Source organism: Scardinius erythrophthalmus, assembly GCF_964197995.2.
Source record: "Scardinius erythrophthalmus genome assembly, chromosome: 10".
Taxonomy (NCBI): domain Eukaryota; kingdom Metazoa; phylum Chordata; class Actinopteri; order Cypriniformes; family Leuciscidae; genus Scardinius; species Scardinius erythrophthalmus.
The window spans coordinates 36,101,975-36,174,063 of NC_138230.1; the positions used below are offsets into that span (position 1 = coordinate 36,101,975).

Here is a 72,089-nt window from a genome sequence, read left to right on the forward strand (position 1 = left end):
TAAATTAGGGCGGGCTTAAGCGTCACCATTGGTCCACTAGTTCTAGATTGACAGATACTCCTCTAGCCAATCAATCGAAGAGGGGAGTTGACGTCACACTAATGCGACCTGTGGTACAAGCTGTTTATGTTTGTACAATTTCTTCAATTCCATTATAATATACTAAAATGTTATTTTTCTAATACTTTTATATACTGTTCAATTTCTTATGTGTGCTTTGATATGTGCATTTATTAAATTAATTATTTTCGCTTGGCATACCAGCGTGATTGCGTCACCGCCATAGACTGTAAAAAAATAGGTCACCGCACACATAGATATCTATGACCGCACACTTCAGTGGGTGGTGCGCGCCCGTGAAGCACTTCATTCTGAGTAAATATAACAACAAAGAAGCTCTGCTGCACTCTCTTTTATTTCATTTTTCTTTAATCATTATACTCCTTTTCAGGAGTGCTACACTTACAAGGGAAGACGGCAGTTCAATCTAACTTTACAAAGACTTTTTAAGCAGTAAAGCTATCTGAACTCTGGACATAAATAATTAAATTCATTTTTTTTGAGATACATGAGAATGTTAATGTGCACACTGGTAATTGGTGTTAAACAATATTACTTGGCTCATGATGTCAATATGTTAAGGCTGCTGTAAGCGAAACATCCTGCAATTATGAAACACTACAATTCGTTGCAAAAACTAAGTTAAAAACGGCCATTGTCTGAAGACTTTAGGACTTTGACCTGTCGCCGCTACGCATTGCCTACCTTTTTTTTATTAACCTCGCCAAATTTGACAAGATTATTGAAAATGATTGTGTTACAGAGAAGATATACAGAAACAGTTGAATTTAATACAGTGATTTATTACAAACTTACTGTGTTTACTTACATAGCTACATAATTGCATATTACTTTAGAATTAATGTTTTAAATATAGCTTAAAATTTGAATACAGCAACATCTCCATCAGCGATAGGTAACGTTGTTTCTAGAGTGCCGCTGTCCTGCAGAGTATAGCGTCAACTCCGATTAAAAACCTCACCTGTCTTAAATATCCTAAAGACGATGATTAGCTGGTTCAGGTGTGTTTGATTAGGGTTGAAGGAGCTAAACTCTGCACCCAGGACCGACATTACACATCCTTGTTATTGATTAAATATGAAAGTAAAACGGCCAGTAGGTGGTGGCAAGTTACTGCTCGGAGAAGATCGACGCTCGCGGTGCCAGGTCCAGTGCATTAGAGGTGAATGATGGATCATCAGACAGGCATAACTGTAACAGGTCGTTGTTAGGATGACGAATTTAACTATACCATATTGCCAGGTATACGTATACCGGCAACAGTTTGAGTTGCAGGCACACATGCAGTTTAAAGGTGTCCTGTTGATGGTCGTCTTCCCCTGTATAACAAGTAAGCATCAGTAGCCACGAGTCGCATTGGTGTGACGTCAACTCCCCTCTTCGATTGATTGGCTAGAGGAGTATCTGTCAATCTAGAACTAGTGGACCAATGGTGACGCTTAAGCCCGCCCTAATTTACATGAAACTCGAACTGCAACATTTGGAAGAGCAAGCGCAGAACATAGAAAGAAGAGCGAAGAGAAAAACAGCACAAGCGTACAAAAGAGTAAAATATGAGCAGAAAATGCAAGAAAGCACAAAGTACACAGTAATAAAACCATACTTTTTAACAAAGCATGACTATAAGTTTAAGTTTTGTGCAAAATAACTTTTAATGTTTTTAAAGTTTTTATTCATGCTTGTTATTTCTTTATTCACGCTTATTATATTTTGATCCGTGACCACGTTGTTTGCTATTCTGATCATTTTGCATTCTTTTTTTCAGTTTGTGCAATATATTTTTACATGTGTTTTTAAATTTTTGATTCACGCTTATTATTTTTTTATACGCGACCGCTATATATTTGGCGGGAATTTGATCCCATAGAGGTCTCCCACACTGCTTAATCCATTGTCGGTATCTTTCCGCTTGGGTCTTGGGCTTTGGAAAGGCGAAAAAAACGACCCCTCCCTCTAAACTTTTGGGGTACCTAGTGTCAGGCTTGCAGGTGCCATAGGCGCATCGTTTCACCATGTGCTGAAATCGCAATGTTTGACGGAGGTCCTTCTCCTTAGTTACAGTTGCTAAGCTAGGATTGGACGAGGACCGTTCGAGGGCGGGGTTTTACGAACGGTCAATTCAGCCCGCTGCAGTTTCCGCCAGTAGTGGGCACTCGTCCAATGTATGCAATGACGTACATCCGTGTGAACGAGACTGAGGGAAGTTAGCGAGTGAAGGGCATGACAATTTTGGACTGGAATGCAGCCTAGGCTACTTCTATGCCATGAGGAGAGGATTTGTGAATGGCAGTGAAGCGACGTAACTGACGCTGGTAGGTCACGTGATAAGGGCAACATGGCGAATACATACAACCGGCACATCCGGGAACTTAACTGTCAATTTCGTAACCGCCCCTTTTTAGGGGAAAACAAGCCAGACTTCCCATAGACTTCAATACAAAATAGCGGCACAAAACAACGTCCGTACACAGCCGGCAGACGTGTATAACTTCAGAAATCACTTAGATGAAATATGTCGAGTAATTATATGTCCACCCTGCCTTCCATAGAGCGTGAACGATACATTTATAAACTTAATTTGGGCAACTTCAAAACTAAACATATTCCGTTTCATTCTACCAGCGTCAAATTGGTCTAACAACCCCACCCAGTGGTTTACCCGGACATTTACTCGTACCTCATCGAGTCACCAGGTAGCCAGTGAATGATTTTACTACGGTTTTAAGAAGTAAACATCTTTAAATGTATAATATTGTGTCTTTATATTTAGAGTAGCTACTGAGTGCACTTTTCTGTCCAGCTATACAACTAGCCTGATTTAGCTTTCGATAGCATCATCCGTAATCATGATATTTTCATAACAGCAAGATATTGATGATGATGGCAGGCAGAGATGGGCATAAATACATGGAAATGTATTTAAAATAAAATACAAAATACTGTGTGGAAAAAAATAATTAAATACAAATACATAATAGGGGTAGCCTACTGTGTGAAAAAAATGTTTAAATACAAATTACATGTTTGTAAGGGTTAGTACACGTCCTCAATCCGTTACTGTGTATGGCGCTCGCCGGATTGTTTTCCCCTAAAAGTGGGCGTGAACCTTTTCAGAGACGTTCTATGACGCTACGCCGGTTGTATGTATGTAGTAGGCTACGTCCAGAATTCATTCACAAGAACATACTTTTTTAGTGGTCGTGAAGTAATTACTTTTTCAAAATACCTATTAATTTCAGACGCAGCCGTTAATCATTCGAATTCCCTTCCAGAAGCGTCTCACATGATTGCGTTCCCAAACACGACCACCCGAACGCAATGACAGCATTTATTGCGTTTTGTCTGTAGGCTACGCAAGTCATTTATGATGTTGGATAAAAGAGCCACGGTGGCTTTCTCGATTGCAGCAACTAAAAAAATTTTGTGCCAAGGAAGTGACGATTTTGTTCTCTTGAACACGTGGGATGAAAACAGTGCTTTATTTGCAAATGTTTTATGGATATTCCAATTTTACGCGCAAGTTAAATCCGCAACTTTGGATGGAAACTTGGCTAATGTTAAGCAGAATTTTAACTGGGTTTTCCAAACATGGTCTACACAGCATCTTTATCTAGACTGAGTGGAAATCACTGCAGAAAGGATGCAGACTGGGGACCTAAAAACCCTGAGCAAGCCACCCAACGCTGCCCCGTCCACCCACAGCCTGACCGCAAGGTTACGTCAAGGTGTCAGCAATGTATCCGAACCAAGCTTACTTCGCCAATTCAGTTACACTTTACAATAAGCGTGTAGGCCTATATGTTAAATGCAGTAGTTGCCATGAACAAATGAATTATAATTTAGCAGCAGCAGCAGCTATTCATCTTGGTTATTGTTCATTTATAAATATGCTACTTATTTAAGCTATTATTAGTTGATTTTAGTTATGTAATGCATTAATGTTAACATATAGCCTACAACTTTTAGCGTTAAAGATGTAAAAATTAATTAAACAAAATAGAAAATGTACTTTTCATGAATATTTTCACACTGGGGGGAAAATTAATAATTTGAGTTTCAATTACATGCTGTGGGAAGATGATCAATTTTTGCAAATGCCTGCATTTTAGACAAACAAAACAATTGTTGTGTTTACATAAAAAAAAGTGGAAATTAATTAATAAATATATTATATACTTTTTTTTAAGTTGCATCCAAAACAGTGATATTTTAAATTATTTATATACTATATATAATATTATTATGATTCTGATTATAGCTTTTTTATATTGCATTTTAATTTTAGTTTACATTTTAGTAATTTTATTGTGCTTTTTTATTAGTTACTGTTTTTTACATTTCTATATAACTTTAATTTATTTTTATTTCAGTTTGTCATTTTAGTACTTCAACCTAAACTTATTTCAGTTTGTTTACAAGGCAACATTTCTAATTTTCATTGAAGTTAAAAACATTCATTTAATATTTTAAGTTTTTTTTTAACAGTTTTTTTTTAAACAGTTTAAGTTTAGTTAACAAACAACACTGTTTCAAAATCCACTTTAATCCATTTAGCTATAAATGGGCATGAAACTTATAACCAAGATGAATAAATTCTTTAAAAATATTGCTTATTATTATTCAATCCCTACTGAAGTATCAAATATTAACATTAACATATACAACCTTACTGTAAAAAGTTACTTGCTGCCAATTCTCATTATAAAACGGATTAAATTTCCGGAAAGTTCTCTTAGACTTGAAAACTCATGAGTGCATTTATAAAGGTGTTGATTAATAAAAAGAGCCCTGTTCTTGTGCGGAGCCCAGGCTAAGTTATGCATGATTGCTCTGGGTGCTACTTGGGCTCTGGTTACTATGGAGACAGCAGTAAGCTGTTTCTAATTTAATAAATACTGTAAAGATTGACCATAGATTGGCCACACCAAGGGAAAACTTCACCCTGTTGCCATGGATACCTCCTGCCAACCACTAAGGCCAGGTTCAGCACCAGCGAGACATATAAATAAATAAATAAACCCATTTGAATTATAATAAAGGATACAAATTAATCTTGAAGTTATGTAAAACTTTTCAACATTGCAATCATATTTGCATCAGCATGTAACCGAGGTGTCATTGTTAACTAATTACACCAATTCTTCTCTGCCTCCATGAGACTCGACTCAGTTTCACACTGACGTCTGCGGAAAAAAAGAAATCGCTGTTCCTTTTTTAGACACAGGTAGAAGAATGCGTCTAACTGTTGCTTTTAGTCACAACGGAAATCAATGCCCGGCAGTGTATGAGCTTATCGATTAGATCTGCATGCTTGCTTAAGGAGACATTTCAGTAGAGCTGTCGTCGCTAAGGGAGCAGGGCTCTCTACCCATACTTGGCTCCTTCCACCTCCCCGTCATCTATTCAGGGCTGTCATACAGAACTGATGGCTCTGGCTGATCAGAGGAATTTTGGTTAAGCTTGATGGATCCGTCAGGACTCATTCTCTTTTAAACTGGGTTGTTGTTCTTGGTCTATGAGTCCAGACATTGATCTGAGGAAGAGATGTCTGTGTTAGAGCACAAAGTGACACAACAAAGGGAGACAAAGATGCGCTTAAGTTCATTTGGTATCTTCCTGCAAAAAAGAAATGGTCTAAAACCAGCCTAAGCTTGTTTGTTGGTCTTAGCTTGATTCCCAGCCTGGCTAAGAATTTATGCTGGTCATCTTTTAAAGGCTTTTGGGCATTTATTTCTCATTTGGTTAGGCTGGGAGTCTAGCTTAAAAGCAGGATAAAGCGATTTGTTCCAGAATTTTTTTTTGTTATGCTGCTTGAAAGTCCCTTCACATTGATAGCAATCACTAATGTAGCCTATGTATATATATATATATATATATATATATATATATATATATATATATATATATTGTCTGTGGAAGGCGTAGGGCCATAAAATGTTCTTCCAATCACTGCATTCGGTCCGAATGTCCTTCCTGCTTATCAGCATATGTATTTCCATACCTCCTCACGCAGACATCACACTTTATCAGCGAATTTCAAGCTATGAGTTAGACAGACGTCAGTCGCCGAGGACCGCAACCGAAACAGCAGCCACCTTTTACAGTTCCTCCTCAACCTAAACAACAAGCTTATGCTGCGTTCACGCCAGTTCTGTAATTTGGAAGAGATGGAAACCTGTGACTTGGGAGCGGTTTGTGACTCGAATCTATGCTTTTCGATGTCAACACTATCAACGCCAAAATGAATCTGCAGCATGTCAGGTGGTACTGGTCATTGCTCTTTAAGCTGTTTATGTTCATTATTATTGCAATGTTATGTGCTTTGAGACATGAGATATTTTAATGCCTTCTCTTGTCCCGTGTGATGCTTTGCAAACTCCACTGTGTGTGGTAATGTGTTTTGAAGAAGGATCAAAATGATCTATGTAATTTTTTAAATATAAATTTCTTTAAGCAACATCTAGTATATATCGCTAACGTTTTCAATATAGTAAGTCTATAGTAGATTTTTACCATTCGTGATTTTGTCACATAACATTTCCATCTCGGGTTATTGGGCTACATTTATATTTTACATTTGTGCTGCATGTTGTTTATTTAGTCCGTGGCCCCGGGTTGAAGCGAAGCGACTTGAGCTAGTTTTGGCTGTGAGTGGGCGGGTTTTGAATGGCAATTGGGCTGGTTTACGCAAACCGGGTAATCCTGGTTACTGGTTCAAAAAGCTTTGTGGTCTCATAAAAAAAAATGACAGAATTCAAATGGTGTGCTTACAAGTGTCCTGCGCGTTCCAAGTAAATATGTAGAAAATGTATCTCTTTAATGGACCTTCTTGTGAGCTCTCCTAAACTGAGTTCAGTGGCATAGCATTCAGAAGTCTGCAATTAATCGATTCGTTCGAACAGTTACTACAAATTGATTCGCCAATTCGAGTAAAAAAAAAAAAAGCCAGTGCAATGACATGATTAAATGTCTTCAAAGTTAATTAGATTGTTTTCTTGCTGTGTTAATTGTTTTTATTGTAAATTTAGAGACGTTTAATGTAAAAACACTTGTTATATTAATGCTACACTGTGTAGGATTTTCTCCCATCTAGCGGTGAAATTGTATATGACTGAATATTACTTTCTAGCCCCTCCCATTCCGAGGGCGTTTTAACTCCTACGGTGGCCGTATTATTTCAAATCTGCTGGCAGTCGCGAGTAATCTCCCCCTCGCATTCGTCACGGTGCCACTGAGTGTAAAAACGCGAAAGGCGAAGCTTGAATTTCCAGGTATGTCCCTCTTTGGCTAATGTATTTTCAAGATTGATGTGCAACATGGCTGCCGCCAGTCGAGCGACTCGCTCGTATGTATTCTAAATGACAGATTCTACGCTTACGAGAATACTTGGTTAGTTGGTAGAAGTAATTACACATTAATGAGCACATATCATTTTGAAAGAACAAAGTGTTTTTTGCTAAGAATCAACTTAAAAAATTACACAGTGTAGGTTTAAAGATTTACCTGTATCTATTAACATTATAAAGAGAATGTTGTGGTTGCAAAAATAAACAATATAATCAGATAGTTATTTAATTAGCTTTAATGTATTTACTTTGTATTGTGTGACTTGGCTATTAGTTAAAGCTTAAAAAGCAGCTTCCCAAACACCGCTCCCAAATCTCTGACATAGAGATATCTACCGGTACATGAAAATACCATATTAGCAAGAGGCACCTCTTTTTGTCGACATTTAAAATTTTTATTTTATGTTTTTTTGTTCATGTTCATGCAGTCTTAATGGTATGTCCATTAATTTTATGTCCATGTGGAGAAAATCGTTAAAAATGGGTCAAAAACGACAGCAAATTCCCTTTAATGCCCGATTCTGTGGTCAATCGTGGCACTGGATGATTAACTCCCCAGGGCCATTCCCCATCCAATCTCCTACATTTTCCCTAATGAATTCCCACAGCTGCTGATAGAGACTAATTATTGTTATTAGTTCAAAGTCTGGCAATTACCTCACTATTACCTCATTGCCACAAAGGCCAATTCATTGGCTACCATCAGACGGACCATGAGGCTATCGATTTCAGGCAGGATATTAAACATTAGGTGTATACAGCACCTGCTGCAGCCTATCTGATGAGAAGATGTTTTTCCTGTGGAATATATTTGCTAAAACATTGGTCTGAATACATATAGACACATCAGCAGTGAAGACCGCATGATTAACTGAAGCGAGGCCTTGCTGAGGGAGGGGTGTTACGAACTTGTGTTGCGTCAGGCAGATCATACGAGTTCACGGCATTATCCATGCACCAGGTTCAGCTCTCTAACTCATAATAAATCGGTCATAATCTTCCACCCATCATATCACAGCTGGTTCAACCTAATACTACAGGATGTAATGGTGCAAGTAGCACACACACACACTGCCAAAAAACATACACAGAACCGCTAACATCTTGTTGTGGCTAAAATAAGGCTTTTATCCCTGCATTGTGCATTTTTACAGACGCTCTAATTAGCCAAGCCTGGCAAATGTCATAACAGAGCAGCTGTCAAAAGTAGCGAGCTCCGTTTTGTTTGGATTGGTGTGCATTGCTGACCTAAGGTTATTCTAAAAAAGCCGGTGCTCAATATTTAAACATAAAATGCTTCTGACAAAACAGGCATAGGCTATCAAAAACCACAAATTTGCCTCGACTCGTAATGTTCCACTCTGTGAGTCCTTATCAAGCCAGCGCACAATGAGCCAACTTTGCAGGAAGGAAGTAAAAGTGTTATGAATTTATTTTCCTGAGGGCATAAATGGTTTTCCATAAGCAGCCAAACTAGTTTCAACACCACCATCGATCTGCAGGCAGAATTCAATTTCTGTGAGCTTTATTATCACACGTAATCGATTTGAAGCGCCTCTAAAGGCAAAGTATTTATAACATGTATATCCTCATTCGTTCAAATTAAACAATCAGCAGCAGTTTTACATTTTGTTATTCTTTCATTGGAAAGTTTTGCGCTTGAAATGAAGATGCTATTCAAATGCATCCCGAGTTGGTTTTCTTAGTCAGCTTCTAATTTAAAAAATCAAATGCCTATTTTATTGAAAGTCTGTTTAGCAGAAGATTTTCATTTGCTTATTTAAACAGTGTGTGAGTGCATTAATAAAGCGAGCCAGATGGCAGTACTCCCTCCCCAGCACTTCTCTGAAGTAATAAAATGGAAACGATCTCTGATCAATCACTACACACGGGGTCGGCAACGATGGCCTCATTACCACGATGGCGCCTCAGAGGCCCAGTTGCTTGATAGCCCTCTAGTTTATCTGTGCCTGCAGTTTGGCAAGCCTTCTGGGTAATTGGCACCAGCAGCAATAATCAACAGAGAGATCATTCATTTCTTCTCTTTTTAGTTTCAAAACCTCGCTGAGCTTAACAAGTGCTTGGACACTGACAAATTCTAGGCCCGTTTTTAGACTTTCAGACTGAAAACTCCAGCATTACATAGGATGGTGCACAAAATAATAACTTGCACAAAATTGTTTCTTATTCATAAATGATTTAAGATTTGTTTTGAGATTATGGTAGCATTAATGTTTTGAAGGTCTTCAGCTTTTAGATCGTGTACGGTCATTAAGGATAACATAAAGCACTGCTGCCATCTAGTGTAATGCTGAGGAGGTACATGCCAAGATTCCTAAAATATACTCTCAAAAATATAAAACAGTTCATTCTTTACACTGAACAAGGCACAGCTGAAGGACTATTATGTAATTAGTCTTTTGTCTGTACAGCATTTGCAGGAGAAATACGCTGACAGTGAAACTGATGCAAAAGTTCTGTGCATGTCCTCATAAAATTCTGCACTCCTCGTAATTTTACATTAGGTTCTAAATGCAAAAAACATTCAATAAAATAATTCGGTCAGAACAGAATGTGCTATTCAGAGAGCAATATGTTCTCCATCAATAACCGTTACCATTATAGACAGCACAATGAAAGCTGAAATTATATCTGCTTCACAGAGTTAGCAACCTTAATAAGGTTCATTCAATATTGAAAATGTCTCTGATGATGCTATTTACTACATGATGTCTGTATTCGTATCAGCTGATGACATGACATTAAATGTTATTATTTTTCATTATTGTGACTAATAGGGTGAACTCACGTAAATTGGACCTCTTTTGACAATCATTACATCACAATGTAAAAAAAGTGGCTCAATTTGCCTGAATGTACCTGGATTACAGTACATACACTATCTTTTAAAACTAAACAATAATTATGGCATTATATACCTTAATAATATTGATATTCTCATACCATATTATCCAGAGAACAACAGCACAGTGCCAGATCTCTGCAAATGAACAGACAGTTATGGAGGAGGCAGCTAATCTGTCACATTTCGTGTAGATTTAACAATGAGAGATTATTTTAAAGAAGCTGTCTAAACACTGATGTCAACACAATTTGTTCCAATAATGTTTATAGGACAGACGCTGCAAAACATTACTAAACAGCACAGTGACACAAGAAGACGATGCACAAGAAACGTGAATAAACTAGTATCATTGCAGGGAATTATGTCTTACTGTATAATATAATAATCAGATGCCAATTCTGGATAATGATAATAACCTTTATTTGTGTGTTCGATTCCAAACCAAGGATTATGTGTAACAAGAAAGGACAAATCTGGAGAAAAAGAGTGGCAGGTAATGTAGCTCAATTAAGATATGGCAGTGTTTAGATGTTTTTTTTTTACTACAAATAAATGGACTTTTTTTTTTTTTTTTTTTTTTTTTATAAGTCTCTTATGTTCAACAAGGCTGCATTTATTTGATCAAAAATACAGTGAAAACAGTTATATTGTTAAATATTATTACAATTTCAAATAATTGTTTTCTATTTTAACATATTTTAAAGTGCAATTTATTCCTGTGATGATTACTCCAGTCTTCAGTGTCACATGATCCTTCAGAAATCATTCTAATTTGCTGTTTTGCTGCTCAAGAAACATTTCTGATTATTATCAATGTTAAAAACACTTGTGCTGAATAATATTTTTGTGAAAACCATAATCTATTCTTTGATGAATAGAAAGTGAAATTGAAATCTTTCTAAATGTCTTTACTGTCACCTTTGATCAATTTAATGCATCCTTGTTGAATAAAATAATTCATTTCTTTAAAAAAAAAAACGTACCCCAAACTTTTGAACAGTAGTGTATACATTATTGAATCCAGATAAGAAAAACTTTAAAGAAAATATACTTTACCTTTCTATAGATTTCTATATATTTAATTCTCTCAAATGTAAAATACTATGGCTTCTTTTCAATGTCGAACATTATATTACAGACTAATACTCCATCCATCGTATACGACCACATACATTAGACTACATAAAACAATAGTGTAGTTTGACTCACACAACACCATCTATTCTACAGCAATAAACAAGAACACCATCACAGTCAATTGCTGCATTATACAGTGCAGTTCAAAACATACACTGTGTAAACACTATTTCAGTACATTTTCCCTTAGTCACTTTAGATTTAAGAATAGCAGCACACATTAAATTTTAACAGTAAGATAATGTCATTTGTTTTTCGACAAACTGTCGCTGGGAAGTGCATGCTTAGATGAAAATGACCGTGCTTCACAAGAGGCACAATTTCTTTATCATAATGCATAATAATGCATATTTCAAGAGTCATGTCCTGAATAACTCCAAAAGAACAGCACTGGGTTGAATCTTTTTGGCTATATGTTGTGTGTGGCCTTGCATCACATGGAAAAAAGGCCAAGAGAATACTGAGATCTGGATCCATTGAGTGCACAAATGACTTAAAAAAAAAGAATGTCTGCCACTTGAACGTCACGTCCAAAATAAGAACATAATGTACCTCTATATATCATCCCTGTCTTTGTTATTTTGCTGTATTTGTGCTTTTTTTATGAGGGTATTTCTGTGCAACCCCATAGGGCACGTGGGCAGCGATGGCACCCATTTCTGCGGCACCTTCCACGTGGAACATCTGGTCATCGAAGTAGATGTGGGGTCGGATTTTCTCCAGCATGGGGCCTTTTGGTGCGCCGGCCAGGAAAAGAGCCTCGTCTATCTCTAGTCCCCAGGCACGGAGTGTCTTTAAGGCACGGATGCCTGAACTGGCTGCACTGCGGGCCGTCACGAGGTAGGTGCGGATGGGACAGTCCAGACGGTGGCCTTTAGCATAGAATTTCTTCTGAAGCTTCCCAAGCAATTCTAGGAAACCCTTCAGCGGCCCCTGTGAGGTGGACAGATTCATTACAGTATGTATTGTAGCACAAACTGAAGAACAAGGATGTTCAGTCTTGCTCTTGGAGCTTTATATAACATATTATATCTGCTAATTTAAAGGTCAAGTGTGTCATTTTGTACTGTACTCCACTAGTGGCAGCAAATGCAAAAAGTATCTATATACAGTGGGGAGAACAAGTATTTGATACACTGCCGATTTTGCAGGTTTTCCTACTTACAAAGCATGTAGAAGTCTGTATTTTTTATCATAGGTACACTTCAACTGTGAGAGACGGAATCTAAAACAAAAATCCAGAAAATCACATTGTATGATTTTTAAATAATTAATTTGCATTTTATTGCATGACATAAGTATTTGATCACTGAGAATTTTGGCTCTCACAGACCTGTTAGTTTTTCTTTAAGAAGCCCTCCTGTTCTCCACTCATTACCTGTATTAACTGCACCTGTTTGAACTTGTTACCTGTATAAAAGACACCTGTCCACACACTCAATCAAACAGACTCCAACCTCTCCACAATGGCCAAGACCAGAGAGCTGTGTAAGGACATCAGGGATAAAATTGTAGACCTGCACAAGGCTGGGATGGGCTACAGGACAATAGGCAAGCAGCTTGGTGAGAAGGCAACAACTGTTGGCGCAATTATTAGAAAATGGAAGAAGTCCAGAGGAGGATTGGGAGAAGATCAAGTGGTCTGATGAGACAAAAATAGAGCTTTTTGGTCTAAACTCCACTCACTGTGTTTGGAGGAACAAGAAGGATGAGTACAACCCCAAGAACACCATCCCAACCATGAAGCATGGAGGTGGAAACATCATAATTTGGGGATGCTTTTCTCAAAGGGGATAGGACGACTGCACCGTATTGAGGGGAGGATGGATGGGGCCATGTATCACGAGATCTTGGCCAACAACCTCCTTCCCTCAGTAAGAGCATTGAAGATGGGTCGTGGATGGGTCTTCCAGCATGACAACGACCTGAAACACACAGCCAGGGCAACTAAGGAGTGGCTCCATAAGAAGCATCTCAAGGTCCTGGAGTGGCCTAGCCAGTCTCCAGACCTGAACCCAATAGAAAATCTTTGGAGGGAGCTGAAAGTCCGTATTGCCCAGCGACAGCCCCGAAACCTGAAGGATCTGGAGAAGGTCTGTATGGAGCATTGGGCCGAAATCCCTGCTGCAGCGTGTGCAAACCTGGTCAAGAACTACAGGAAACGTATGATCTCTGTAATTGCAAACAAAGGTTTCTGTACCAAATATTAAGTTCTGCTTTTCTGATGTATCAAATACTTATGTCATGCAATAAAATGCAAATTAATTACTTTAAAATCATACAATGTGATTTTCTGGATTTTTGTTTTAGATTCCGTCACTCACAGTTGAAGAGTACCTATGATAAAAAATACAGACTTCTACATGCTTTGTAAGTGGGAAAACCTGCAAAATCGTCAGTGTATCAAATACTTGTTCTCCCCACTGTATATATATAAATTACGGTAACATTTTGTTTATTCTCACTTTTAACTAGTTGCTTATTAGCATGCATATTACTAGGATATTGGCTGTTTATTAGTACTTATAAAGTGCATATTAATGCCTTATTTTGCATGATCATATTCTACATCCCCATACCTAAATTTAACAACTACCTAATCTAAACTTAACTAACTATTAATGAGCAGTAATTAGGGGTTTATTGAGGCCAAAGTTGTGGTTAGTTAATAGTGAGAATTGGACCCTAATCTAAAGTGTGACCAAAATGACACACATTTTGCCTCTAAACATGTATTTTGCATTTGCTCTGTAGCTTATTTCAGTTAAAATGGGTAACAGTGAAATTGCATACATGATCTAACAATGTGTTTTCATTTTCCCTCTCATGCTCGAAGAACTTGTCCAGGCCGTGGGCTTTGAAAATACGCTCAGACTCATCGGAGAAGAGAACAGCGTCGCCATCAAATGCCACTTTCAGCTGGGTCTCGGATACCTCGATTTGTTTTTCTGACATAAACATGGTGGCTGCTGCAATCCCTGTAAGAAAACGCAAAGACAAAAGTAAAGTTTACCAGCCTAGGGGAAAAGCTGTGTAATAAATGGCATTTCAAGCAAATGTTATTTAGGCCCCATTAAGCCTCAGCAAACCAAATAGGTCATTGGATTGTTAAACATTCAGTCGATATAGAGTCAGTGCTTTCCCCCATTTCAGTTAGTTTTATTTGGAGTATTTTATACATATTTATTTATGCAATTATTCATATGATAATGATGTGAATCTGTGATACTAAACAAAGCAACATATGGTGTTCATTTACTCACACTAGGCGATCTGATTCTGAACCTACTACTTGTGTGTGCGCTACTGTCATCATTACAACAAACATCTTCTATTACTACCTGGTTAGTACTGTACACTTTTTAATTTCATTTTTTAGTTCAGTATTAGTTAGTTTAAGGTTAAAGGGAACAATCGTGTACGCCCTCTGTACAACGTAACCGTGCCAAGAGCGAGTTCACTGAAAGGATCTTTAAATGGCAAACTGCAAGAGCAATTCCTTTGGAGGCATTTTGACCACAAAGTAATTCGGCACTTTTCATAATTCAAAGTTATTGACAGGTTACCTCTCAAATCACTATCTAAATATACTACAAATCTAATGTCTGTAAAGCACACCTGTTCAAGATTTCATATGTTTTTTCTTTGCTGTGACTAAGTATTTGTACTTACACCAATTCTGCTTCACATACTATACTTTTACTCACCATTTGTAAATCCAAATTGATTGAAACCTTTGTAAGCAACTACATTTTGTCATTCTAAATATTATATTATCATAATTTCAATGGTCTCTTATAAGCATCTGTAAAGGTGAAATGTGTACTGCTTGTTACACATTAATGACACATTTCTCTTGATTTACTGAATGTAAAAGACAACAAGATGAAGTACTTGCTGCATGTGTCATCTCATATTTACTAACCTTCAGAAAGGGCTTCCTGAACCTTTTCAGCATTGGCAGACAGGTACAAGTTTGTATGCCAAGCTTTCAGGTACCCAATGGGGCTGCTACCTCCTGTCATGACGAACCGCTCAATGAATAGATCTGGGGACAAGAGAATAATATGAATCAGCAATTACATTTTCGTGAGATCCTGTTATTATTACATTGATTTTTATGCATTTGGCAGATGCTTTTATCCAAAGCATTCAAGCTATTGTTACACATTTTATCAGTTATTATCATAGTCAGCACCTTAATGCTTTTTTTTGTTGTTGTTGACAATTCTTATTTAAACTACTATAGGTATGGATATTGATCAATAAATAGTAAATGTGGCTGATTTGGCACTCTACGATTTATAGTGACTCCTAGTGGTGTTAATGCAGTATTAAAAAGGAGGAGGGGGGGGGGTGTATTTCAGTTATCAATGCCATTGTATAAATGCTCTATTAGCAGTCAGCCATGAGTAATTTATTTTCTAAGATACAGTCTACATCCGAAATAGCATACTTCTCTACTATATAGTAGGGAAATAACATAAGAATAAAAATAACAATAACAGTCTGAATTCACAGTAGGCCTACTCATAAAAGAGCAGGCAAAAAGTACCCGGATTACCTACTTCTGGTGAGATTCTAAAGTGTGCATAAAATGGACTCTTTACTATCCCATGAGGCCACAAGAGAGGATTTGTGAATGGCAGTGAAGCGACTCAGCTGACGCTGGTAAGTCACATGATAATGACAACATGGCGAATGTAGCACTTTCGGATTACATTCATACTACACACATCCATACCATATAGAACACACTTTTTAGCAGTCGTGAAGTAATTACTTATTAAAAATAAGTACCTACTCAAGAGAGTAGGAGATTTCAGACGCAGCCAAAGGGAGTATTATTCAGCTGGTCATGTGATCTCAAAATGGCCGCCCCCCTGAGGTGACCATTTCCGTGTAAAACAGAAAGGCTTTTATATGACTTGAGTCTTCCTCTCACATGAGTGTATGTTGAAATACATTTATCTATTAGCTTCATAATCTGTAAGTACTATTTACTGAAAATGTTCTCAAATTATTTAATCAATGTATCACCGTTTTCAATTAGAAGGTTTCACCATTGAGACACCTCAGTTATGAACTGTTTAACAGATGGAAAGCTTGAGACTGGTGGGAAATGTTGGGGTAATGTGCCCCTTTTAGCCTTTGACACTCTAGGGTATGAGTGCCTGCTCTGTAAGACATTAGCAGCAGGTTTCATTTACATGACATGTCAAGCCAAGTTTGCCCAGGAGTAAAGTAAGGTATCATCGTAAATTGAACCCTGATCAGGATCCTGACGCACATTGGTGGGATCTTGTATCATCCTGAAGGGGGTTATTTAGCTAAAATAATAATTTTACAATAACTGTACATTATCAAACTTATATGGCTACTCACTTTGTTATTTTAAGTTATTTTATCATGTAAAAAGAAACTGCTGAGTGCAATGGAAGGCATGAAACCAAATGACAGCACCAAATAGGACCTAATATACAGTTTAGCCTCATTATACAAAAAAAAAAACCAACTGGCAAATGCTGTGACTGACTAATCAGAATCAAGTATTCCTGAGAGCCATTAAATTAAAATATATATGCAGACCAGATATGGCCTAATGAACCTAAATGATATATATTTTAAAAAGGCCATCCCAGATATAGCAAGGTGATATTGATACAATGTTGAGCTTTGATCCATCATTTGGTCCATCATTTTGGTTGAGATTGACATTTTAATGTTTAAAGTATGTAGCCTGGCTAACGTCAGACCTCTTTCTCATTGAGACGTGGTCTGGGAACCATATGTTCATTTTCTCGTATTTGAGGTGTGGTTTACGACTGCCCAGAGTCGTTTATTGGGCACTATGAATGTCTATCAAATGCGCCTGTACGTAGCTCATAGCCAATCGTTTCAATTATACCAGATGGCGTATGTAGAGCGACAGAAATTTGATGAGGAAGAAGACGAAATAAAGTTGCGTTCTAAACTACTTAGAACACTATCTAAGGCTGCATCGAAAGGTAACTTCACGTCTGATGCCATGTTGGATCCATAGATAAACAAACTGCTTCGGTGTGTCGCATAGACGTTGTCATCATCTTGCTGCTCCCTCCCCGTTCTGTGATTGGTTCCCTTTTTGAGGGGAAAATCTGGTCCATGGTATCCAGGCTGCCTAGCAGCGTGAATAAGGCAGCATGGGGAGACCCAGGCTATAAAGTATGTTGGATCAGCATTGAAATGTTGATGAAAGCCGGGGGCAGTGATATTGAACTAGCATTGATTTGTTGTTGTTGACCACAAGATCATGAAAGTATAGGTGTGTTCAACTTGGAACAAGTTGAATGAGTGTAGGATGAGTGTAATCTGGATGTACTAAATTGGCCATGCTGTCATTATCACGTGACCTACCAATGTCAGTTGTGTCGGCATCACTGCCATTCACAAATCCTCTCCTGTAGCCTCATGGGATAGTACTCCACAGTATGCACTTCTCACCGGAAGAAGTAGGTCATCCGGGTACATTTTGCCTACACTTTTCTAAAATACTGTATTCAGACATACTTCTTCAGTCACATTCTGTTTTTTTGCCTATAGGGAAGTATGTAATTTCGGAATTGATTGCAGCCAAACTCAGCTGGAAAAATTGGACACCCCTGCCATAGTGCTTCTATTTGTAAATGTTAATGGTAGAAACCACTGATTTTGATAAAAGAAAAATATATTGGCCCGGACATTCTTATTTGTTGTGTTCTTTTATATCATTTTTGCTTTCTTTCTTGGGTTTTGGAGCATCAGGCTCACATTTATCTCCTAACAAACATCTAACATTTTTTTGGGGTTCAGAACACATAGTTCTGACTTCAAATGGCTCTCGAAACATCAGTCCATATCCGCATTTTTGTTGTTTTGTCTGAGGAAAGGCCAAAAGATGGAGAGATGTTTGTTTTTTCTTCAGTCAGCCACTGGAACGATCAAACCCAGTCCAGCTGAGGCGCTACAGGGAGCTGAGCAGGAAGTGGCTGGTTTGTGCTACAAAGGTTAGAGGTGTCACATGCATCTCTGTGGGAAGATATTATTGGCCAGCTGGAGATTTATCTTCTAAGAAAACATTTGCATTTACAGTTTTGTGTCTTCAGAATCATGTAGTTACTTTCCATCCCATACTTTCAACTTATAGATTGATAATATTCTATACGTTTTGTTATTGATTTGATTGTGATTTTACTGCCTTTTCTAATATGAATAATAATTTTCTGCTTTGTTAATATGAGCATAAATATTTTTCCGCCGCCGGCATGTGCCTAACCATCAGACTTAACTTCATTACTTTCTGAGAATCACTACTCTTTCTTTGAACGAAACCAACCAATATTTAAATCTCTTGATAGGAACAATACCAATCTTCTTAAATCTCTTAATTACCATTGAATGCTCAGATGTGTGTCTAGACAACACTATAAATACAATATAGCTATAGGTCTAAAAATCAGAGGATAGCCTGTATCAGCCCCTAAACTTTTATGGTATAGCACTAAGGCACTAAGTTATGACATAACTGTATAACTTTCTGTAAAGCTGTTTTGAAATGATTATGCATATAATTGTGGAAAGCACTATGCATTTTTTTTACTTGACTTAATTGAAAGGTTTCAGCTTTTGCAACAGTAATGATCTGCCAGTGGGGTCAGAAAAATAATCTTGTTTTCCCCTTAAATTAAGTTTATTTTTCTGACCCCATTGGCAGATGTTTTTTGTTTTTTTTTCATTTTATGCATTTTTCAGAAAACAAGACCTAATATTTTATGTCATCTTGCTTCTCAAGTAAATGTATCTTGATTTAAAAATGTTTAGATTTGTACTGAAAAACAAGACAAAAATACTGAGAAAGAAAATATATTTTTTGCAGTGTACAGCAGTGGACCTTTCTGAACATGTACATGTTTATGGATAGTATGAATCCAGGTTATGGGTGGGTTAGTAATACACTTACTGTGGTGGTTGATGGTGTTGATGAGTCTGACGCCTACGTGGGCATGGTTGTAAGTTACCAGCACAATGTCAAAAAGCTCCTCACTTTCTGGGTAGAGCTCCCGCAACCGGTTGTTTACTGTCTCCAGTGCCTGAGAAAACATGCCAAATAAGGTCTCTATCAAATGAAGAGGTGTAGAATCAATCAATATTGCTAAGGCAATGTCGTTTTGTTTAAAATTATAACTTAATAATGCATTATATTTGTATATCCTTGTGTATTACCTTAACAAACGGGAATGCTGGACCAGGAGCAAAAGGCTCATTCTCATGCTCCATCTGATACCTGAGGTACTCCTCTATTCCTTGCTCCACAAACACCTTCTCCTCTTTCTCCGTGCGGAACATAACCCGCGATGACACTGCAATGGTGACTGCGTTCTCTGGTTTGGGCTGAATAGGGATGGTGAAAGTGCTGTGAGACATTCATCACAAACACAAGGCAATTTTGAGCATATAACGTGCAAGTACCGGGTACCTTCTTCTGTTGGCAAAAAGCATGTCCATGTTTTTCATTAAAGTGGTCTATATGACTCTATATGATAGCTCTGTGTGACAAATAGACTGAAATTTAAGCCAGTTTTCACTAATATCTGTTAGTTTTCACTAAAAATCTTTTAGTGCTCAAATTTCACTTGTGAGTTGAATTTGCACATCTTGCTTTAAATCTTGCATATCGCAAATGGATATCAATGTTATTTATACACTGTTATAGAACGTTTTCATATTTTAAATGAGCTTTTATTTTTGAAATGTTTGAATTTTAAAAATAATATTTTAAAAAATGTATTTTATCTTGAAATTCCTTTTATTTTTACATTTAAAATATACATTTTAGTTTAAGTTTTAATAATTGTCTTCTGTGGTTTTGTCATATAATTTTTTTTTTCTATTTAGCTTTTTTACACATTTTAATACTTCATTTCTAATTTTTGTTTTTTTAAGTTTTTCCTCTAATATTTATATTTTATTTTAATTATTTCAAATGTATAAAAAAAAGAACCAATGACATTTAGTATCATTGATTAAAGAACCTGACGAGACATTGTAAAGTGATAGTTCACCCAAAAATGAAACTTCTATCATCATTTCTATCACTCACCGTCATGTCGTTTTTTTGGGGTGAACTATCCCTTTAATACACCATATTTGAATAATTACATATAAAAGGAAATTTACAGAATAACAATGTCACATAGGTATCGTTTTTTCTTCAAATGACTAACTGTAAAATATAGTTCACAATATAGACCACTGAAGCATTCTGCTAAACATCTTCTTTTGTGTACCATGGAAGATCATAAACAATACTGATTTGAATCATTATAAGGGTGAGGAAATTATGACAGAATATGACAGAGTGCATAAAGCAATTAAAAGAACAGTATGAAATGCAATAATCATCTCTCCAAAGCAAGCAACCATGCGTCATTACAGATTATCTTGTTAAGTAAGAAGGCAAGAGTAGCGCGATTAATAAAGAGCACATTAGGATCTCCGGTTTCAGAGTGGGTCAGACAGGACTGGAAGAAATGAGATTACCGTGGCCATCACAGCTCTGATCCCCAATTTTGTTATTCAGTCAGTATTTCATGCTGTCACATAGATAGACCACTGAGAGTGATCCAGTGATCAAATTAAAAATCACTTCCAAGTAATGTTTTCTATCCCTGTTCTGTAATTCAGTGGACAATTCAGTGCTGGTAATGTATCAAATGGTGTAGTTGGTAATTTGATTCCAGCAGCAGAGCATAAAACATGTACAGTGTTTATGTATAGTCACATGGCCCACACATCAGCTGAATGCTAGCTCAGTATGTCACGGGAAACCACCAGGAAGAGCAGGGCTAGTTAATTTTGGAAAGGGACTACAGTGTGACGCAGCCAGACCGCTGTGCGTGCCGTTCAGCATGCCCTCACCCGAGCGACTATACCCTCCGACCAGACACATGAACTGCCTGGGGGGTTATGGGAAAAGGACAAGCCTGTGTAAATTAATCTGTCATGAGTTAAAAGCCTCTTTCCCCAAAGAACCGGAGACTGACTTGCCATTCCAGATGAGCCATGTTGCCACTCTTGGTCATGCTGGGAGATCCTGACAGATTTGAGCAGGTCTGGGAAAATCTTTAATAAAAGGGGCTCCAGTGGTTGTGGAAATGAGACATTACCGGGAAATGAGAGTGGATAAGTGGCCACTGCATTACAAAGGGAATGGGCAGGATGGGCAGTTGGACCAGAATTCAACTATTAGGCACGCTGTTAGATGGAACATTTACTCTAAAAGCCCTTTACAGATCAGGAAAAAGTTAACATTGACCTGCTCTTTAGAATCTGTCGTAATTGTCTGTACTGTAGTGCCCACTTACCAGCTATATGTGCTATTTTACCAATACATTAGTTTTTTCTGAACCAGAGAGAAACATAAGGGCAAAAACACAGGGAAGAAAGTTACACTTCTAGAACATGCAAACATTTAGGATGTTTTAGGAACAAAAAATAGAATTATTAAATTAGAATGTATTTATATGTGGGAAAAAGTGTGAAGTATCCCAGTGACCGGTGGGACCGGGGCCCACTAGGGGCCTCAGCACATTTTCAAAGGGGCCCAAGAAGACTTAAAACGGGCGGAATCACACGGACCAAAACAAAAACAGACATTTCGACACAGAACGCACATTTCAAAGTAAAATAACTGGCTGTTGCATTGTTTTTCAGAGAAACGAGCGTGAACTTGTGTCCTAAATATCTGCGGTCATTTTTATGCTTTAGTACAGTCAAAAAATTACATACAGCACCTTTAAATACTTTAGTTTTATAATTAAAGAAATATGTGATAATTTAATTTGTAATTTAAAAAAAAATATTAAATTGAACATTATTTTTTTGTTATTTCCACTCTTAGACTCAGACTTTAGGCCCTCACTCTGTGTGATATTGTGGTAACACTGCTTATTCTGCACTTTCATTCTGCCATTTTTCTATCTCTCTTGTGTGGTCAATTGGAAAGCAAAAAATGTTGAATGAATTGCACATGCACATCAACTATATATATGCCTTATATATCTCGGATATAAGTATATAACACTAATATCTACTAAAAAAAGGATTTCAATCCTGTAAAAATTAAATTATCAATAAGTTATGACAACATATGTTTTTACATATACACGATTCAACTCATTTTTAAAAGTCAGTTTAATGTAAATTGAAATGAATTAAACATCCAAGTTGATTCTACTTAAAAATTTAAAGCATCTTTAATAACTTTTCTTTGTACCCAGTAATGTCACTTAAAAACACTGTCAAATGTATTGAAGCACCATCAAACCATGAGCTGTAAGTCCATATTGTGGGTCAAACGGTCATGCGTTTAGTAGAGCCAAGCAGAACAGATTGTTAATGAAATGGCAGAGAGGAAAATCTGCATGACCCTTTGAAAATACTTACAAAAAATATGCCTCCCTCCACCTTCCTGGTCCGTCTCACAGGTCCCTTCATAAAATAACATTTCATATCAACCTCCATGTTTTATGTAATGCAAGTAACAATACATATATGTTCTGGTTGGGAAAGAATTGCCATGAGTGGAAATGAATAGGAAAACACAGCTGGGACAAAATGCTAATATCACAGATGAACCTTGTTGAGAACAGAACCATCCTATCATGATGACCATAAAACCAACGACAATATTGGTATACTTCTGATTCATTAAAAGACACTGTATTTCACTAAGAGTCATGGATAAGTGATATCCGAGTTGTGGCGCTTTGGAATGGATGTATAGATACATAGATGCCTCATTAGCAGCCATTTCAATGGGCCTTTATACATAAACCGTCCACCATATTGGAGCGGTCAGTGAACATTCAAGAGCAAGTTAACTGAGCATCTGCAACCGTATTTAGACGCATGTATGAATATCTATAGACTTCAGCAGATGATTTTGCTACACTTAACCAAGCGGCAACCTCCCCGTCTCTCCCTTGAAACCAACACGGAAGTGAGTTAAACTGTAATTCGTTGACTGGCCGCTTGAGGCTGTTGTCAGAAGTGAGTCAAATCTGTATCTCCCTCATGTTAAAATGACCAACTTTACAGCAGAAAAAAACGTGTTTAAAGCCTGGTGTCTGTATGTGGATTTGGTCTATACAGCTAATTTTGCCCTTCATAACAACTGTGAGGGGGGTGAATTATATTATAACTCGTCCGTTTAGTTGATTAATATTTAAATTTAAGGGTGTGGCCAAGCCACTTGAGTGACAGATGGATTGCCGCTGTCAGTGCTAGCCGTTTGTCTGCTGTTACTAGCCGTCACTTCACCTCAGCAATGTTAGCTGCTGAACTTGCCATCTCTGCAGTGTTTGTGCTTTTTTTCGGGATTATCATTTCATACAATTTTAATACTTGGGTAACGTTACAAAGCTCACGTCTTTGGATTCCGTCGTTATCGTTCGAGAGAAAAACCAGCGCTGTATTTCAGTTGTTTTCCTCTGTGAACATGCACTAATGGATGTCTGACAATTTCGTTGCTTTTTGGGGTTTTCAAATTTAAAACGTCAATAAATGCTCGTTCGTTCTGCTCCCATGGAACAGATGGATTATAATATGCTTATGTACCGTCAGATGAATTCATGCAGGCGTCGGCGCTTTCTCCGTCCGTGAATGAGCGCGGATTTTCTAGCGCATTTACTTGCACTTCAAAGGCAATATATCTATGGTTTAACGGTTAAACCATAACCCATTTGAGAGACGGCCAACATCAGAATTTAAAATGGACTGAATAAGCTCTCTACGAACTTGAGCAATGCCGCGCTGACGGACCATGAAAGAGTGACGGACATGTATGCACATAAATCACTGTCGTACACAAACACTCTCGAAGTAATACACAGTCTCACTTGTAGCCATGTCTTTTAACTATTATAATATTTCGAAGGGCAAAAATAGGAACGTTTAATTGGCTTTACATCATCAGCTAACTCGATCACGTCGAGCTAGGTGATTTCAGATAGCCAGGCCAGGCTCCGCTCCTCAGCTCCACTCACGCCCCGCCTGTTTGTCCATTTTCTGTTATCCGGGAGTGACGCAAGGCCAAGATGGCGACGGTCGGCTCCGCCCACTTTAGGCTTCAAAAATGCTCTTCAGAAGCCTAAGGGTGACGTCACGGACACTACGTCCATATTTTTTTACAGTCTATGCACTTAAAGTCCCCATGAAATCAAAATTGACCCTATTTACTTTGTTAGCGCATATTACTAGTCTTGTGGTGAACAATTAATCCGTGCAAGAAAATATTTAAAAAAAAAAATTTTTACCATGGTAATCTTTAATCAAAATCTGAAAATGCCCCTCCCCTCTGCATTGGAGGACCTTCTCCGATGACGTAGGTTTGAGGAATTGGTTTGGGCAACGCGTAACCACTCCCCTCAAACCGTTAGTCTGCTATGAGCGAGAAATGGAGAGGAGGAGCGCTAGAGTAAAACCCTGCCCTCTGTCAGAGAATGTCTAATATGGCGAGAAGTTTCACTCTCAGTACACTTCCGGCTTCTGAACTGGTTGCAGTTCCTCTCTGATTCCATATGAGGGCGCTCACAGGACGAGTGCAGAATGAATGGAGGTCTATGGCGCTATACCAATAAAAATCCACTTTTCTCAGGATATAATTTTTTGTCTTGTAATTTGAATGTTGTATTCGAAAGGAGATGCAAATAAATTACACATTGCTGGGTGTTAGATTTTTTTGAGTCACGTATTTGCTTTAAAAAGTCTTTTAAAGTGTCAATGACGTCATATACATGTACGACCAGAGATACTGCTTCACGGCAATCCTTCAGTCACTCTGGTGCGTTCGCGCTGTGCACTTTCTTTTCTCTCGAGGCATCGACAACACAGCTGACACAGGTAAACACACTTGTTAGAAGAGTTTTTGTTTTGTTTGTTTCTGGTCCCGCTGCGGATGACACGATGCCATCAAGCGGTATCTCTGGTCGTAATCAGTCCTTCACTGACCAATCAGCGTTCATTAGCAGAATGCTAGCGTGTTATGGGCAACAACAACTCAACCTGTAAGAAAACGAAAGGACATAAGTACTCGTTCGTTCAACTTTCGACCTAAAACCCATGTTGAACTTGCAAAATCTACAATCAGATTTGAGATTTATCAACGGCAATCGGGTGAAAGAGACACATTTAGCTGTCTAGCCCCATTGACTCCCATTCATTTTGCACTCATGGCGATCGCCCCCAGTGGAACTCTGGTGGAACTACAACCAAAATTCGGTACAATAGAGCTTAATAGGGAGTGGGCAGGCTCTCCGTAGACGGGCTCTGCCTCTGTTCAATATTCCGTTTCACTGGGAAATACGTCATAACACTGGAGAAAAGTCGTTTGCAACTTCCGGTTCACGGGGACTTTAACACAATAAAACAAGACGAAGGCGTCAGCTGACAAGACATTAAAAAGTATCATAGAAAAAGTAAAATTGATTCTTACTGTGGGTGACGATGGAAAGTGGCATCTACGTATAAGTATCTATGGTTTTAGCTCTTCTGTAGTGATGTTAAATAATCCATGTGCTTGGAAAAGCTCCTTGAATGCTTGCTCAGTAGTATGTGAGGTTATTCATGGTTGCTTCAAACTCTTGATATAGACACACTTTAATTACACTGGCACAGATACAGTTACAGACAGACAGTATGGGGGGGTTGTTGAAGATTGAGTGTTACCAGTAGCAGTTCGTCTCAGGAAACAATCTTCCGGTGAATAAACTAAATAAACGCGGTGTTTTCTTTCTCTGTTACCAGGCGGAAACAGAAACTTAACCTCTGATCCTTTGCACTGCATCCATTCTTTAAAAATATAAAGTGAGCAAAGAAAGACACCATCCCTCTTAAATCTCATAAAATAGGAGCACGTGGAATTGTCCATTTTGATTTGGGAATTGGGCCTTGAGATATTACATTAAAGACCAGTTGATGGCAAACCTACCAATCATTTGACAGATTTTTGATGAGAGATTTAGATTTTGGCCCTGGCTATGATATTGATGTACTGTACAGATGCTTTGCAGTTGTGTTTTGGGTCAGTTCCATGTTGAAATGTTAAACATTTTCCCAATCTGTGCTAATTAGCTAAACAAGCTTTTTAAATGTCATTTATTCCTGTGATGGTAAATCATTCTAATATGCTGATTTAACGCTGAAGAATCATATATTATTATCAATGTGCAACTCAATATTTTCATGAAAACTATGATACATTTTTTTTCAGGATTTGTTGTAAAATAGAAATTTCAAAAGAAAATAATTTATTTGAACTAATTTACTGTCGTATTTACTATTATTTCGATCAGTTTTATACTTCCTTGCTAATTAAAAGTTTTAATTTAAAAAAAAAAAAAAAAAAAAACCTTCCTGACCCCAAACATTTGAAAAGTAGGCTAGTGTCTGTTGTAATTCTGCAACATTGATTAATTTTTTTTTTTTTTTTTACAATTTAAATAAATTAATATATTCATATATTAACTTTTACATGTGGCTGTTTAAGTGCCTGTTCCCATTATGACAACACTATAGTGTACATGCATTAAAATGAATTGTAACGTCTTCCTAATCAATAGTGCCAGGAAATATTTTAAGGTAAAACTTTAAAACCACACACTGAGATATATTCACTCACTGGAGAAAAAGGTGTGACTAGCCCCGGGCTCCACTACTTGCACAGATAAAGTCGGGTTTTTAAATAAAATATTTCCGTCACTTGGCTAATATGGGTTCATGCAGGTCAAAGTTGCCAAATTGGGGGTGGTGACTTTCTGTACCCACTGCATAGGTAGACACTGCATGGGAACAAGAACCATGAAGCATTCTTGGGTCAGTCTGGGGCAACAAGTGCAAGTGTTGGAAATAGGAGAATACAAGAGGATAACAAAGAGGAGGCATTGCAGGTTATTAATAGGTCTGGAAAAGGCCAGTGCCGCTTATAATAAGCATAGTGCTAAAGGCTACGACGGAGAAGGGAATTATCCACATGGTGTTGACCAGCTGCCTGTTGTACACGCTGAAAGAACAGTTTTTATGTGTTAAGGAGACTGTGCCATCCAAAGTGTATTTGATAACACATCTAAAGTTCTCCAGTACACAAAAATAATGCACTAGGCCAGACAAACTCTCCTTTTATAAAGCTCTGCCCTTGCCAGGATTGTCACTAGTTTATTCACCACTACATATGACAGATGGCATTTCGATATCTTTACGGCGGTGTTCGCAGAGTCTAAATGATCTGCACCTGCTGCACATCCAATGGCATTATCTCCTTACATTAGTACTGTTACCTAATAGTGCAATCACCCCCCCCCCCCCTCCCATGAAACCTGTTCTGCTTCTCTTTTATAAACACTGACACCACAACCAGACACCACAACATGAAAGGCTATGATCCTCTTTACAGTTAAAAGATGTTATTTTATAATTATATTTCATGTAATTATGCTATTCTGACAAACTACAGGTCTCTGTGGAGGGAAAAGTGACTGCAAATGTGGTATAAGACTAGCTTCACAGCGCCATTGAAACACGTGCACTACTCACTGTATGTAAACATTTCGCACACTAAATAGCTGTCAAAAGTGTGACCTCACCAGAAAAAGGTCAGAAGCCATAGGAAAATCACATCACAATGAATGTTAAGAGTTATACTATGCAAATGTCCAAATACAGTGTGAAACATGATCACAAATGGGACACTTACTGATTTGGGCTTCTTTGTAGAAGCCATATTTTCATGGATATCCTTGCTGTCCTCCCAGGATGCTTTGCTCTCACCGTTTGAGGCTGGCGGACAAGTGTTGGGCATGGGGTCTTGCCCCTTCATGACCTGAACATGGTCAAGACTCATTCTCCCCAACGCTTCTCATTAACGAAACACTGATCCAGGGCTGTATCACGCTGTGCTGTTCTCTCTGTTCACATGCACAGCCTCTCTTCCACACACAGTGTGTGTTCCCAGCTTTAGGCAGGACAGTGCTGTTGGTATCCAATGGTATATCTCCTGCTTCAAGGTCTAATGGCAGTGCTGGCTTTGGTTCTGTGCGGCTATATCCTCTCAGCTCTGACGCTCTGCCTGCAATCTGCTGCTGTGACGCGCTATGTGTTGATATCTGGCCCCTTCTCTCTCTCACCCTCCCTCCTCTCATCCCTCACTCATGCACATACTGTCCCCCTCCCTTTCCCTCTATTGCATGCTCTCATCTATCAGCATGTGCTCTCTTTCACTCTCTTAGTAAACTAAACTAAATATCATACATTCTAACTGGATCAGCATCTTTCAGCCAATGAATAATGGGCTTCCCTGACAGCTGTCCTTCCTAGTCCTTGCCCATGTCATTGGCAGCCCTGACACACTACAGACAGATAGATAGATATCAACACAAACATGACTGTTCTTTCTCCCCTCTGTCCCCCTGATGGCATTGTAACCCAATAATCAGTTGCTAGGCAGCACTTCGACCTCATGTAGAACCTTGCCAGAGATTGGCTGCTTAGTTGTAGCCCTTTCAACAGCCTTGGGGCAATGGGTGACAAACTGTCCACACTGTACACAGAGTGATAGGCTGGCTGCCCTCTTCTGGGTGAAAAGGAACTACATTCTCTTCACTCATAGAGGATACCACACAGTAGGGCTGCACGATTAACCTTTATCGCATCGATATTGAGGTTTTAACTCCCGCAATAACCTAACCTCAGGAGTCTGAGGTTTTTTCCCCCACCTCTGACATTTGAGTGACAAACCTATTAGCCAATCAAAATGGTCGAATCTCGCGTTCCTGGCTTGCTGGCCAATTAGAAATGGCAATGGAAAGTTACAAGGTTGTATGCAGTGCACCGTATTTCTGTCAGCAGCAAAGCAGCTAACACACAACGTGTAGGCTACCTCGAATTGTGCCAATAGAAAAAGCTTGTAACTGCGCAGAAATGGCCGAAATATGCGACCATTTTTTGAGAATGTGCGAGTTAAAATTTTATGTGGTCGCATTTGTGCGAGTGCATGGTCATGTAGCCTACTAAGTTAAATTCACGCATGAATTTTCTGCATTGAACTTGTTTTAGCGCCCGCCAAAGTGAATTTTTGTCCCGCCAAAGTATTATTTGATCGGTGAGTAATGTAGATGAACTGCTGCGCTTGTGAGTGACAGGGCGCATGTTTAACAGAACGAGCAGAGAGAGAGCCGGTCGCGCGCGCGCGCATTCTCTCTCTCTCTCTCTCTCTCTTCGGAGCCTGGCGAAAGTAAACAAGACTTCACAGTCTCCAAACTAAGCGCTGTCTTGCTCTCTCTCCCTCGCACAAAATAAATCGACACGGTGGTAAAAGGTCGGAAGACCAAAGTTTCATGTGGATCATTCGGAGATTTTTTTTCCCCCTGAATTACCGCTGGGTGTGAATTGTGCTAAATAAATTGAACTCAAAAGCGTTCCGGACATTTAACTGACAAAAAAAAAACTCTTTAATTAAACGAAAAAAATATCCAGTGATGAAATGTTTTCTGTGTTGACAGAAATCTTGGATGTCCATGTCCTAACTGCTGGGATAATCACACAACGCGCATGACACGTCCAATTCGCGAACTAATGACTCCTTTGAACCGATTCATTTTAATGAATGGTTAAAACAACTGATCTTTCCAACAGTGAACTCAGGAGACGTCTGAATCGGTGTATAACTAATCAGTAACACTTTACAATAAGGTTATATTTATTACATAAATTACATAAAAAGTACAGTTTTAAGCTTTAAAATAAATAAAACCAAAAAAATCGAAAATCGCACCGCAATCGCAATATTTGTCAGAAAAACCGCAATTAGGTTTTTTCTCAAAATCGTGCAGCCCTACCACACAGGGCATAAAATTAACACTGAAACACTCGGCAAGAGCCAAATGCAAGTAAAAATCGCCATTGGCCAGTATATGAAATGGTTTCAGTTGGCTGGTAACATTTTTATAAATTCTAAGAACGCAATGTTGTGAGAACATGAATGTGAACAAATTAAAAAGTCATGAGAAACAGATGAAAAACACATGAGTACAGTATATCCAACTAACAAACAACAAAAGACAAAGAGAAAATCACTTACTGCTCTTCTGAATAACTTTTTTTTTCTTTTTACTTTAATAAGGATAAATCTATGTTTAAATACAGTGAAAACTATGCAGTGATTATTTTACATTTGATTACTTTATTAAAGTTATGTACCTAAAAACTTAGGCTACTGTTAGACCTACCTGAAAAACATACCTGAAAAGCAAGCTTATTTAATTTGATTCTTTGTTGTGTTGTATTTGTTTGTGCTATTACTGACTGTTTATTGGTCTTTAATAATGTTTTAAATTGAGGCTAGTAGTTTTAGCTATGGTATCGAAATTGGAATAGAGAATTGTGAATTTTCACTGGTATATAAAATTTTGGTGCCATAACTGCCTGTTTTTGCAAAAACAGTTTCATGGCTAGTAAAAAAAATATTTATGGCCGTTAAATTTTCTCATTGGTGTGGCAAAAAAATTAGTTTTAGGCCCTGCCCATGATTCCACAACAGCAGTTCAAGATTAGTATGACATGCCGATAATCAGCATTTTGGAACAAGCGTGAATGTGATATTGCTTTTACAACAGTTCAATAACTGTCCTTAAAAATGGTCATTACTCTCAACAAACAGATTCTGGTTTGTGAACAAGCGGACTGGCAGAGTAATAAGACAGAAAAAACGACTCATGCAGTGTTGTATTCTGAAACATGGTTCCGCCAAACAGACTAGAGAACAGGAACTAACTAACTGAACACCAATATCCCCCGGTTTCACAGACAAGGCTTAAGCCTAGTCCCTGACTAAAAATGCATGTTTGAGCTGTTTTAACTGAAAGCAACTTGCACTGACATATCTCAAAATATGTCAGTGCCATTGTTTTGTCTCAAGATGCTCACCAGTAATGTTTTTCTTTTCTTCTAAGGCACGTTTATAAAAGCAACTTAAAGGGTAACTAAACCCCTGGTCAGAGCCTGACTCCACCCACTGGCAAAATTTGAAAAATGCTAGAAAAGTGGGCAGACCCCAGCGGAGATACAGGGGACGAACCGTGAGCGGGGGGGCGTGCACCTGAGAGTCCTGCTGTCAGACTGTCTAAAATGAAGAGTTTGCTCACAGGGTCGCAAGACGACGTAAATATGCATCTGATGAGTATTATCGAGTTGATGTCAATAGCGCGCGCTTTCTATATGCATATTCATATTTTGCCGCTGCTATGTGAAAAAATCCAGCAAAATGCGCCGACGCGTTTGTCGACCCCAGAGGATTTACTTTAGCCTAACCATAAATTGTGATTAAAATATATATGATCACTCACATCAAGACGCCGCTGCGGTGGTGGAGTCCATGCAGGATCGAGGAGCAGCGTTTGGCACTGCGTCGCTGTTCAGCGCGAGCTGTGTGGAGAAGCCCATTTCCACCTCTATTGCGTTGGAAAAGCAATTCCGCGTAAAATGCAGGTTTTACACTCACGGTCTTCCAGGCCAAGTGCATTCAATCACTGGCGCCTAATTTCCAAGTCTGCTGGAAAGCTATGCAGTCCAGCAGTGCGGTTGCACCCAGCAACACTACTACACCATACTGTACTACACCTACCACTGTACTAAATACAGATAAATCTACGCTAGCTCATCCAAGGGCGTGGTTCTCCAGTAGCACCTCAATGCAGTACACAAGATCCGAGGGGAGGAGTCGGATCTTATATAAGGGGTGGAGATCAGTAGCTCGTACCAAGGGAGGGCGTGGTGAGCTGGAACCTGCCTACGTCACGCAGTACCGCTTACGTCACGCAGTACCGCAACATCCAATAGGAAAATTTGACTGCAGTAGCCACCGTTCAACCTGAAGAGGGCAGCACTCAGACGTTTTTACACCATATTGTAGAATTAAAACACTTTATACCCAAATGTCAAAAAAGTTACTCGAATCAATGAACAGCACTAATAAAGCCCCATTCTTACAGATCATTAACTAAAAAAAGTTGGTTTAGGGTTTAGTTACCCTTTAAATGTCCTAATTAAACTAAAGTCTAATACTGGCTTAATCTAAACCCTGTCTGTGAAACAAGGCCTATATGTTTTAGTCTGCATACATCAGCCTTATTTCTCCCCATAGGAACATGTGAGGAGGAAACTTGTGTTTTTATCTCTCAGTGGGGGCTTTACAATATATAGGCTTTTAAATTGCTAAAAATGACACAAATGAAATAAACTACAACTGTAACTCTCACCCCAGTTTCACAGACAAGGTTTAAGACTAGTCCCAGACTAAAATGCATGTTTGAGCTGTTTTAACTGAAAGCAACTTTCAGTGATCATAAAATATGTCAGTGCCATTGTTTTGTCTCAAGATGCACACCAGTAATGTTTTTTCTAAGGCAAGTGCTATATAAAAGCTCCTTAAATGCCCTAATTGAACTAAAGCTTAATCCTGGCTTAATCTAAACCCTGTCTGTGAAACTGGGCCTCAAACTGGCTTTCGAATCAATTCCTGCAATAATATCAACGTAAATGTAAGTTATGTACTGAAACACTGTAAGTGAATGTCTCCATCATTTCAGCGTTGCTAAGCGAAATACTTAGTAGTATATACATAAAAAATATTGTTAATATTTTATAAAGAGTGGATACTTACGGTATTATATTTTATCAAGTTCGCGGGACTTTTACTTTGAAGTGCCGTTTATCATGGAAAATCCCTCACGTCATCTCGCTTCACGTCGTCGTTGTTAGCGGCGGCGGTACGGAAAGAGAGATAGCAGCAGTGCTTCCTGAAAGTCCAAATAAAACATGCGTTATTGCTGTTTTCTTTAGGTTTTGAACAAACAAACTGTTTGAAATTAGTCGGAAAATACCCATTCATTTCAATAACAAGAATATGGAGCATCCGGTGCCCAAAAAGTAAGTGAAATGGCCAGCTCGGCTAACCAGTTATCAACCAAGCTAATATTTACAGGCCTCATCTGACCAACCAAACTGAAACTTTAGATAAGTGAACGAACTAGAATAGATTGTGTGGTTGATATCTTGATGTTTGTTATTATATCTAAAAAATGAACGCTTGAACGTATTCTGACCCACAGTTGTTATGTTAATTGGTATATCTAAGTTTGTGTTACATTATAACTGCGAGTGTCTGAACCCATGACGTTTAATGCATTACATAAAGTACGATTGTCTTGTTCATGACAGTAAGCTGAAGAAACTCAGTGAAGACAGTCTTACCAAGCAGCCAGAGGAAGTATTTGATGTCCTTGAAAAACTTGGAGAAGGGTGTGTACCACTCTTATACTTAAGTGATATTGAATACATTTTGTATGAAATATTCACATAATGAATTCTTTTTGGTTCAGATCATATGGCAGTGTTTTTAAAGCCATTCACAAGGAATCAGGCCAGGTGGTGGCCATTAAACAGGTTCCTGTCGAATCAGACCTACAGGAAATCATCAAAGAGATCTCCATAATGCAGCAATGTGACAGGTAAAGCAGCTCATGAATTAATAATAATAATAAAGCATTTTATTAATACATTGTTATTGGGCTTAAGTAATTCCCAATTTCTCTATCCTTGTATTTTAACAGTCCTTATGTGGTGAAGTACTATGGCAGCTATTTCAAGAACACAGATCTGTGGATTGTGATGGAGTATTGCGGCGCTGGATCGGTGTCTGATATCATCAGACTGCGCAACAAAACGGTAAAATATGAAAATATTAGTACTATAAATACACTATACAGATTCATCCCATGCTTAATAACACTGTTTTTTTTTCTCATGACAAGCTCACCGAGGATGAAATCGCCACCGTCCTCAAATCCACCTTGAAAGGTCTGGAATATCTCCATTTCATGAGGAAAATCCACAGGGACATCAAAGCTGGGAATATTCTTCTCAACACAGAAGGCCATGCCAAACTAGCTGATTTTGGAGTGGCTGGACAACTTACCGTGAGTATTAAACCTATCCGCTTTAATGTAGAAAAATTGCATAAATTATTTGTTAAAGGTTTGGACATTACTGATCATTTATTAGTTTTAGAATAATAGTAAAGTCATCGAAAATATAGAAGAACCAGCTTTTTTCTTGTTTGTTTGTCTGTTTGTACGTTAATGTATTTGCTTTATTGGTCCAGTTTCTTTCTAAATTAGTTCCTGTAAAGATTACATACCAGACTGTACCATCTCTACTGTAACATGGTCCCATATTAGCAGATAAATAAGATAAACATTAAATGTATTTAATAAAAATGTAATTCAGTTTAAATTCAGATTTAGTAAAAAAGCCAAATCATCCTTAAAAAAAGTTGGTTTTGAAAAAAAGAAATTTACATAAAGTAAAAATATGACAACTGTTTATGTTTGACTAAAAAACTAATTTAAAACATTTAAGGATAATCATTTAGATCAAATGTTTTTCTCTCATCTGTGTTCTTCTAATATATTTTTCGGTCAAGTTTGTCCAAACTGGTGGTGTAACGTTGCATGAATTAATGTAATCATGTCTATTTATACTGACCACAATAGGACACAATGGCAAAGAGGAACACAGTTATCGGAACACCCTTCTGGATGGCACCAGAGGTGATCCAGGAGATCGGATACAACTGTGTGGCTGATATCTGGTCTCTCGGCATCACGTCCATAGAAATGGCTGAAGGAAAGCCTCCTTATGCAGACATTCATCCAATGAGAGTAAGTGGAACACACTGAGAAGTCTTTGACTTGAAATTTTGACAAGAAACTGGATGGTGACTCTTGTTCTTTTGTGTCATCAGGCTATTTTTATGATTCCCACTAACCCTCCACCCACGTTCCGCAAGCCAGAGCTGTGGAGTGACGAATTCACAGATTTTGTGAAGAAATGTCTGGTGAAGAACCCGGAGCAGAGAGCGACGGCCACTCAACTGCTGCAGGTGTGGGAAGAGCCTTTTATTGCTAACTAATAATTCCTGTTTATGATTCTTAAAGTTACTAATTCACTCTCTATTTGAGTTTGGGGGGTTTTCATGAAGTAGTGTTTATAAACATCTAATATACTTTGTATTTTGTCTGTTTGGCAGCATCCCTTTATAACCAATGCTAAGCCAGTGATCCTCCTGCGGGAACTGATCACAGAAGCCATGGAGATGAAGATCAAGAGACAGCAGGAGCAGCAGAGAGAGCTGGAGGAGGATGATGAGAACTCTGTGAGTTGCATATCAGTTGTTCAGTTTACGATTAGCTCAGCATTTTAGCTGATGTCATATGTGACTGCATTCTACAGGAGGAGGAAGTGGATTCCAACACCATGATGAAGTCGAGTTCGGAGAGCGACGGCACCATGCGGGCCACGGGCACCATGAGCGACGGCGTTCAGACCATGATCGCGCACGATGGCACCATGCTGGAGTCTGACCTGGGCACCATGGTCATCAACAGTGATGATGACGAAGAAGAGGAAGATCTCGGCTCGATGAGGAGTGAGCCTTTATGTCTTTATCTTTTAACTATCATTTTTGTGGCTCTTTGAGAAATGTATAATCTGATGTTTTATCCTCTAAATAGGAAATCCTACATCTCAGCAAATTCAGCGTCCATCCTTCATGGACTACTTCGACAAGCAGGACTCAAATAAAGCTCAAGAGGGTTATAACCACAACCAGCAGGACCCGTGTTTAATTTCCAAGACCGCTTTCCCTGATAATTGGAAAGTGCCGCAAGATGGAGATTTTGATTTTGTAAGTGCTTTGATGGGTTAGTTTTCTGTTAAAGCTACATGATTAATTGATAAAGTTCGCAATCTCAGTTTAAACACCCATGCAATCTTATTTCTAAATGACAATGATACGGCTATGTCTATTAAACTTTTGACGATCACAGCAGACCCAGAGAGAGCAGTTGTCATGTATAGGTATGAAACTTACAGTAGCGATCAAAATAGAATAAATCACTTTTCGAAATGAACTTGACGCTTTAAATATTATATCAATTACATTATAACACCTGACCTGTAGGTGGTAACAAGTGACTGTTAAAATTAACAATTAACATTTTGTCAGAGCCTCCAGTAAACGACGTTATTTAGTTTAGTTGTCTATTCAGATTTGTGATTGTGATCCTCAATTTATCCAGAATCGTGCAGCTTTATTTGTATGCATGAAGCTGATTAAACTGAATGAGTTTTTCTGTCTGTGTAGCTGAAAAACCTTGATTTTGAGGAGCTCCAGATGCGTCTCACTGCTCTGGACCCCATGATGGAGCGAGAGATTGAAGAACTGCGGCAGCGCTACACGGCTAAAAGGCAACCCATTCTCGACGCCATGGATGCGAGCAGAACTTCTAAACGACTTCACAGATGCTGAAGCTTCAAAGCTGGCTGGCCAGATCTTATGTTCCCTCCTGTGTTCAATCTTTGTACTGATGCATCTTTTTCTAAACTCCTGCTGTTTCTGCATTTGAAGAAGGTCCCAGTGGATGTATCAAACAAAACATCAAGAAATAATACTTAATCAAGAATTATTATTTTTTTGTTCTTCTTTAGAATTCAAAGGTCACATGTTAAAATATTATGAGTTCATCCTAAATAGAGATGATTGAGGCTCACCCTCACAATATTATGAAGTTTATGCTTTCTCTAATTTCCAAAAACTATTTCAGCCATCTCTACGTCAGTGGTTAATACTTTCCTAATACTGTAAATGAAGCCAAGGCAAAAATAACTGTGATAATGTAACGTTTTGTGGCTGAATTCATAAGAAATGCTGGTTGAACTGCTGCAAAGTCATTTTTAGGTGTGAATGGATTATTAAACCAAAGACAATCAAAAGCAGACAATGCCTTAGAGTGCTTGTTAACCCTCTTTTTGGATCACCAAGCTTTAGGTTAGTATTCTGCAAATATGGGACCATGTTACAGTAGGGATCCTTTTCCTGGAATTAATTTAGAGAGAAACGGGACCATTACTGCAGCTATGCTTCCCATTCCATCAAATTTCCTCTTCAGCACAAAGTAAGGTTTGAAACATCTGTCCACAGCTTTGTACATATGCATGGCTTATTTATGCTGAATGTCACTTTCTCAGTTTCTGAATGTTTCTGTGTTGTTTTCACTGCCACTGGCTCTTTGATAAAGTGTGGCAAATGTTTGTGTGAGGAAGTGAGAACTACTTTTCCTGTGCCCCATTTTAAAGTTCTTGCTTTATCTCAGGGGTTGCTCGGCTTCGAACTCTGTCTTCTGGTCTTTTTCAAAGATTTCAATGCAGTGATTTTGTGTTTCTCTTTATGGGAATGGTACCATCATTACTTGGCCTATTGAGTCTCTCCATACCTACCATAAGCAATACGGCAACTCAAGGACAGTAATGTAACAATGCCAGTAATGTGAATGGCCTAAAATGTTGCTGAACCTTTTGAGAAAAGGATGAATAGTTTTTAAATGACTCTTAACAATGTTTATTCCCTGATTGTGGACTGACAATGTCTATGAATCTGAGCTGGTTTGAAGTATAGTCAGTTAATAATTTGTTTTCTTTCTTTCTTTCTTTAAAAGATAGTTAGGGATGTTACCAACCCCTTACATTTCCATCAGTTTGTTTTATACTCTGACATTTACATAGGCACGTCTTTACTGAACACTCTAATTTATTTTGCATTATTCATATTGTATGTTATTTTTTGCACCCTGCATAGAGTTTTTGAATAAAGGTCTGTTACTTGTCTCATTAATTCACATGTGGACTTCTTTAACAATATATTTTAGCTATTAAATATACAGAGAAACCTGGACACAAAAGGGAAATTAAAATTATGATTGTTTCTAGAAAATTAATACAAAATGTAGTCTAGTAAAATCTAGTTGTAATCTTTTTGAAGCAAATGTCTATGTATCTATTAAATTGTTATATTCGCTTGTGCAGTAGTTCAAAACAACTTAACAGTTTGATGTTAAAAAAGCATAATACTTTGATTTTAACAAAAAATTCCAAGTAATTAAGCGAATTTAATTCGGGAATTAAAACTATCCACTCCACTGCCTTTCGTGAAGATGAATTTATCCACTGGTTATACGAATTACCGTAATCACTCTATTACACAGACTCTGATTTAACATGAACTTCTTCCAAGTGCCAACATCTATATTTAGCGCATGCATAAATATTCGAAACTTATTTATTGTTTGTTTTAACGTGTATATTTTAACACGTTAAAATATACACGTTTTTAACGTGTATATTTTATACAAGTTAACGTTTGTAACGTGTATATTGTTTTAACGTGTAAATTCTGTCTTCCAATTATTTCCTTTAAATCTTAGTTATAGTTCCAAAATGTAAATGAATAGGCTGCATCTAAACTAAAGCCTCTATATGCGGGTTATTACGGTAGGAATCGCTGACGCCTACTGGAAGTGACTCTACAAACCTGCTTGCTTTTACACTCATTCATCAGCTCCACTGGAAGTTAACTTGTGATCTTGTGGTCTCTCAGTGCTCAAATATGTCTGCGGTTATTAGGAAGATCATTCACACTGCAACAGCTCCTGCCGCGATCGGGCCCTACAGGTGAGCAGTCAGATGGTTATGTTCCTTAATAATAAACGCACACGTGACATGCTCTAGCATATGGATAAGTGTGTTTTAACCATAGACTGTAAAAAGAGTTGTACCTAAAGCACCGACAGTTATGCATTAACAGTCTGTCTAGAGCAACACAAGGCCTGACATAAGTTGCAGTGCAATATTTGTTCGGGGCGTGTCTTTAGACAGCGCTCTCTGCAACTTTGTGCTTTAGATTTTTGTGCGAATTTTCATACTGTTCAGACGAGATGTCTTCTGTTCAAAGACAATTCCCATATACAGCTAACGCCCCTGTTAGACAGGGCATATACAGGTAAGATTCTTGTCCACCAACTTTAATGTTAGAACACATTTAGATTCCAAACTTTTTTAAATTGTATAATTGGGATTGTACTATGCATGCATTATAATATGATTTTGTAATGATACTAGAACTGTTTTATCATTTTAACACGGGGGCTTTAACCCCCAATATAAAAAAGTTTCTCTGTAGCACTAAATTTTTGTAACTTTAATTCAATATTGGCAAATAAAAAAAATGGACAGGTTTTCAGATTTTGTTTTAATAGAAAATATTTTGCTTAACTTGAATGCCATTACAATGGGGGTGTTTGCGTTTCGACCAATAGACAGTAAGAGGAGGTGTCAAGTTCATTGATTTGACCAGAGGTCAAGTTGGTATTTTGCTTGTAGTTTGGCATTTCTGGCAAATTTATATATATATATATATATATATATATATATATATATATATATATATATATATATATATATATATATATATATATGTATATATATATATATATATATATATATATATATATATATGTCTTATGTTATATACCGATCTGGAATAATTTTTTTAAAAAGAAGTCTCGCCAAGGCTGCACTTATTTGATCAAAAATACAGTAAAAACAGTAATATTGTTTTCTGTTTTCATTTATTTTAATTTTCTATTTTAATATATTGTAAATATATATTATAAATGCATGATCACAGAAATCATTCTAATATGCTGATTTGGTGCTGAATTATTAATAATGGTTCTTTTAATGTTGAAAACTGCTTAATATTTTTTGTTGAAACCGTGATAAAAATCTTTTTCCAGGATTCTTTGATGAATAAAAAGTTCAAAAGAAGTTCACTGTCATTTGTGTTCAATTTAATGCATCCTTGCTGAGTAAAAGTATTACTTATTATTTTTTTTTAATCTTACTTACCCCAAGATTTTGAATAGTTTACACAAAAATATTATGCAGCACAACTGTTTTCAACATTGGTAATAATAAGAAATCTTTCCTGAGAACCAAATCAGCATATTAAAATGATGTCTGAAGGATCATGTGACACTGAAGACTGAAGTAATGACGCTGAAAATTCAGCACATTAATAAATTAAAATTATATTAATAGATATACAATAATTTTAAAATGTAATAATAATTGTTTTACTGTATTTTTGCTCAAATAAATGCAGCTTTGGTGAGCAGAAGAGACTTCTATCGAAAACATTTAAAAATCGTATTTATTCCAAACTTGACAATACATTTCACTTTATGATCAGCTGACACATCATGCAAACCAGCACGAATCAAGAGATTTGATGTGTGCGGTGACCAACGATCCTCAGTTTCCTTGCAGTTGTGCAAACCACACACTTCATTAACTCCATTATATAACTTTCTGAACTAGTCTTGTATTAGACACATATTAACTTGGACTGTGATCTCAAGCTGAACTTGCATGTGATCTTGGTGTTCTACAACACTACAGTGGGATATCTTATCTATCTATATAATATCCAGTATCCAGTTTATAATTAATAATATCCAAACCGTTAAAATAAGATCCTTAACAAGGCAAGTAAACTTGATTGGTTATTACTGCAGTGTACTGGTTATACCAGCAGAAGGCAGACGAGGACAACATTAAAGGAGAACTCCGGTCAATTTTAACATTGAGCTAATTTTTTTGTACATTTGGAGTGCTAACAATACAGAGAACAACGACAAAAATCGGTGTTGCCTACACCGAGTTATTCTATTTTTAAAATTTGCACCCTGTTGACTTCAATGGGGCAAGTACTAAACCTGCTTTTAGCCTCTTAACATCCTTGATGTGTCATTACAAGTGCACAGAAAATGTGAGTGATTTCTTCTGAGTGAACACGAGTGAATATGACTGCAGTAGATGTGAAAGATATGTATAAAAATTATGTTATTTAAGCCAGCGCAAATACCTGTTTACATCCTGTTTTTCGGTTGAAGTCCAAAGTAGTCGATTGCCGAGTTCACGCGCATAGGTGTAGTTACATATGATCACGCGCGTGAACTCGGCAATCGACTACTTTGGACTTCAACCGAAAAACAGGATGTAAACACCGATATTTGCGCTGGCTTAAATAACATATTTTTTATCCATATCTTTCACATCTACTGCAGTCAGATTCACTCGTGTTCACTCAGAAGGAATCACTCACATTTTCTGTGCACTTGTAATGACACATCAAGGATGTTAAGAGGCTAAAAGCAGGTTTAGTACTTGCCCCATTGAAGTCAACAGGGTGCAAATTTTAAAAATAGAATAACTCGGTGTAGGCAACACCGTTTTTTGTCGTTGTTCTCTGTATTGACAGCACTCCAAATGTACAAAAAAATTAGCTTAATGTTAAAATTGACCGGAGTTCTCCTTTAATGAGAGTAAACATCCCTTTTCCTTCACTGTTAATTCACATTTTAAATGATGTTGCTTCTATATTCAGCCAGGCTGTTTTGGTGGACCGCACAATGTACATCTCAGGACAACTGGGAATGGATGTAGCATCAGGACAGTTGGTGGCAGGAGGAGTGCAGGCTCAGGCCAAACAGGTGACAAAACACAGCACCCGTAGATCGTTTTTACATTTAGATGAACATAGTTTGGAATAAATGAATCATTCACAATAACACGTATTAGAACTTAAGTAAGAGTCCATTTTAATTTCATGCTGACTTTAATACACAAAGTAACATGTTTATTACACAAAGTAGTCATTTTCACTAAAATGGGACACATAAGTGCAAGTTTCAGTGTTTTTTCCTTTCAACTTTTTAGGCACTCATTAACATGGGGGAGATTCTGAAAGCTGCTGGATGTGGATATGAAAATGGTACGTCATCGAGCATCACCTACATGTCAGTTCTTTCATGCAAGTTTTTAAAGTCTGCTTTTTTCTGTTTTTTTTTTTTTTTTTTTTTTTGCAGTTGTCAAGGCCACAGTATTGTTGGCAGACATTAATGACTTCAATAACGTCAATGATGTTTACAAGCAGTGTGAGTATGAATGAGTCACAATGGCATAATTCACGACAGAGAGTCCCTAAACATACAACCACAAGTTTCCCTTAGTTTTAGTGGTCTTGGTAATTATAGAAAACCTCTTGGGTTTGATATTAATGTATAATGTGTTAATTCTAAAAGTGTAGCAAAAAATGACTATCAGTGTGTCCTTAAAAAGTCTTAAAATATCTTAAATCCCTTAATGTAAAAATAACAGGGTTTCTTTCTGCGGCTACTTCACCCATACAGTATTGAAGGCCTTAAAAAGGTTTTAAATCAGAGACAAAAGCCTTAAAAGGCTAGTTTAGCAAAAATGAAAATGGTCCCATAATTTACTCAGCATCAAGCCATCCCTTGTGTTTATGACTTTCTTCTTTCTTTCAGCCAAACACAATCAGAGTTATATAAAAAAATATCCTTGCTCTTTCAAGCTTTATAATGGGAGTGAATAGAGCCTCTTTTTTTTAGCTCCAAAAAGCGCATCCGTCCATCATAAAAGTAATCCATAAGGCTCCAGGGGGGTTAATAAAAACCTTCTGAAGCGATTAAATTAAAATGAAAAAGTAATGGTTATCTGTTGTAAGTTGTATTGTCAAACTTCTGAAGTGTTGCTAATACCACTCATTGTGTTTCTCCCTAAACATTTACATTTAGAGAACATATTGACATTGTTTTCCCATTCTTAAATCTTAAATTTACCTGATAAAACCTGCAAAAACCCTGAATAAGGCCTTAATCAGCATTAAAATGTCTTAAATCCACTATTGAAAGGTCTTAGAACTGCAACCACCAAACTGAAACAGCAGTAAAGACTTCGGTTTCATTATCACTCTTTGTTTTTTTGTAATCGTAAAGCCGGTCTAATGCATAAAACTTAATTAAAAAAGAAGAATGATACTCCTCATATATTACTATTTGTATCCCCATATAAAAATGCATTTGTATTATTATTATATATTTTCAGTCCAATATTTAGTTTGTTCACATTGAAGCCGATGGAAATGATGTGCAGGTCTTAAAATTGTTTTGTAAAGGTCTTGAAAATGGTATTAAAAAGCATTATATTGGAAGTTTTGATACCTGAAACCTGCAGATACTCTGGGTGTCATATGTTGTGAAATTAAAACCAAGCATGACTTTTGTCAACATACCTTCCCTAAAAAACCTTCACTTCCCATCCTGCTTTCTGGCGGTATGGATTAAGCAAGTTATTGATTATTCAGATGTTACACAATGATGTGTCTGTGCAGCCCTGGGTATTTCCTCTTTAATAAAATGCTGATGGGTAATCCTATCCTGTCTGCGTGTAAAGAGATACAGTGCAACTCTGTGAAACGAAAGCCTCCTCTCTACGAGTACAACCCATCATCCCTGCCTCCTACCTCACAGAACTTTCCATGATGCGACATGCAAACCTAGAGTGAACAAATCCTCAGATTCATGTAATTTATGATGCAATGAATAATACATATAAACACAGGGATAAAGGCCTGTTCACACCTAGAATGATAACTATAGCGATTAGCATCCACACCAGCGGACGATGTCGTTCTGTTTATTATAAGCGCGTGCTCCAGTTTTGTCGTCTGACACTTTAAAAATGCGTGAGCTCTTTAAAGCAGGATGGATTCTGATTGGCTGTGAATCTTTTTGTCATTCATCAGCTGGGAAAAAAATCACTGAAAGTGATTCTAGTGAACCATTTTTGTAGTTGTGGTGTGAACTCTGCTTTTCTTTTACATTTAGAATTTTACATTTTTCATGTCACAAGAACTGCAGTAGTCAACCATGTAAGATGAAGGTGCTTATAGATAGTATATAGCTTATAGACACAAGGTGTCAAATTTAACCTTACTGGCGGTTTTGTTCAGCTTTGTCATCAGTAAAGAACCTAGAGTTTCCCATAGTCTGACTTTCTTTTTTCAATTCTCTTAGTTTTCAAGAGCCATTTCCCAGCTAGAGCTGCCTATCAAGTAGCCGCGCTGCCCAGAGTAAGTATTAAGCGCAGGTTAGTGGTGTTTGCTAAGGCAACCAGCTAACTACACACTACCGTTCAAAGGTTTGGGCTCAGTAAGATTTTTTTATAGAGAAATTAATAAGTTTCTTGAGCAGCAAATCAGCATATTAGAATGATTTCTGAAGGATCATGTGACACTGAACACTGTAAATTCAGCTTTGCCATATAAATTACATTAATGAAAACAATCATTTTAAACTGTAATAATATTTCACATTTTTGATCAAGTCATTTTTGATTAAATAAATGCAGCCTTGGTGAGTATAAAAGGCTTCTTTCAAATACATTTGAAAAAAAAAAAAAAAAACGTTCTCCAAACTTTTGAACAGTAGTTGTAACTATTATATTTTGGCATGTAACCCATCCAACACTGTTTGAGCTATGGATATGAATGATACCTCAAATCACATGACTTCTAGAGGAGAGGTGCACTATTCCTTTTTTAAGTGATCAACTTAGGATAAAAAGGGAGAAAATCCCATAAACTTGCATTGAAGGAGGGACCTGCAACATACATTATGGTAGAAACCAGAATATCATTAAGACTTAAGGTGAACTCTTTTTACTTGAGCCAGTAAGCAACCACATAGCAACACCCTGGCAACCACCCTTGCATCGTTTCAGTGACTTTTGCATGGCCACCACTCAAATCTTCTTCTGAAAATGTACAAATCTAGTTGATTATATATGATTATAATATATTAAGATACAAATATTGCAATAGAATATATTATTTTGTATTCATACCTCATTTTAATTTCACTTTGTTTTACAGGGGGGGCTTGTTGAGATTGAGGCAGTCGCTGTGTTGGGACCCATCACAGACGCCTCCTGACTATATGACCCCAATATGCGTCACAAATTGTAAATATAGTTTTATGGAGACTGCATCCAAGATTACAAAATACAAAGGAAATCACCAATAAAAGCATTCCTTTTCACGGGCAATATCTTCTGTTGCCTTCTTGCTAATATTATCATGAAATTGAAATTTTACTATTACTTTGTGAATTTACTATTGATCTTTCATCATTAAATTCACTTAATCTATAATAGCAACCATTCAAAACCCAGTTCAAGTTAAACTTTATTTTTAAACTCCTACAAATCTGTCATTATCACACCACAAAAACCATTTCCTCCATTTTCAAAGTTTAGTTCAATCTGTTGTGTTTGTTGCAGGAAAACATTTGCATGTAATAAATAAAACAAATAAAGGCCTATTTTTCAAATATGTTTTTTCCATTGTCACTGTAAATGTATATAACATGCATGGATTTTACTGATCACTGTAACATTTTAGTTGATTAAAATATTGCATAATATAATTATATAAATATATCACATTTACTTTCACAATTTTCATATTTTATTTGGCTTTTTCGCATCTTTATCCAGGGGTAAAGCCACTAAGAAGAGGCACCAATATAAAATATTAATGACATTGAAATCTCTAACTAACGCCAGCAATTATTATTTACCTTGTGTTCCTATTCTGTGAATATAAAGACAGGCACAGAGTCTTTGAAGACCAGTTGGTCCATTTCTTGGCAACGAACAACCAATAATAATAATAAATAAACTAATGTTCTATTGTATTCTTAAACCATTCATGTGAAATCCTGATTTTATTATGGTTGAATCTGGATTCTGTAGCAACTGTGTCAATTGTTGCACACTTAACTATCTTCACCAGAGGCTGAAAGAGATGAAGTGGTAAGGGAAATCAATCAGATGAGACATTTATCCTCAAGAGATACTGACATTTTTAGGTCTGTATTGAATTATATTACCCTACTTACCAGCTGCTTCCTCTGGTGGGGAGGAATCTGCCTGGTCCTCAGTTGTGTTTTCTGTGAAAATATAGATTTATCTAATTAATTGATTGATTTAGGCTTAAAAAATAAAATAATATTAAAATAAACTGAAATTGTTCTACATATTATAAATTTAGCAGTCTTCTGAGATTGTTTCTTCAGGACTTGCCTGTGTCTTCTCTGGTTTCTCATGTTAGACTTACTAAAATTAGTTTTTATTATTTGTTGCTGCATTCTGGTATGTATTCTGTTCTGTGGTTAGACATTATGAATTATGTCAATGTCAAAGTTTTTCCACATTGCAGCCAAGATATTTGCATCGGTGGATAAATTGTCATTCACATTTGAAATTCAGATAATGAGGCATGTTGTGGCCCTCACCACCATTAGGATTTGGCCAAAATAACAATGGTTAAAGATGAAAAGAATGCATACATTTTTTATTCAATTATTTATTGCACAGGTTTTCAAACCCATGAGACTTAAAAAATGGGTCGCCAGGATGTGTGTGTGTGTATATATATACACACATTTTCCTAAATCATCTTGGCGACCCATTCTTTAGGTCTCAGGTTTGAAATCCTGTGCAATATATATATATATTACCCTACTTACCAGGTGCTTCTTCTGGTGGGGAGGAATCTGCCTGGTCCTCAGTTGTGTTTTCTGTGGAAATATAGATTTATCTAATTAATTCGTTGATTTAGGCTTAAAAACCTCACATGAGGCCTGGTCCCGCCTTTCATTGTCGTCACTCCTTCTTTTATCCTTCTGGAAAGAGATGCACCTATTGACCGGCCAGGGACCAGAATCAGCCGATTTTCCACATGCTCGGCCCAGACCGGTAATCGTCCGGTCAGTCTCATGTTTTTCCGATTCCAAGCCGGTCCGTTTTGTTGTGAAGGAGTGACGACAATGAAAGGCGGGACCAGGCCTCATGTGAGTTTTTAAGAAAGGCAATAATGTCAGCTGCGCGTTCTCGCTCTCATCTCTCCGACCACTCACTCGTCTCATCCGCTCCAGTTAAATAGTGCTTATATTGCACATTTTTGACTAATTTCTGCAGGTTTCACGCTCACACCAAAAGCGCGCACACCACTGATCTGTATAAGTGACGCGCACATAAAGCCGCCTCTCAAACAGTTTGTGAGTCGCAAGTACCAAAATGAGTGGCTTACTGCGCTAAACGGTCAAATATACACAAAATTATGTCAAAATACCCGTCTTGCCGAGTATTCAGTTAAACGCAGTCAGTAAATAAGTTGAGAAAATGCATGTATAACGCATGAATTTTGGATCCGTGCATAAGCTCAATCTCGCTGCTCTTGACTGAATAACTTTTGTCATTTTAATTGTAAGCATTTATCTGTATTTGATTTTTACAATGAATATTATCCCGTGTTATTTTACATTTGGTTACTTTAATTTCTGTAGTATTTCTTACCTGAACCTACTGTAACTTACTGAAAAACTTAAAGCTGTGTTTATTTCATATCTCTCTTTATTCTTTTATTTATTTGTGCTGTTGTTTGCAATTTGTTTATTTGTTCTTATTATAATACAGATTTTTTACTTGAGTTCTTTTTATGAAAATAACATTTTGCATTGAAGAAAATTTTTGTTTGTGTATGCTTTCAATTATAGTTCTTAGAAAGAAAATCGGAATCGGCAGGTCACTTACACACACACAAAAAAAAATCGGAAATCGGAATAGGCCAAGAAAATTGCAATCAGTGCATCTCTACTTCCGGAGCTCTACCGTGGGACTCGAGACCGGCATGGGGCGCAGGTGTCGCTCATTAGCATTCGCTCCACCGGCCTTGCTCCGCTCCCGCAGCTCTCGGCCTCACCCTGTTTCACACCACTATATGATTGCTTCCGAAAACTTAGGCAGTGACTTGTTGCCTCGCTAACTTTACAGGGAGCGTCTGGGCACAAAGGTTCCTCACGAAACTGATTTCGGACAGACTTCTGAGGCAGCGTAACGGTTTAATGATCTGCAGCAAAATAGAGCGAGCTTTGGTGAAAACTAGGTGAATATTTTAATGACTACAATAGTAATTTCTCGCTAGAAATGAGATAAGTGGAAAACATTTATCAAAAATGTACATTTACACACAAACTGACCACCAGCCGCAAATTCCAGACACCATCTTTAATTTTCGCGCTCAACTGACACAGAATGGAAAGCACAGGATTGTGGGATATCAAAGGCAGCACATGATAGATCTATGCTGCCAACAAAAATCTATCAAATGAAGGTATCTCAGGAGACAGGAAGTGAAACTAACACTAAATGATAGAATATATAAAACTAACTGCATATGTATGATAGAAACCCTCAGTTCGGTAACCAGGGCTGGAATGTGAAACTAAGCAGGGCAGTGTTGTACTCCTTGATCATGGAACAGTTAGTAGGACACTTGTCAGGTAACTAGAGCTAAACAAACACACTATTACCAATTTAAACCACTGCCATCACCTTTCACTTGAAGTGTAAAGTTAAGTATGAATGTGTGAAATTGTTGCACAAGGTGTTTTGCATCTAGAGATACGTCCCTGGTAACTAGCAAAACCATTTGCATACACAAGCACAGAACACGAGGTATAATGTATCTTGATCTTGAGAAGAATTAGTTTAAGGACCAGTTTTTTGAGGACACTTCACTCACTGAAAATGGCAGAAAAGTGACTTTAGTCTTATTGTCTAAAAATTTGAAACGTACCACTTGGTGCTGGTTCTTCGGTATTTTCAGCTGTCATGGAGGGGTTGGATTCAGCAGGTTCAGACATGATGGCCTCGGGAGCAGCTGCTTCTGGTTCACTGTGAGCTACTGCAGCTGTAGAGCTCTGGATTTCCTCTGAGTGAACAGGAGCTGCACTCGATGTCTGTGGAGATTCCTTGGCTGGAATTGTCTCACTGTCTGCTGCAGGACCACCATTTTCATTACTTGTCCCTTAGAGATCAAATATAGAACAAATATTTTAACCAAGTTTAAAAGCATAATAAAAAATTACTTTAAATAAAATAAACATTAACTAAAGAATAAAATGGAAGACTTTAACTTGTTTTAATTCATCTAGTTGCCGAATAGGTTTAGGAATCGAAAATCAATTCCCAATTCTGGAATTGGATACTTAAGGTCAGGAATCGGATACTTGTTATTTCGATTCTGCTTATCGAATCCTGTGAGCGCATTTTAATCTTGTTTTAAACCATTCAAGCGCAAGAAGACGCGAAAAGAACAATTCGGTAATTGTTACTCACACGCTGTTTTCTGTGCTGGGAACATCAGGAGCGCGCACACAGAAAGCTGCCTCTCAAATAGTGCACGAATAGCCTACTGAATTGAGTTCTCTTTTGAGTCGCCTTACGCTTGAATGGACAAATACACACAATTAAGTCAAAATATCCTCATAAACACAGTCTTTTTAAGTGAACATAAACAGTTGAGAAAGAAACCGCATGTGTAACAGTATAGGCCTATTGGATCCATGCATCTGATCTTAAAGTGACAGCAGCCTAATAAACCTGCTGCCATCTGTGCAGAAAAAGAAAATCACTCACTGATCTTGACTGAATAACTTTTGTAACTTTAATAAGGATTAATCTTAATCATATTTATAAAAAGTAAACAGTGTTGTTTTACATTTGATTTTAATTTCTGAACTTAGTTGTATTTATTTGCGCTATTGCTAATTTGCTCTTATTGTATTACTTAGTGTACACTTGTCCTTATAATGTTAATTATTTATAGTTTATAGTTATTTATCTTTAGGCTGCTGATTTTTTTTCATGGTATTCAGCTGCAACAGAATGTTCTCCAAAAATACAGAATAAATATGTTTGATATCTAAATGGTTGACTTCTTTTTTCTTTTCTTTTTTTTCTTCATATTTGAGTCGAAACTGGGAATCCATAAGATTTGGAATCGATAAGCAGAATTGGAATTGGAATCATTAAAATTCAAACAATACCCAACCCTATTGCCAAGGCAACATTTGTAATTTTCTTTTAGTTTAATTTGAAGTACTCAAATAACTAAAACTAAATAAAACTTACCACTTTATAAAAACTACATAGACATAAAAAAAACTAAAAAAAAACACAAAATTCCTAAAACTTTGAAATTACAATAAAAGCAAAATATAAAACATCTAATTCAAAATATTAACAAAAGCCATAATAGTATACCAGTGATACTAAAATCACACTGATTTTTCATTTAAAAAAATCTAATATAATATTAAAAGTGGTTTTAAAGAAAAACAGAAGTGTTTATTATTTCCCTCATATTATCGATCACATACAGTATGTTAAGGCATCTTACATGGGGTACAACTAGGCCTGCATAGAATCTGTGACCACAAAATTCCATAGAAAACTCCACAAATTACCACCGATTCAAACAGCCATCATTCACATGTGTGTTCATTCACATTCCATATTTAATTGCATTTTAGTGTCACCGAACAGAATTACAAAAATAAATGTTTTCAGACAGGTTACCGCAAGCCCCCATCACACATCTCAATTTCAATGTTTAAAAAAAATTCCACACCTCAATTTAAATTTATTTTAAAAATGTTTTCATCTTCCAATCTGAGTTCAGTATACTCAGCAGCACATTTTACTATATTTAAATAATTTCCACAGAATTCACATTTCATTAACAGAAATATGAAAAATATTTGTTATGTCATTTCTCTCCTCTCATCTTCTGTGTAAAGTGTCGATAAGGTTCAAGAGAACTCTTTATAAGCCTACTTTAAATTCAACAGTTACCCCCAAACTAAAGCTTGGTATAGTCTATTATTGAGGCTGCCACTGTTAATAATTAAATGAAAATGAAAGAAACTGACTTTGACATCCTGGTTAAATAATGAAAACTAATGTAACAACAGGTGCTGAAGAAAATGGATGTATTAAAACAGGCAAACTAGCAAAGGTTTATGACATAAGCCATCTGTGATCTAAAGTACACAACATTTACATGAAACCTTCTTCACAGATCCGGGATGAACCCACTTTGTTTAATCCATTAGCAGGGTGACATGCATCACCACACCTGAAGGAGCACCTGAGGTGTGGAGGACCTCCTCTGATCACCACAATGTTTTTCCTCAAATTCCATGAAATCACCATAGAAACACTGTGATGGTTCAAGAAACAAACACAACAACAAAACAAAATACAAATTTCCCTAATTTGTTTGACAAATTGAATTCAATACGACTAAATTCAAAATTCTATTCAAATGCTGTTGTTATTTGTATAGCACTTTTTTAACACGTATCAGTTGATGAATGCTCATGAGATTGCAATCAGTCATCATCAATTTTTTGTTAAAAGGCATGTAAAACATATAAAGGGAAGAGTTTAATGAGTAACCGTAACCGTAACCCTTTATTTAAAAGCATTTCACCATTTATAATCAAATTTCTGGTACTGAAGTGTGAAATTTTGTTCCTCTAGCAGCTCAATGCAACCCCAAAGTTATGTTTGCGATAAGGTAAAAACACTATAAATAAAAACATCTGTCAGATGCTAAATATAAGATGTAAATGTAGCCTACGGGAACATAAAAATGGAATGCATGATAGTTATAAAATAACTACTGTACATCACAGTGTTCCTAATGTTAATAATTTAAAGCCAGTTATCAAATTGCTATTTGAAATTTTCACCTTAAACATAAAAACATAATTTTTCTTGTAACTTTCAGTTAAAGTCTAATGGTTCAGGATCTGGGCATAGCGTTTAACCTTAGGTTCCACTATGGGGACTTTCAATGTAATGAATACTGTAAGTTTCTCTATGAGAGACACTGGAGTCAAGTACTGCATGTCGGGCTGATGACAGCAGTCTGGATAGGGATCTTGGGTGCCTTACACAAATGTTGAGGGTTCAATTTCAAGTTAGGTTGACCCAGGGTCCGAAAAGTAACTAATTTACACTGCAAAGGTGGCGTAGAAGCACTTCTGAAGTGGCATTTCAATTGAAGATTGCAATCTTCCTCTCACTTTATGATCAACAACGCATTTTAGCATGATCAAATAGACTAAATACCAGACATTCTTCCTTCTCATCATGAAACACCTTGCAAATCAACAATATTTGACAAAATATAGCTCAAATGTGAAATTTTGGGCTGTATAGTCTTACCTGATGTGCTCCCGTCATGTTTGGTGTTGGGTCGTGTTGTGTCTTGAGCTGTGGTCTGAGTGCTGGAAGTGCATCCCATCGTGTCTTCCTCTGACAGGACAGGAGTGAGTAAAGTCAGGCACTTTGGTGGTGAATGTTGTCGTGCCCAGCGTCGCGCGTCGACTTCAAGAGGAGGAAGACTGCGCTAATTTAAACTCGATAGAGGCAGCAGTCATTCCCTAACCAGGTAACACATTGGGTGAGTGTGTGGGAACGACAGTCATATGCAAACCAGCCCTTATTCTCGGTAACAGGTCACACGGTTCAATGTAAAACAGCAGTGAACTCCTGTCTTCTCTGATTAAAATGATAAGTATTTTTGTTAAGAAATTATATGTGACACTTTATGTTTTAACCTGAGCTCTAACAACCAAAATAACGATTTAAATCCGATTACATGTGTTTAATGAGAAAGAAAATGTACTCTAACTTTAAATATGACATCACATTGTCCCTTTGTAATGATTTTAGCGACATCTACAGGTGACTTCTGGAGTAGCACTGGCCAACCCAAACTGAATGTCATAAAAACTGTAACTTGACGCTTATCTAAATCTACAACTATAGTGATAATGTTAGTGCATAGAGAATGCTATATGTCTTTGTAAAACTCACCGCTAGTATTTTTGGTTACATTAGGTCCTTGGGGATAGTTCTTTTAAGATTAGAAAAGTTCTTGGTTTTAAATTAAATAGTCATAGGCTACTTAAAGTTCAATTGTCTGTAAACACACATTAAGTGAACTTTTTAAAATGTCAGAATTCATTTCCCCAGGGCCCCATCAACTTTATGAACTCCTAACCCTAACCGTAGGTGGTAAAAGAGACACACAACGAATTCAAGTTAATCACAGCTGTTCCAGAAGCTGAGGTAAATACTAATGTGCACAGTTTCATGCACATGAATGCAAAACAACACCATCATAATGTGACAAAGGTGAAACAAAACTCTAAAGGGTTTTAACATAATTAACGACAAAAACTAACAAGAAACAATTATTTAAAATACCATTGTCACACAATTGTTGCAATTAAAACAGTAAATAAAATAGCAGGCTCTAATCGCTTAGAGTTTTTTTTTATTCTTTTTCTTCAGAAATATATGAAATGAAACCGAACAACCACTTATGAGACGAGAACTGACAAAGGCTGAAACAAAGGGCTATATACACAGGGAACACTAGGGATCATCGAGATAATTAACAAGACACAGGTGTAACACATGAGGGCAAATCAAACACAATGGCAACAGATGAACAAGAACACAGTGCAAACCCAACTGAGGGTAGGCTACATTTACACAACAGCAATGTACTAAAACCGTAAACGTTTTCCCTTTGCATTTTTTCGCATACAGACGGCAACGTTGTCAAAACGATCCTGTTCACACTGATCTGTGAAAATGACTAAAAACACTGTAATATGCATGCCAGGCCAGTACTTTTTGCACTTTTTCAAAAGTTTGCATTTTTAGGCCCCCAAAATGCCATTGTCGTCTAAATGAACGGCCAAAACACATAAAAAGTGTTCTGTTTTACAGTGTCGCTTAAATGGCCCCTCAAAGTCCAAAAACACAGGCAGGACAACCATCAAATGTAAAGTCACACAGGTAATTTTCAATTTCAGTTTATGTCAGTTTATTTTTATTCACTATAAATTAAAAGATTACTTCCCAAATCTGTTCATTTTATAGTATTTTACTGTAAAAATAAGTAAAACTTAGATTACATTAGATTACCGTTTTCAACAGTAAGAGAACTTACTAACACGTTTTACTGTAGCATTTTTACCGTGTTTTAATGATACACTTGTGCAGCCTGCAAACACTGTTTTTTTTTGTTATCATATTGAAGCACTCCTGAAAAGTGGTACAGGAAACACTGCTACATTTAAATTTTATACTGGGATAATTCCTTGGTAGATCCGCCCCTGTTCATTATGTGCCATATAAATCTCAGGAAACATAGGACCCTGGGAACAGGTATATGCTCCCACCCAGTTCACAAAGCATTTGACTAAAATAGATATAATCCTGTCGGATATGTCTGGGATTGCATATTGTTTGGTAAGCAGGTTCTCCAACTGCCCACTCCACTTGGATTCATCATGGATAAAGAAAAAAATGAAATAAAATCAATAAGCGGAAACTGGTTGCAGAGTTAGAATCCCTGAAAAAAGCCTGAAAGACAAACTTTATGTTGGCTTGTTTTAAAGACAATGTGAAGTATTTTCTAAAAAATTTAAATCGTTTGAAGTAAGGTCAGAATATATGCGGTTGTAGGGGGATGCTATTGTTGCTATGCTAGGATATTCTGGGTGATCTTCCATAACTTTGCATCAGTGTTAACTGGCTGAAATAAAATAAGTTGTTTTTTAAGATTTTATTTTAGTTAATGTTTGTTTTATTTCAAGTAATATATTTTTAATGGTTTTAGTTAACGATAATAAGTGGTCCACAGACAGACATTCACACCTCTGTTAATAACAGAAACTCAAAATTTGTTTGCAAACTGAATCAGTCTCAGTGCTTTGATATTTTGCCTTTGTTTTTTTGTTTTTTGCGTATTTGTTGCTCTTAAACTTGATCCACTAAAACGTGTGATTTATACTCTTACAGGGTCAGAGACATTTAGAATCTGTTGAGTGTCTGGGAACTGGATATTGACATTTTATTTATTTTTAAACAGTAGATGATTACTTTGTGATAATGCAAGTGTTTTGCATATTCACATTAATGTGTGTGCCAAGCCACAAACTACGTAAGGGTTAGGGTCCACATGCCAGCCATCCTATAAATAATTTTCTGCTCTTATTGCGTTAAAATAATGAGGACATTTATATTTGTTGGTTAGAGTTAGGATTACAACTGAAAACCGGGCATGAGAAGCGTTTAACTATGTTCTGTTTGGTGTCTTGAGACAAATTTTCTTAACATTGACTAAATGACATAGATAATATGCTTTAATCATTCTCTATAAAAAATGTTTAAGGAACACCTAATATACAAGGATAAATGCAATGAATTTAGTGGTGTAGATGTTTGCCATTCATTTGGATTTGTTATATTGTGTTTTTGCAGTGTTCTGGGGATAAATTGCCTACAAAATAAGCAAAGGCTCGATCATGCTTTTCTAAACGTGCGTGCATTTGTACGAAAACAGATCTTTCAATGCAAAAATGAGGTGCAAAACAAACATTTTGTATGCCTTTTTAATACAATATGGAATTTCATCCCTTTAGGCCTATATGTCCTCTATCATGAATTAACTATAATGATGAATGAAAGTTATTTTTTCTCTTCACATACAAACACACATAACACTTATTCAACTATTACAATTATGAAATCAATGAATGAATCTTATGACATGCAATAAGGCAGCACAAACATGAATTAAAGAGAAGGAAATTCCAACTGTGAACATTTTCAACAAGGCCTTAGGCCTACATCTTTTTAAGCAGAAGGCCATAAGGGCGGATTGAACTCTCCACTATTTTTTTCTCTTCTTCAACTGATGTGCCTTCAGGGATAGGGACCAACCAAATGTCCTTGGTCTTTATTTCTCTGATCTGGGGGTTGATTCTGTTCTGCATGATGACTTTGTAAGTATTTCCATTCTTTTGCGAAATGAAGTTCTTGGTTTTCGCGAACATGTAGGCTATGTTGATGTCTGGAGATGAATAAATCCCTCTTCCGTAAGCCTGACGGTCTCCTGGCATATACTGAGACTGTATGATGCCCGCAGCCCCATGCAAGTCGGTTCCGTGGTAGGAGACTGGCCACTCACCGGGCGCGGAACGGCTCCTCCATCCATCCGTTCCCAGCCAAGCGTTCTCGTCCGGGTATTTGTCCCGCACCTTCAGCGCGAAGCGCATCCACCCGTAGGGCCGCTTGTACGGCTCGTCCCCGCGCATGCAGGCATCATTCGGCTTGGACATGTTCGTAAAGTCAAAGTCAAACTTTGGATCGAAAAAGTCATCTGAAATCACAAATAACTCTTTCCGGAGAGAAGAACTCGCGCTTTCGCTTCTCGGAGTTTCTTGTGAATTTTTCTTATCATCACCAACAAACATCCGCGACAGAGAAGAAGTCAGACAAGTCACTGGTTCATTTTTAAGAAGGGCAAGAGTTGTCAGTTTGGCAATTTGCAGTTTAATGGCTCCATCTAAATCGTTGCAATCTGACTGCAATTTCACAGTGGCTCCCAGAATGGCAGAGAGCGCCTCGGTCAAGATATATTTGTCCACTTCCATCGCGTTAATCGAGCTTATCAAGATCTCTGATATGTTATTAGACAGCGTGTAACAGGGGTTTTCAGTCTTATTACTGGGAGTGAGGACGCAGATTTTTACACTTTTGTATGTCCTGCTTATTTAGCACACCTGATTAGGATCATCAGCTCATCGGCAGAGAGCTACGTGATCATGATCATGAACTGAAGTGTGACAGACAAGAGGGAGGGACAAACACAATGTGAAGTAGATCCCCATGGATCGTGACTGGAAACATACTTTTAATAGCAGAGGTTTTTAAAATTAAGGGGGTAGCCTAACATTTAAGAAATTTAAATAAAACTATGAAATTAAGTGAAATAGTATTTGCAACAGGCCATTGCAACCTGCTAAAAGTGAGCTGCTCAAGGCCAAAAAAAAAACCCTTCATTCTCATATAGCCTAGGCCTACTTGGTCAGGCTGATCTGTTAGTCTACTTTAGAGGGGATTTGGACAGTTTTTAGCAGGTTAGGCATGGAAATACAAACAATTGCTCCAAATTTCCTTGCTATTCATGGTTTACATCAAACAAACAATCATGCAAAGATGCAAAACTTAGAGTCATTAAAGGGGGGGTGAAATGCTCATTTTCACTCAATCTCCTGTTAATCTTGAGTACCTATAGAGTAGTATTGCATCCTTCATATCTCCAAAAAGTCTTTTAGTTTTATTATATTTATAAGAGAAAATAGGCTGTACCGAGTCTTTCCGGAAAAAAACGAGCGTCTGGAGGCGGGCCGTGTGGGCGAAGCCAGAGCCATAGAGAGAATTCGTCGATCTGGGCTTTGTTTATAAAACATTCATCGTCGAAATGCAGGGAACAAACAGTCTACACAACTCGTTTCTGCATCCACTGTTCCTAACGCTAGGGTTCTTTGGTAAGCTTTCCCTCACCAAAAACACTTTGGAGACACTATGCAGCGCTGCCGATGATTTCCTGTTGAAGCGCGTTGAGGTGCGCGGTCGCGCTTTTCCGGGAGAAATGCTCATATAAGGAGTTCCACTCTGGTCTACGTCATTAGATCCACGGTCAAAAAAAAAAAAAAAAAACAGCCGAAACTTGTACCAACCCGGAAGTAAGATTTTCGGCACAGAAATTCTCCGTTATTCGTCCAAAATATTTTTAAAAAACTTTGGCCATGTTAAGCATGAGAATCCATCTCTTTAACACTGTAAACAACTCTGAATACATGAAACACCATTGTACCCCCCCTTTAAAGGTCCTTTTAAACACTATAACACCACACCACTCACATTTCTTAGATAAAGGTTCGGACACAACATTTATTCAGGAAAAGTAAAATGCGGAGGATACATATAGACACAAAGGAGCAAAAAAAAACACTGAATGTGATATGCATACAAACCTCATGGTCAAATTACAGCATCTAAACATTTAACAGCACTGGAGAAATATAAACTGACAGTGAGGTTTATAGCCTTTCTGTTTTCAATTCAAACAATATAAGCAGGTGCAGTTTGTGTCAGGGGCAGAGCAAAGGCGTGGCTTTTGGGGCTCCTTCGCATGTTTTTCAAAAGCCTCAAATTTACAGGTTTGTGTGCATGTCCAACACAAACATTTTCCAGTGTCCAGTGTGATCATGTTGATTGAGGAATAGGAGGATGATGGATAGCAAATAAAAGAACAAATTGTTCACTATTCATATGCATTATTCAAATGTTTCAAAATTCAAAATGTGTTGACCCAACAATGTGTTGTGCAACAGGCAGGCAACATGCTGCTTAATGATCTCTTTTGTTTGACCACAGTACCAAGTATTGCAAATGTTGCAAAAATGAAACATTTGCCATCAACATAAGGACATAGGAATGTTTTGGGTCATGAATTTTATTATCAGAATACAATATACAGTTTATTTTTAGATTCTGAAAAGTACCTAATTTGTTCTAAAATGAAAAGATAAAGCTTAAAGAAATAATAGGCTATCTGACCAGGACAGAGGAAAATATTATAAGACTTTGAAGTAAAAATAATAATAACTTTACACATTAAAGGGGTGATATAATGCCCCTTTTTACAATATGTAAAATAAGTCTCTGTTGACCAAACCAAACCTGTTGACCAAACCAAACCAAACAATTATAGATCCATTATATGTTCTATTGCTAAAGTTTTTGAAAAATTAATTTATAATCAACTTTCACAACAAATCTCACTACCAATAATATTTTATCACAATTTCAATCCGGCTTCAGGTCTAATCACTCCACAACTACTGCTCTACTTAAATTCACCAATGATGTGTTTTGTGCTTCAGATAATGGTGAACTCACAGGTGCCATCTTTATTGATTTAACTAAAGCTTTTGATTTTGTTGATCGTTATCTAATTTTAGATAAGCTCCATGATATCAGCCTCTCTGAATATGCAGTTTTGTGGTTTAATTCATACTTCCATAATAAAAAACAATGTGTAGTCCTACAGGGAAGTAAATCAGATTTTTTGACTCAAGACAGAGGAGTGCCCCAGGGCTCAACATTGGGACGACTTCTTTTTTCTATTTATATAAATTATTTACCATCAATTTTTAATAACTGTTCTGTTCAACTTTATGCCGATAATACTGTCACATATATAGATTAGGTTTTTATATATATATATATATATATATATATATATATATATATATATATATATATATATATATATATATATATATATATATATAAACCTAATCTACCACATCTTCAAGCTTCTCTTCAGTCTGACTTCATTATCCTTCAAGATTGGCTTATTCATAATAAATTACTGCTTAACAAAACAAAGTCCTATTATATTATCTTTGGCACTTGACAAAATCTCAAATCAAAATCTGGTTCCTGTGTAATAAACTGTAATGATGGCTCTTCTCTGCATAAAGTTGATAAGAATAAACATCTTGGTGTATGGCTTGATACTGAACTCTCATTCAAATTACACATCGAGCAAGTGTTACGTAAAGTGAACTTTGGAATCAATATTTTATATTGTGCTCAGAATTGCTTTACGCGCAGTGTTCGTATAAAACTTGCCTCTCAACATATACTTCCAATTATTGATTATTGTGATGTTGTATACCAAAATGCATTTAACTCAGACCTTGTTCCACTTAACACAGTATATAATAGACTTTGCCGATTTGTTCTTGGATGTCCTTATATTACTCATCATTGTATAATGTATAATGCACTTAATTGGCCATCTTTAAGTAAAAGACACACTCATTGGCTTCAACTTATATTTAAATGTATTTACTTCGATTATTCTCCTTATTTAAAACAGTATCTTGTACCTTATAGACCAAATTATGAAGTGCGGCATTCTACTCAACTTTATTTTAAAATTTAGTTTAAAAAAAAACAATTGGCAAAAGAGCTTTTAAGTTTAAGGCTCCAGCTGATTGGAATAATCTATCTGTGGAAATAAGATCAATTTCTTTACTAGGTTTGTTTAAACATGCCTTGTCTGCTCAATTTAAGATAAACTGCCTTTTTTACTAAAGATGCATGCAATTTTCAGATCTACTGTGCATACCTAATGTTTATATCTGACTGTTGTTTACTCATACTCAACTGTTTACTTATTTACTTTTTGTTGTCCATCTTGGCCTTTTGATGGTTTGTAATTTTTTGATGAATATATGCAGGTGTTTTTGCTGTTGTTGTTTGTTTTTGTTGTTTGTTCTGTTTTGTTTTGATTTTTCACTTCTCTGTAGATATGTAATTATTATGTTATATGTTGGGACCCCTCGAAAATGATATGATACATCTCGAGGGGTTTTTACCCTAATAATAAACAAATTTGAATTATTACAAATTCAATATTCCATTATTCATCTTTCATAAGAGCACCATTCATTCATTAAAACTCATGTCAGCGAGCAATGTAAGTGTATTTGTGATTATTATGACGGCTTTTTATGTTAAATTCAGTGTCTTAACGGATCTTTCTCTACCGTGAACGAGATTATGTTATTACCCCGATGCAAGCATGCTGCAATTCCTTTTTTTTTTTCAAGAAGTGCAATTCAACTGGCTTTTTTGTTTCAAAAACATTTGCCATTATTTTACTTCCACACTACCCCCCGTTTAATATAAGTCAAACAAAGACAGTTTAGGCAGTCTCAACAGAACATCACACACTGGAATGGTTGTAAAACTTTATTTCAGCTGTACAATTTCATGTCAACTTTTTGAGAAAAAAAAATCTCTCTAATTATTATTTTTCAGAATACATAATTGATTAAGAAATGTAAAATATGTTTATTTGTTTAACTTTTGAACAGGAAACAAGAAGAATGGAGATGTCACTAACCTGCCTTCACTTGCTATCGGAAATACTTCACTTCTGAAGTCGTGATTACTGATTACATTTAAATTTTGACTTGAGAGGGCGTTCATGTCCAAATTTTTAACAAGGAAAATAGCATTTATGATCATTCCGATAGCACATGAACGCAGCATAGAAAGCTGAAGTAGACTAGTTGTGCAAGTAGGCCTGCCACATTGTCCTGTTTCAATGGAAAATATAGGCCTAGGCCTAATGGTCTAAAGCTATACTTTTAAATGACTAAAAAAGCAGTAAGAAAACCAGGCATATCTAAAACACCAGTGCTGGATTACTAAAATATTTAATTTCATATGGTAATAAACATCTCTTTAACCAAAAGTCAAAGTCAGAAGATTTGAAAGTTGAATTGTAGGCTATGGCCAAGTCTATAGCCTACTGTTTGCCTTACACCTCTTTAAGCAGAAGGCCATAAGGCCGGATTGAACTCGTCACTATTTCTTTCTCTTTCTCAACAGATGTGCCTTCAGGAACACGGACCAACCAAAAGTCGTTCCCCTTGATGATTTCCCTTTTCTTGGGGTTGACTCTGTTCTGCATGATGACTTTGTAAGTCTTTCCATTCTTTTGCGAGGTGAATTTCTTGCTTGTCGCGTAGCCATCTGCCACGTTGATGTCTGGAGATGAATAAATCCCTCTACCGTAAGCCATACGGTCTCCCGCCTTGTAGTGAGATTGTATGATGCCCTCAGCCCCTTGTAAGCCGGTACCGTGGTAGGAGACTGGCCACTCACCGGGCGCGGAACTGCTCCTCCATCCACCCGTTCCCAGCCAAGCGTTCCCGTCCGGGTATTTGTCGAGCACCTTCAGCGCGAAGCGCATCCACCCGTAGGGCCGCTTGTACGGCTCGTCTCCGCGTATGCAGGCATCAGACTTTGACTCGGACATGTTCGTGAAGTCAAAGTCAAATATTGGGTCGAAAAAGTCATCTGGGATCACAAATAATTCCTTCCGGAGAGAAGAGCTCGCGCTTTTGTTTTTCGGGGTTCCCGAATTTTTCTGATCACCAACAAACAACCCCGTGAGTAAAGAAGTTATAAAACTCACAGGTTGGACCACAAACATGAACGATTCATAACCAAGAAGGGCAAGAGTTGTAAGACCGGTAATATGCAGTTTAATGGCTCCATCTAAATCCTTCAAATCTGACTGCAACTTCACAGTGACTCCCAGAAAGGCAGAGAGCGCCTCAGTCAAGATATATTTGTCCACCGACATCGCGTTAAAACTCGACCTTATCAAGAGAATAAGATTTCAGTTCCGCTAGTGTCGTCGTTATCTTTAAAGCTTAACAGTAACACACATTCACTTTTGCTTTCAGTTTAATTATGTTTTGTGTCCTTATATGGTATGTAAATCTTCAATATCAGGATGGGAAAACAGCTGGGTGTGGGTTGGATGATGTTGGCCGGATGAGGTGATCCTTCTCTGTTGAACATTTATCTGCATGTGGAATGACCTTCTTGAAAGAATAAAACTTGAGAAAGACTGTTTGGTCTATAGTTTATTGCAAACTCACCACAACTCAATACAATTTCCATAACAGCACCAAATCTCTTTGGGGAAAAAATTTAAAATTTGCCACCCAGCCGGCCAAGCTCATCTGGGGCCTCATTTATAAAGCTTGCGTACGCACAAAACGGGGCTGAAAACATGCTTACGCCAGTTCCTGCGCAAAAGGTGGGATTTATAAAGAAAAACTTGACGGGAAAATTTGCGCACCTGCACGCAAACTCTGACCCATGCGTACGAACGTTTTGGAGATGGAGCACTTTGGCGACACCGATGGTGAGCTGGAGTTAAATGTATTTTTGGTCACTTTTATACAGAAAATCTAAAGAAAATTAAACATATACAGAAAGACTATACAAATACAATTTCAATCACCAAGCCTGTCACTTGAAGCAAATATCCATTCCTTCTTAAATGTCCGCGGCAGCGAGTTGAGCCGTTTAGTGAAACTGACGCAAATAACAGTTTAAATAAATAAAATACTTCTGATATAAACATTTATATTAAATATGCATTCAAATTAATGGAGTTAAACACTTAAACATGAAATCATTAGGCTACTGAAGTTACAACATTTTTTTAAATTCAATCATTAAAAATATTTGTTGTGGATGGGATTGTTTTTGAACACTTTTCCTCTGGCATGCTGTGTTTTAATGTTTTAACCACAGAGATAATTGCTTATCATGATAATACCAGATTGTCTGAGAAAATAGTTTCGTGCAAATAATGCCCAAGGCCTATCTGTTTCCATAAAAATATATAAATCAATTAAAAATACAATTCGGCAAGTGGAAAAGATTGAGAAAAACTTTCTCTGAAATGTATTTTACACTATTTGATTTATGTAGGCTATTCAAAAACAAGGCAAGGATAGACAACTACTTGATTTGTATTAATGTAATGTTTCTTGTACCGTTTATATCATTTGCATATGATTATTCATCCACGTGATAACGTTTAAGTTATCACGTGGATGAATAATCATATGCAAATGATATGTAGATGAGGATCTGCATAGTAAAACTAGGTGTTGTAAGCTTCATATATGGTTATTTCGGGGAGGAGACGCATGTACGCACAATCTTCCGCTGACTGGGATTTATAAAGTGAATTCTGCGCAGGTTCTGGCGTACGCACGGTTTTATAAGTCTGAATATTTTTTTGCGTACGCCATTTTTGGCTTTCGGGCGCACGTACATTTTTAGTAAGGTTCCTACACACAGTTTTATAAATGAGGCCCCTGGGGCCTCATTTATAAAACTTTGCGTAGGATTTGCGTCAGAAGTGGCGTACGGATGAAACATAGGACGTGCGTACGCACAGAAATATTCGGATTTATAAAACCGTGCGCACGCACATCCTACGCAGTTTTCCCTTAATAAATCACAATCAATTCTAAATATAGCGCAGCTTTTGCGGCTTTATTTCACGCCCATAGTTGCCCATAAATAGTCCGTGAAACGCCCAAAAGTTAATATTAAACAACGATGAATATTAACTTTTGGGCGTTTCACGGACTATTTATGGGCAACTATGGGCGTGATCGATTGAGAAATCATGGCAAACACAGAGAGGAAAACCAAGAAACGTAACTTCACTCAATGTGAAGTAGAAATTATCGTTGGCGAGGTGGAAAAGAGAAGTAAAATGTTGTTTGGAGGGCACAGTGTGGGCATTACTAATGCCAAAAAGGCACTTGAGTGGCAAAAGGTTGCAGACGCCGATAATGCTGCAGCCTCACAACCTCGGACCGTGGCCGAAATAAAAAAGAAATGGTCGGACATCAAAGTCGTCGGACAAAAAAAAAAAAGAGTCTAGCGCTCCATCGCCAGAGTGTGTCTGCCACGGGTGGAGGAAAACGGGAGCATTTTATTACCATCCATTTGATTGCGTCTGACAAGCTAGGATGAAATGCATAACATGCCAATATTATTGCAGAACATATTTCACTTTTCTTTTTGCAAATATGTGTTAATTTGCATTTCTGCTGTAATTTTCGTTTGATTTTGTTTGTTTTAGACTGCAGATCGATCAAACGGGTGTTCGTGGCTGTTAATTGTAGCCTAAGACTTGCTTTGTGAAGTCTTCGTGTTATTTATGAGAGGCAGTATTGACATTTCTTTTACACAACGGTCTACAGTTTCACACACTTTCACGTGTTTCTTCCATTTGCCAACGGTGTCGCCATTTCTAATTTCACCCGTTTTTGTGCGTATACGCCTGGGTCAGAGTATGCGAGAAGGACCGCACATTTTCCCGTAAAGTTTGCTTTTTATAAATATCAATTATTACGTAGAGAGCTGCGTACGCCTTCTTTTGTGCGTACGCAACGTTTATAAATGAGGCCCCTGGTCTCTCAAATAAACTTTAATTAAGCATAGCCTAATCCTTTAGTAAAAGTAAAAGATCTTCGAAATCGCGAGGAAATATCACCATTTCCCATTGTGTGATATTTAAGGTTAGGTGTGTGAGCCGATTTAATGAAAACGTACTTTTGCTTTCAGCTTGCATAAGATGTTTTCATTAATTGGCGCGCAGTGTCGATGGACAGGCAAACGAATAATAGAATGACAGCTTGAAATCTCTACATTAGTAGCCTATGTCCAGCTGCAGAACAGCGACCACAGAACCGGACGTGAGGGGCGGGGCTTACACGTAATTTTCTTTTGTTTAATAAATGCTGTTTACCACAGTCACTTTTCTGCTCATATAGGCTATGCATAATCATGATGTACACTGATGATTTTTTATTTACCATGTTAAAAGTTAATACAAACTAGTTTTTGTTATTTCATATGGCATGAGCTAATTTGCATAAATTGAGAACAAATAGGCTACTTTAACCATATAATTTTGAAAATAGGCCTATATTAATAAATGTGTAACAACTGTGGTAGATTTTTCCCCTATACGCACCTGACTTAGCTATTCTGACCGTATAAAATGCCTAAGAATTATTACCTGTCCATAATAAGAGTCTCACACTGATTCGAACGACGTCTTTTTCAGTTCGAACACTATCATTTGGGAATAAGGTCTAGTGTTCTTAACCTGCTCCACACTATCACTTCGGAACAGGGGCGGACTGGCCATCGGGAGCACCGGGACATTTCCCGGTGGCCTGACGGTCGTTCTGGCCTGCCGGCTGCCGCTGTGCAGACCATCAGCCAGGCATGTGATAGGCTGGTGTGCAACTACGAATGCAGACGCAGTGCAGTGCTTTAATGCCTTGTCGGTTAAACATTTAATTCGCGTGCTGATGCGCTGTTCTAACGTGTGCGTTTCTCAGCGCGTACATGTGAAGTTCACATGCACTAAAAGCCTGTCTACCAGCGCCTGGATACTGGACTAAGTTATCTTTTGAGTCTTATTGTGCTAATACTGTCAAATACACACAAGGTTTACATAAACAATGTCGGTTATGTCTAAAGTGAACGCAAACTTGAGAAAATTGAGAGAAAATCTGCTTGTCAAATGCGTGTATAATAGACCGACTGTAAAAAAGATGGACGACGCCCCTTCGCTCTCTTCCATTGATGATAACTGAAGCCGCCAGAGTCCCGATATGGCGCTGACATATTGGAACTTGAGTCTGCGCAGTAGCGATTTCGGGACCAGACCTGCGCAGTAGTGAGCAGGAAGTAAAGCCGCGAAATCATCGCTCCGCCCTCACTCGCGCAGGGAAAGTGCATTCTGCATACTTTTTAAAAAATTGATTGCAGTACGACAAGAGGCTTATTAAAATAAAGTAAATACAATCACCTCAGTCCTCCGAAGATCCCGAAAAAAATGTCCGTTGGTGCTTCAGTGACTACTTCGCTCGGAGAACCTGTCAATCACAGCTGTCAATCATGACGTTACACCACCGCATCACGTAACTAACTAAAAACCAACTTATTTTTGAAACAGACACTTGAACTTACATCAGCGTGATAAAAACGACAGCAAATGAAAGAAACCACCTTTGGAAAATGATATTTGAAGTGTAATTTAATTGTTTAGTTGGTCTCGCGTCCCGTTGAATAACACGGGGAGGCGGGGTTTATGACCTATACTAGGACCAGTCACCGGGGGGCGATCGAGATGTTTTGGCTTCACTTTTCATGGCTTGTGCGGCACGCTTGTAATAGACGCGTCGTGCGCAACTCTTAAAGAGATAGTAGCTAGTAAACACGTTGCCGCTTCTCCTTAAAGGGATAGTTCACCCCAAAATAAAAATTCTCTCATTATTTACGCACTCTAATGTTATTCCAAACCTGTATTAATTTCCTTTTAATATTTTCTAATATTTTTCTAATATTAATATTTTGAAGAATGTGTCTATCCAAACAGTAGCTGGTCCCCATTGACTTCCATAGGAGAAAAATATACTATGGAAGTCACTGGGGTACATCAACTGTTTGGTTACCCACATTCTTCCAAATAACTTTTATTTTCAACAGAAGAAAGAAACTTATTCGAGTTTAAAACAACTTGAGAGAGTAACTTATGACAAATAGCATTTTTAGGAGAACTATCCCTTTAATGTTAATAAAACAACAAAATGCAAAGAGAAAATCACTCACTGCTCCTGACTGATAACTTTTAATAGTAGCTTTAATAAGTATCAATGTATAATTTATACAGTGAAGTCTATGTTTTGTTTTATTTTCATATTTGTTATTTTTGTTATTTTAAGTAGGCTACTTTCTTTAATGCTATACTGTTAAATACACATACTGCAGCTGAAAACATAAAGCACTGTTTATTTAATTTGTATATTAAGTTGTGTATGTGTGATGTGTATCTTTGATCTTAATATTTAATAACAAAGAAAATGACAAAAAAAATATCTTCGCCCCTGTCTGCTATTCTTTTTTATTTTATATTTTGTTACCTAAGGCTTTGTTTTTAAAATATGGACATTAGTTTGGCTGTAATGCTCAGTCACAAAATAGTAAAACCAACATTAAAAAAAGAATCGTGATAAAATCGTGAATCGTGATATTATACTTTTGCCATATCGCCCACCCCTAGAGTTGAGCACTGAAAATACATAAAATGTAAATATTTCAACATGTGAATGTGTCTCTTATTATTTCTTTTAAAAAGCCAATTTTCTATTTGTCATTGGTTTGGTAGTATAAATGGTGTATTCCTAGTGAGTTTTTAAGGGTTATTTTTTTATTCATTTATATTGCATCTGGTAGTCTACCTGGTACATTAATAGGGTTAGCCTACAAGTTTATCAGTCCAGTAGATTACATGAACAGGGTGGTGGTGACTGCAGCAGCAGAGGTTGCCTGGCAGTGGAGTCAAATTCCCGGCCTGAATTATTGTCCCAGTCCGCCACTGCTTCGGAATAGAAGTAAGATCTCTAGTGTTTCGCTAAATAACTTGTTCCACTAACAAACTTGCTGCACAGTAACCAGACAGACTTAAAGGCACACTATGCAGCTTTCCGTTTTTGTCAAACAGCGACCCCTAGAGTCGCTGTGGAGTACTTGTATTTAACGTTACTGTCGTAAATAGCACTCGTGCAGAGCCGTCTCTGCACTCACGGCCTGATCCCTTCCGCCCTCTATACCGGTACCTGTTCAATAGGATGGAAGCTGTAATGAGTGGAAATAAGGTGTGGCCCACTGATCTATATAGAATGACATTATAGTCATTATATAGATCAGTGGTGTGGCCCCTTTAAGAGCTGCGCGCGCCCTGTTGAACTGTTGTCGGCAGGCTGTATTGTATGTGCACCTCGAACACCAGTATGCGGGTTATTTCAGTTTGATGTTCATTCTTATCCTACTTTTGTTTATCAAGTAAAGATGTGGATGGTAGAACGGGTGACAGACAGTTACACGAGTTCGACTGGGGAATAAAGTGCAAATTGTGAGATGCCAATCGCCTCCGTGAGTCTGTCTGGCCTCGGTAATAACTTCATCTGTGAGCTATCCCTATTTCTCCTCCTGAGTCCTGACATAACGCGTTACAAAGCGTCGGACATGGAACAGGCACAGATAACCTCTGAAGATGTCTACTAGTCCATCAACAAGAACGATATTTACTCGAGTCTGACTCCTTGCTCAGTCAGTCTGCCGTTTCCTCTTTCTTTCGTCCTCCGACAAAGCTTTCCTAGCTTTGTGTGTAGTGCCGTAAAGCAATTCGTTACATCGCGAGACCTGATATCACGCGATACTTCCTGACGCTGAGTTGCAAGGGTGGTTTTTCCCATAGATATCATATATAAACGCTAGATGTCTCGTGCGCGCTGCTGGCCAATGGAGGTCGACGTCAGCACATGGCGGCCATCATGCCACAGTGTGCTCGCTCACTCGTTTAATGGTGCATGTACTTTTAAATAACCATAACTTGCTCAATTTTCTACCGATTTTCAAACGGTTTGGTTTGTTATAAATGTCAGAGATGTAGTTATGACACTGCATACATACACTGCATACATATGAATAATTATAACATACATGTTCAAGCATTCTGAATTATAGCCACGTTAATAACGTTTGTAAGAAACCAAACCGTTTGTAAATCCGTCAAGATTTCAGCGAGATAAGAGGATTTGTGTGCGTGCTGATCATTCACTTTATTAAGCCTGCCTGTGACAAGATGGCCGAACGGTGATGCCGGAAGTGACTGCGCCATAAGACATCTAGCGTTTATATATGATATCTATGGTTTTTCCGCTCACAGGCGCTTGGGGGTTGCGCGACGACCACCATTCAACCCGAAAAAAGTCATATAACTATTCCAATGACTCCGAAGCTGTTCGGTTAAGGTAAAAAAGTTACTTAGTACACCTTTAAGACGATGCCTTTGAATGTGCTTTAACCACGGCCGGATGATCTCAGACAAATATCAGAGCGAATCCCACCAGCAAAATGTATACAACAGTTTTTATAGAATAGGAACATGGCAAAAGTAACATGATATTACATAATTTCCCTACAATTTGATTGGTTCTTCATATACAAACCCTTCTGTTACTAGGTAGAAACAAACTTAGATCTCAAATCATAAAAAATGGAAAAGGTTAGCAGTTCAGGTGATTACTCAATATCTCATGAGACTATTCTAGACTGTTATATTTTTTTGATATTGTCTGCCAGCATCTCAGAATTTTCCACTGGATTCAACACAATCTTCAGAGTACATTTTGTTCAAGTGTTAGAATGTTAGGGGCCTAAAGGAGAAGTAAGGTTAGCTGTTAGAATTATGATTGTATTTTGATATACTATTTTATTCATTAAAAAATCCATAACACCATGTAGTAAAATGTCTCCCTAATTGACTGTATTATGTGATAATATTATTTCCTTATGTAGCCTATGTTCATGTTGTGAACTTGTGACAAATAGAAGCCTACTTAAAAACACAGAGGTATGGGCATTTAATGTCAAATATAGGCCAAGATGTATTTTGTTATATCTGAGAAACGCGTCTCTGTTCTTTTTGTTGGTAAGGTACACATTGAATCTGTGTTTATAACTCCACTTAACTTTCCCTGAGAGATTCAGGGTGGCATAGTCAGGCTATATTTGATTGGGCATATTAATTGCCCATATGGGTTTATAGTGTCCTCACGTTACATGTGTACAACGCCATTGAAATTCTGCAGCAGAGCGATGAAATCTCAGATCATTATCTAGTCTTGTGTATACTCCATTCAGCCAAGGTTGCAAAGCCGACTCTGTGTTACAAATATGTTAGAACTATCACTTCTGTCACTAAAGATTGCTTTATTAATAATATTCCTGATCAATTTCATCTCCTCAACATCCCAGATAACTTAGAAGAACTCCATATTGCGACAGAAATGTTTGACTCTCTCTTTTCCAGCACTTTAGACACAGTTGCTCCTAGAAGATTAAAGAAAATAGTCCAACGCCATGGTACAACGAGCACACTCGGGCCCTTAAGAGAAAGCCAGAAAAATGGAGCGCAACTGGAAGAAAACAAAACTAGACATTTTTCGAATTTCGTGGAGAGAGAGCACAATTGCGTACAGAAAAGCATTAAAACCTGCTAGATCTGCTTATTTTCCGACTCTCTTAGAAGAAAACAAACACAACCCTAGGTATTTATTTGAAACAGTGGCTAAATTACCAAGAAATAAAGCTGCTACTTTCCAAAGAGCATAGCAGTAATGACTTAATGAACTTCTTTACCTACAAGATTGATGATATTAGAGAGAAAATTATAACTATGCAACCATCTACTACAGTATCGCACTCTACTGGGTGGTTGCCCTGCACGCATAATGAACAAACTACAGCTGGTCCAAAACGCAGCAGCTCGAGTTCTTACTAGAACCAGGAAGTATGACCATATTAGCCCGGTTCTGTCAACACTGCATTGGCTCTCGATTAAACGTCATATAAATTTTTAAATATTGCTGAATACTTAAAAAGTACTAAATGGTTTAGCTCCCCAGTACTTTTAGCGAGCTCTTAACTCATTATAGTCCTTCACGTCTATTGCAATCTCAAAACTCTGGCCAGTTGATAATACCTAGAATATCAAATTCGACTGCTGGCGGTAGATCCTTTTTCTATTTAGCACCTAAACTCTGGAACAGTCTTCCTAACATTGTTCGGGAAGCAGACACACTCTGTCAGTTTAAATCTAGACTAAAACACATCTCTTTAACCTGGTATACACATAGAAACTTATACATTCCTTCAATTATCAATCATTATTCAAATCAGTTAAATGATTATTAGGCTGCATAAATTAGGTCAGCCGGAACTGGGAACACTTCCTATAACACCCGATGTACTCGTTACATCATAAGAATAATGGCATCTACGCTAATGTTAGTCTTTCTGCTTATTCCGAGGTTTACTGTAATCAGCTGGATCCAGGCTGTATACAGATCAGATGGTGGATCTGTGCCTAGACAAGACCGCAACGCATGATGTAGTCAGCAGGATCCAGGCTGTATCCAGACCAGATGGAGGACCTGCACCTAGACACGACCATAACGCATCCCTGAAGTGTCAGCAGAAACGGTGTCAACTACACACTCCCCTGTGAAGGCCTCATCGACACGACAGCCATCGACACTGATCCTCAACAACCCCGTCTCCATACCGGGCGTGACTCCAATCTACAACCAGATGGAACTGGATAATATTCTGATTGTTCCAAACCAGTCTGACTTCTGACCTATAATGCTGCCTGAATCATAATCATACACTGTTTGTTTATTGGCCAGAGGAGAACTGGCCCCCTGACTGAGCCTGGGTTCTCCCAAGGTTTTTTTCTCCATTCTGCTCTGATGGAGTTTTGGTTCCTTGCCACTGTCGCCTTTTTACCTTTGTCGCCATTTCACCTTTGTTGCCATTGGCTTGGCTTGCTTAGTTGGAAACATTAAATTTAACATTTAATTTAATATTCAACAGTAATATTGATCTGCCTGCATTGACACTATTATACAAGAACTGAACTGAGCTGGATGATGACATCACGGTTTACTCCAGAGTGGCTATATATATATATATATATATATATATATATATATATA

At 37.4% G+C, this 72,089-nt stretch overlaps 4 protein-coding genes across 6 annotated transcripts; 2 read left to right on the plus strand and 2 right to left on the minus strand.

Annotated features, from left to right (window-relative positions):
- Positions 1-10,696: 10,696 nt before the first annotated feature.
- nt5c1aa (5'-nucleotidase, cytosolic IAa) lies at positions 10,697-28,546 on the minus strand. Its single transcript, XM_081376130.1, has 7 exons — positions 28,199-28,546; positions 22,894-22,938; positions 19,672-19,839; positions 19,409-19,538; positions 15,356-15,478; positions 14,224-14,408; positions 10,697-12,363 (listed from the first exon to the last, which is right to left on the minus strand). The coding sequence occupies exons 1-7, from the start codon at positions 28,343-28,345 to the stop codon at positions 12,007-12,009; spliced, it is 1,155 nt and encodes a 384-aa protein (XP_081232256.1). The 5' UTR covers positions 28,346-28,546; the 3' UTR covers positions 10,697-12,006.
- A 4,652-nt stretch (positions 28,547-33,198) lies between these two features.
- On the plus strand, positions 33,199-38,226 carry stk3 (serine/threonine kinase 3). Its single transcript, XM_081377263.1, has 11 exons — positions 33,199-33,426; positions 33,718-33,798; positions 33,879-34,007; positions 34,110-34,224; positions 34,311-34,475; positions 35,052-35,219; positions 35,303-35,440; positions 35,588-35,713; positions 35,791-35,986; positions 36,072-36,244; positions 36,704-38,226. The coding sequence occupies exons 1-11, from the start codon at positions 33,404-33,406 to the stop codon at positions 36,866-36,868; spliced, it is 1,479 nt and encodes a 492-aa protein (XP_081233389.1). The 5' UTR covers positions 33,199-33,403; the 3' UTR covers positions 36,869-38,226.
- Positions 38,227-38,880: 654 nt separating this feature from the next.
- rida (reactive intermediate imine deaminase A) lies at positions 38,881-45,651 on the plus strand. 3 transcript variants are annotated; one of them, XM_081375771.1, is made up of 6 exons: positions 38,881-39,066; positions 41,843-41,948; positions 42,175-42,229; positions 42,324-42,392; positions 44,334-44,389; positions 45,191-45,651. In XM_081375771.1, exons 1-6 carry the CDS (start codon positions 39,002-39,004, stop codon positions 45,248-45,250), a joined length of 411 nt encoding a protein of 136 aa, XP_081231897.1. In that variant the 5' UTR covers positions 38,881-39,001; the 3' UTR covers positions 45,251-45,651. The 3 variants fall into 3 exon arrangements, with proteins under 3 accessions (XP_081231897.1, XP_081231899.1, XP_081231898.1); XM_081375772.1 differs by lacking the exon at positions 38,881-39,066 and adding an exon at positions 39,125-39,394 and having other exon boundaries at positions 45,191-45,644; XM_081375773.1 differs by lacking the exon at positions 42,324-42,392 and having other exon boundaries at positions 38,905-39,066.
- Positions 45,485-52,892, minus strand: LOC308696857 (uncharacterized protein). Its single transcript, XM_081375770.1, has 5 exons — positions 52,399-52,892; positions 48,959-49,189; positions 46,848-46,898; positions 46,218-46,268; positions 45,485-46,114 (listed from the first exon to the last, which is right to left on the minus strand). Exons 1-5 carry the CDS (start codon positions 52,475-52,477, stop codon positions 46,095-46,097), a joined length of 432 nt encoding a protein of 143 aa, XP_081231896.1. The 5' UTR covers positions 52,478-52,892; the 3' UTR covers positions 45,485-46,094.
- Positions 52,893-72,089: the final 19,197 nt, after the last annotated feature.

What these genes read in the sequence shown, in the direction of transcription:
- nt5c1aa (XM_081376130.1), bottom strand. Translation starts at nt 28,345, where the DNA reads ATGAGTCTTGACCATGTTCAGGTCATGAAGGGGCAAGACCCCATGCCC. An exon ending in CTACAAAGAAGCCCAAATCA is followed by an intron (nt 22,939 to 28,198) that starts GTAAGTGTCCCA and finishes TATTTTATGAAG; the next exon opens with GGACCTGTGAGACGGACCAG. An exon ending in TCAGGAAGCCCTTTCTGAAG is followed by an intron (nt 14,409 to 15,355) that starts GTTAGTAAATAT and finishes GTTTTCTTACAG; the next exon opens with GGATTGCAGCAGCCACCATG.
- stk3 (XM_081377263.1), top strand. Translation starts at nt 33,404, where the DNA reads ATGGAGCATCCGGTGCCCAAAAA. An exon ending in GAGTGGCTGGACAACTTACC is followed by an intron (nt 34,476 to 35,051) that starts GTGAGTATTAAA and finishes TGACCACAATAG; the next exon opens with GACACAATGGCAAAGAGGAA. An exon ending in AGATCTCGGCTCGATGAGGA is followed by an intron (nt 35,987 to 36,071) that starts GTGAGCCTTTAT and finishes TCCTCTAAATAG; the next exon opens with GAAATCCTACATCTCAGCAA.
- rida (XM_081375771.1), top strand. Translation starts at nt 39,002, where the DNA reads ATGTCTGCGGTTATTAGGAAGATCATTCACACTGCAACAGCTCCTGCC. An exon ending in GCCGCGATCGGGCCCTACAG is followed by an intron (nt 39,067 to 41,842) that starts GTGAGCAGTCAG and finishes TTCTATATTCAG; the next exon opens with CCAGGCTGTTTTGGTGGACC. An exon ending in TGGATGTGGATATGAAAATG is followed by an intron (nt 42,230 to 42,323) that starts GTACGTCATCGA and finishes TTTTTTTTGCAG; the next exon opens with TTGTCAAGGCCACAGTATTG.
- LOC308696857 (XM_081375770.1), bottom strand. Translation starts at nt 52,477, where the DNA reads ATGGGATGCACTTCCAGCACTCAGACCACAGCTCAAGACACAACACGA. An exon ending in CCCACCAGAAGAAGCACCTG is followed by an intron (nt 46,269 to 46,847) that starts GTAAGTAGGGTA and finishes ATATTTTCACAG; the next exon opens with AAAACACAACTGAGGACCAG. An exon ending in CCCACCAGAGGAAGCAGCTG is followed by an intron (nt 46,115 to 46,217) that starts GTAAGTAGGGTA and finishes CATCTCTTTCAG; the next exon opens with CCTCTGGTGAAGATAGTTAA.